Source organism: Magnolia sinica, chromosome 1 (genome assembly GCF_029962835.1).
Source record: "Magnolia sinica isolate HGM2019 chromosome 1, MsV1, whole genome shotgun sequence".
In the NCBI taxonomy this organism is placed as follows: Eukaryota; Viridiplantae; Streptophyta; class Magnoliopsida; order Magnoliales; family Magnoliaceae; genus Magnolia; species Magnolia sinica.
The window spans coordinates 11,537,704-11,609,792 of record NC_080573.1 but is presented as its reverse complement, the minus strand read 5'-3'; the positions used below and the strand labels follow the sequence as shown (position 1 = coordinate 11,609,792).

General features: G+C 39.0%; 4 protein-coding genes and 1 long non-coding RNA gene across 7 annotated transcripts in view; 1 reads left to right on the top strand and 4 right to left on the bottom strand.

The window, feature by feature from the left end:
• Positions 1 to 7,406: 7,406 nt before the first annotated feature.
• Positions 7,407 to 10,082, bottom strand: LOC131239910 (pentatricopeptide repeat-containing protein At5g11310, mitochondrial). Its single transcript, XM_058237841.1, has one exon. It carries the CDS (start codon positions 9,774 to 9,776, stop codon positions 7,968 to 7,970), a length of 1,809 nt encoding a protein of 602 aa, XP_058093824.1. The 5' UTR covers positions 9,777 to 10,082; the 3' UTR covers positions 7,407 to 7,967.
• A 2,987-nt stretch (positions 10,083 to 13,069) lies between these two features.
• On the bottom strand, positions 13,070 to 17,500 carry LOC131239900 (uncharacterized). 3 transcript variants are annotated; one of them, XM_058237835.1, is made up of 2 exons: positions 17,305 to 17,500; positions 13,070 to 13,989 (listed from the first exon to the last, which is right to left on the bottom strand). In XM_058237835.1, the coding sequence occupies exon 2, from the start codon at positions 13,912 to 13,914 to the stop codon at positions 13,357 to 13,359; it is 558 nt and encodes a 185-aa protein (XP_058093818.1). In that variant the 5' UTR covers positions 13,915 to 13,989; positions 17,305 to 17,500; the 3' UTR covers positions 13,070 to 13,356. The 3 variants fall into 3 exon arrangements, with proteins under 3 accessions (XP_058093818.1, XP_058093798.1, XP_058093807.1); XM_058237815.1 differs by having other exon boundaries at positions 13,070 to 13,971; XM_058237824.1 differs by lacking the exon at positions 17,305 to 17,500 and adding an exon at positions 14,694 to 15,458 and having other exon boundaries at positions 13,070 to 13,971.
• An 11,325-nt stretch (positions 17,501 to 28,825) lies between these two features.
• Positions 28,826 to 29,980, top strand: LOC131239892 (fatty acid desaturase 4, chloroplastic-like). Its single transcript, XM_058237804.1, has one exon. It carries the CDS (start codon positions 28,908 to 28,910, stop codon positions 29,817 to 29,819), a length of 912 nt encoding a protein of 303 aa, XP_058093787.1. The 5' UTR covers positions 28,826 to 28,907; the 3' UTR covers positions 29,820 to 29,980.
• A 3,724-nt stretch (positions 29,981 to 33,704) lies between these two features.
• On the bottom strand, positions 33,705 to 60,081 carry LOC131243941 (ankyrin repeat-containing protein NPR4-like). Its single transcript, XM_058243583.1, has 2 exons — positions 59,388 to 60,081; positions 33,705 to 34,451 (listed from the first exon to the last, which is right to left on the bottom strand). The coding sequence occupies exons 1-2, from the start codon at positions 60,051 to 60,053 to the stop codon at positions 33,705 to 33,707; spliced, it is 1,413 nt and encodes a 470-aa protein (XP_058099566.1). The 5' UTR covers positions 60,054 to 60,081.
• Positions 60,082 to 69,642: 9,561 nt separating this feature from the next.
• LOC131239885 (uncharacterized) overlaps positions 69,643 to 72,089 on the bottom strand; it is a 3,436-nt gene continuing 989 nt past the window's right edge. The window contains exon 2 of the long non-coding RNA XR_009168468.1: positions 69,643 to 71,395. This is a non-coding gene — a long non-coding RNA (uncharacterized LOC131239885). The remainder of the gene's footprint in view (positions 71,396 to 72,089) is intronic.

The following is a 72,089-nucleotide window of genomic DNA, read 5'->3' as shown; positions in this document are numbered from 1 at the left end:
ATTCAGAATCTCTGGACCAGAAATTACGGTGGTTCATGATCAGGCAGGACAGTTTACAAGACAAATGAATGGACAGAATTTCTCTGAGTCTTTCCAAGTCTGTTTTCTTTCTAAAATCATGGACTGTATGAAGGATGGACAGACCTGATTTCTGGGCCAGGGCTTCTAAATGTGGGACCCACCTTGATAGAAAGCTTGGATCTTGGACCCATGTGTAACGTTGGCAGATATAGTGCTGTAGTTGGCTGCCTTATACATGCATTGTGGGACATTCAATCCAAGCGGTCAATTAGGTGGGCCCAGATGTGTATATTCCCTGCCACGTGAATTAGGCCAGTCCATTCATCAGATGGGCCTCATAACAAGAAATAAATGGATGGAAAATGCCTCACAGTCCACATTCAACATATGTGAGCCCCACATAATGCATGGACTGTCCCATTCTAGTCCAAATGCATCTCCACAATTCGATCCACCTACCTGATGGCTCAGATCTTGCACATATTTGCCACATTGGTACACGTGGAGAGATGCACCAAGGCCAGGCTACGCAGCCCTTGTATGTTGACCTTTGGCCTCGATACATCTGCACGTGTTCAATGTGGCTAGACATGTGCGCCATCAGGTCATGCGGTTCGTCCATCGAGTTGATGTGGGCCCATGAAAGATTTATTCTATTTTATTTTATTATTTCTGTTTGTTATTTTCAGAGGAAAACTTTGATACTCTGGCGTAGTGCGATATATCATGCACAGGCATTTGTAAATTAATTAGACATTGCATGCATAGCATTGAATATATTCAAATCAAACCGTCTGATTTATACATAAAAACTTTAGATGTATCATAAAGTAAAAATTACTCTTATTTGATCATCTTAATATCAGATTTCTGATATTTATTGGACAGTTAAGAATAAAAAGATTCAATGGTCTTATTTCAACAAACAAGTGTCCATGAATCAGAGGTAAGTATTATTAAAAAAATTAATTTCTGAAGTGTGATTTTAAAACAGTAAATTACACAATTTAGCCGGTTTAATACGAATTAATTCTTGAAAAATATACCACTTTAAAGTGCCTGCGTATCAAGCATCACAGGCAGCCGGAGTGTCAAATAACTTCCTATTTTTGATGCGAGTATAATTGCGTGTGCATCGTGAATTGCTTGTAGGTGGCTATCAGACACAGATATGAACGCTATGATGAGGTGTCCAGAATATCCTAATTGCGAAGAGAATCTCTATGGGAGCGGATTAGGTGCGGCCCCAGCATTACCTAACACGGTACGGCCCTGGATGTGGGACCCACCTCGATGTATTTAGTGTATATCCACTCCGTCCATCCGTTTTTACAGATCATTTCAGGGTACGTTGTAAAAAAATAAGTAGATCCAAACCTTAGTTGACTACACCACATGAATTAGTGTCGATTGACTATTAAAAACTTCTTGTGGATGAAAAAGTTATGGATCAAGCTTATATTTGTTTTTTCGCTTCATCTAGATCCTTGTGACCTTATCAGTAGGTTGGATGGAAATAACATTAATGTAGGCACTAATATGGGCCCCGGAAAGTTTTAATGGTGGAACTTTAATCACCACTTTTTTATATGGTGTGGTCCTCTGAGAATTTAACCTGTTTTTGTATCATCCATAAAATGATCTGGAAAATAAGATGGACGGTGTGGATATACAATAAATAAAACAAGGTAGGCCCTACGGTCAGGACAGTAATGTGCTGGTTGAGGCCGGGGCCGCACCTAATCCGCTCCCCATCTTTGAGGGGAGTTATTTTTTTTATTTTTTTTAATTTTTAATTTATTATTATTATTATTTTTTTAAGGGGAGTTATTTGATACTCTAGAATATGAGGCCTGATACACAGTCACCCGAGAATTGCACACATGGGATATATTTACTCAAATTAAACTGAATAAATCGTCTAAAACAGTCCCTAAATTTGATTTTTTGAGAAATCTTAACCTTCTATTAGTGGACGCTTGTTGTTGAACATGGCCACTGGATGCTTTACATTATTAACCGTCGAATAGATGTCCACCAATCTGATGGTCAGATAATAATCAGATAAGAAGTAATTTAGGTTCATTACACATCTAACTTAGAGCCCATAATTTGGTATGATTAATTTGAATGAATTTTATAACAACTTATGCAATTTTTATGTAATATCTAAATGCCTGCGTATCATCGTGCACACTTCCGGAGCATCAAAGATATATTCCATCTTTATTCGTTTTGGGATTCACTTGATGCGCCTGGCTGTCCGCGGAGTCAAGGCTGTACATTGAGCCGAGTCGAGTCGAGCTGGGCCAAGCTCGGCTTGACTCGCCGGTAGTATACCCGAGTTTGAGTTCACCCTCAAGCTCAACATTGAAACTTGACTTATTTGTCCAAGCTTTCGAGTTAATCTCGAGTGGAGCTTACCTTGAGTTGAGTTGAGCTTCTTCGTATACCATCTCAACACCTAGTCCAACCTAAACCCACACCTAACTCAACCCGGTGCTCAACCCGACCTAACCTAGCCCCCACCTTGACCCAAACCCCAACCCGACTCAATCCAACGCGGTCGGGTAGAGTTTTTTAGTAAAAACTTTTAAATTTTAACTTTTAAGAAAACATATCAAATATATATATATATATATTACACGAGCTCGAGCTTCAAGTCGAGTTGAAATGCACCATGGTCGAACTCGGCTTGAACCCAACTCGAACTTTAGAAAACAAGCTTAACTCGCCCCGAGTCGGCCTTTTAAGCCGAGTCAAGCAAGCTTTTCAGGCTAGCTTGACGCATGTACAGCCCTTCCACGGACCTTTTCCAAGCCCGAAGGATGATACTCGGATTCGGTAGTGATCCCTTGAAATGAGAACCGATACTATGGGCCCACCATGATGTTTTTATTTTATCCATGCTGTCCATCCATTTTTTTCGGCTTATTTCAGGAAACTATCCCAAAAATGAGAAAGATACAAATCTCAGGTGGACCACACCACAGTGGTGATCCAACGCCCACCATTAAAAACTGCCTAGGGCCCACTGTAATGTTTATTTGCCATCCAACCTGTTGATTAGGTCATATAGACATGGACGAAGGGACAACACAAATATCACCTTGATCCAAAACTTTGGTGGCCCCCAAGAAAATATTAATGGTGGACGTTCAATCAACACTGTTTCTTGTGGTGTGGTCCACCTGAGATTTGGATCTACCTCATTTTTGGTCTCATTCCCTAAAATGACATGAAAAAAAATGGATGGACGGCATGGATAGAACACATGCATCATCGCAGGGCCCTAAGAACTGACCTCGGGTCGGTACCGGAGGGGTCACTACCGAATCAAGATGTGCATGGATGGCCGACGTTCTATTGATCCTAGCCATTGATACGATGGGCCCGACATGTGTACGAGAGATATTAACAGAAAAAAAGATGAGATAAAAAACCTAACTCTATCCCCTGCTCAACGTCTACGTTGGTTTTAGATCATTTCATCAGATGGCTAGGATTAGAGGTCAGCCCTAGCCGTTGTCCGGCAGGGCCGATCAACGGTATGAAATGCAATCAAAGAGTGTGTGTGTGTGTGTGTATATACACACACACACACACTCAATGCCACCCCTAGCTAAGAATCAGGATTATCAGATGGGTATAGGGAGATACTGCTGCACAAGCCATTAGATAATGGGCCCTGTAAAACAAACGGCCTGTATTACAATTGGTGGGCCTTCCATTCCATTGCTCGTTTGAAGGAAAAATGCTAGTGCTTGTGGTACAAGTCCTCTTCAACAGGCTTACAGTTGCACAAGTGGGGTCCATTGTCCCATATTCATTAATCCATACCATTCATACAATGTCCACTGTCATCCATGGTCTTCCTTGGGTTGGTCCATTTACAAATATACCAAATTGAGAAATCCTATGCCGTTGATTTTTAGAGATGCACTTGGATGATCTGGCTGAGAGTGAAGGTTGATATGCAGGCACTAAAGGAAACATCTAGCTAGCAATATGATGATTCATTACTCAATTTTATACTGATTTGATTTCTTCTATCTGGCCTCATGCTCACCAAACATCCCTAAAGTCATACAGATGCAAAACCACACCATGTGAAAACAATGTAAAATCAAATTCACGTGGTCTGGCCCACCTGAGATATTGAATGGCCCAATTTTTGAAGTGTCCCTTCATCTTGGTGGGGTTCATCTGATGAGCATATAAACACACATGTGCCCCCACAAAAAATTCCATAATTTTTATGGAGTAGCTCTCTCATTGCTTGCTGTTGTTCCCTAGGTTGTGGCCCACCTGAGTTTGGATTAGGAAGTCTTTTGGGCTCTTGGTCACATGAATGCATCTGATGGACGAATGGCTGGATGGCATATAAACATCATGATGGGCCCCACATAGGAACTTACCCACATTTGAATGAATGTGATCATTCCACAAAATAAAATGGGAGATTTTGCAGATTCTTGCATGAGATATTTGCAAATAACCACATAAAAAATTGAGTTTTCAAATAACCACAACATTAATTATCAATGGTTGCAAATACATGTTCCATAGTTTTTTTTGTTGCAAATCCTTCCATAAAGAAATAATCTGTCTAAACTAAATACATCAAGTAGTGTAATAAGTGCTTGGACTCACATGAAGAAGATTGAGAATTTCTACACAGCAAACATGAAAGCATCAGCAGTTTGCAAGATCAAGGCCTTCCAACAGGTGGCCACAAAAATGCGGACGCAAATCAGGGCCCCACTCTCATCAGGTGGGCCACATGCTAACAATAAAATGGTTAAATATAATTGCCAACAACCCAGATTAGCACTGCTGATTAGAGGACTCACCTATTTTTGGCCAGTGTGAGTTCATGGTGGGCCCACCTGATGAACAATCCCAATCCTGCACAGTTGTCTTGGTTGTACATGTGCTGTGAAGAGATCTTGTTATCGTTTTCACATGTCCTGTTTGAATTTCTCAATAATGATTGATAATTACCCTTCCTGTTTCCAAGTCATCGTAAGATGGTAGCCACAGCCATGGATAATGGAAGTCATCCTGTTCACAGTAACCAGAGATTCTTTCAAATGTTCCCTTGTTTTTTAGGTGACCTGAAATAGTTATGATCTTTTCTGCAAGTCCGGCATTCATCTACCAGTTAAAACATTAATGACTCCAACCAAAGCAGTAAGCACTCCTCCCTAAATGCTCTAGTAACATTTACCAACAACTGCAATCGATCTTCTGACTAGGGATGAAAGTTGGGTGGGTTCAACCCGACCGACCCGTGACTGACCCGACATTGGGTTGGGCGTGGGCAGGATGTATCAGGTTTGGTCTCAGGCTTGGGCCATACAAACACCAACCCAATAAAACTTGGGTTGGGCTCGGGTTGCCTGACCCAACCTGAACCCGATCAATATATAAATTCCTAATAAATTAATTATAATTGAGTGCGGATCGTCTGTGTTGAAGGCACATGAAATTCTAACGCCATCGGGTTTCATTGGTCCACGTCATTTCTGATGACTCAAGCTAACAAGATACACCGGATTTCTCTCTCCCAAATAGATTGCTTGATACACAATACGACTTTTAAAGGAGTAGTTGTCCTATATTTTAGCTTGTTTGTTTAGAAAAAATGAACTTCTTTACAATAAATAACTACATATATAATTAATAAAATTTTAGGTACAAAAAATAAGACGTGTATTGAAAATATAATAGACTAATGTAATAATGAAAATATTAGCATATATCTACCTGACCAACCCGGCCAACCCGACCGAGCCTGCTTGGGTTGAGAATTCCCAACCCGAGGTTGGGTTGGGTTAGGGTTGAGGTATAGGAACCTTGGGTTGGGCTAGGGTTGAGCACCAACCCAACCCAACACGCCTGACTTTCAGCCCTAAGTAAAACCATTCATTCCTATGCTATACCTCATAAGTCTAATGAATTTCTCGATCACAGGAACTTACATTGTTTATATTCCTCACCATAAAGTATTTCCACCACCAAACCAAAAATTCCAGTTAAGACCCTACTCTAAGGATAGCAACCAGAGAACAGATTTACAAATTCCAAGATTTGTGACTCCCAGTCTAAAATGACAGACAAGAAAAAGATAGGCTAATCTTGGATTGACCACTCCTAGTATTCGTACTCCCACCAGCCAAATGGGCCCTGTTAAATTCTATTTTTACCCACCTATAATAGAGACCCAAGAATGTCTGCCATTTGCTCAGGGTTTACTTTTTAGAAGTGACGCCATGATTCGACAGCCCAAATGATGCTCTCCTGTTATTTGATCTAATCAGATACTCTCAACGACCCAACTTCCGATTAGATTTTTTTTCCCCTTTATACCTCATCTTTGATCACATGCAGTAGATAAGTGTGGGTTGGTGATACTGCAACTAAAAGAACCTACAAAGTTTTGTGGATGACTCAATAGCACAGTTGTGTTAGTTGAGTGTTTGCATGGACAGGTCTGCTAAGCTGTCTATGATAGTTGATAGCATGTGACCAGAAGCATTGAAACCACCAATCACACCATCAATCAATGTTCTTCCCATGCAGTTTGTATAGTTGTATCTATATTTGATTAAAGTGCTTGGTTTGACCCAATCCACCAAGATGAACCCCATCAAAGAGTTGCTATTGCATATAACAAGAAAGAAGTGGGCAGAAGTTGCAGAAAATCATATGCGATTGTGGAAAACATAGTTATATTGTAGTGGAGTTTTTTTTTTTTTTTTGGAATCTTGAAGCATATGGGAATGTGGAAACCATAGTCATACACTAGTCAAGTTTTTTAACTTTTTTTTTTTTTCCCAATATTGAATATCAAGTCTCCATATCATTTTAATATTAAATATTATAAATATGCAGAGTCTTGGCGATTGAGCTGGTTTTCGGCGGCTTATATATATATGCCAGAAAGGCTCTTCATTACCAGCTGCAGGGTAAAAATCAAAATCTTACAGACTTGCACCAGTAGGAACTTGTACAATTATGGCTATGGCTATTATTGGAGCTCAATGTCTACAACCAAATATAAAGAATGAATATATATATATATATATATATATATATATATATATATATATATATATATGCGTGTGCGCGCGCGCGCGGGTGTGTGTGTGTGTGTGTGTGTTGCAGTAACCAAACCAAGCTTTCATTAAAGACATGTTGAAGTTGAGTGTCATGAAATCAGCAGAAAGGAAAATGAATTTGGCTAATCAAATCCCCTTATTCTTTAACTAATCATTTCCATATTTGTATCTTTCAAAATATACTTCGTTAGGGTGGTGAAAGATCAGTGAAAATGAACCAAATACCCACCATAAATGAACCAAAGCCAAAGAAAAAAAAAATGCAGAAGATGGATGATTTCATAAGCAAATAATCAAACAAGCTGGAATATCATATAAAGAATTCCATGAGCAATAGCACAACAAATCGCAGTAGAAATGTTTACCAGTACACAAGAACCAGCTGCTCATTTGATTTCACCCAATTGAATTAACAGATCAGCCCCTAGAATTCTGTGAACAGGATTTGTGTCATGTCCTCCTGATCGAGGTTTTCTTTTTGGGCAGGTATGTCCTCTACTCTTTATCAAGGTTTTTATCTCTTCTTCTTCTTCTTGTTCTGAAGTGTATGATCTTTATCGAGTTTTTTTTTCCTTCCTCTCTCTCTCTCTCTCTCTCTCTCTCTCTCTCTCTCTCTCATTGTTGACGGGTATGTCCTCTTGATCAAGTTGATTACTGAAACATAACAAGGACTTGGAAAATGTCAGTCACCGAAATCCCCCGGCTTCAACATCCAATGGGATATGAGAAGTGAGAACCTGCAACTACATCAGTCCCAACCACTCCAGTTTTCACCACGAGCACTAAATACTCATCTTATGAAATGATCTGATACCCAACACTTCATGTAGTGCAGACTTTTCTTTGAATATCTGCAATCAACTGATTCACGCTCGCCACTGCATTCTCTGACGACCCCCTCCGTTTACTGAGCTCCCTTGGATCTCTGCATATCTTAAGAACATCTGACATCACCTGGGCTTTCCGCATTATAGCTAACCTCTCCTTGCGTGGACCTTCCTCCCCATCTCTATATGTTCCCGGCAGCTTTGTGGAGTGAGGAACTGAATCCATCAAATCTGATAACTTCCGTGCCATTTCGACCATCCCTGATTTCTTCATTTCTTTGGCCAGCATCCGATATGTGATGTACTGTGGCACAATCCCTCTCTTAACCATTGCCTCCAACTCAACGCATGCCTCTTCCAATCTACGTAGCCTGCAGAGCAAATGCACCAACATGGTGCTCGTCGCAAGGTCTGAATCACACCCTCTAACATTCATCTCCTTCACAACCTTCACCGCCAGATCCAGTCTATCGCATTCACACAACAACTTTATCAGCAAGTGGTAGGTGAGCCGGTCTGGACTGTACCCTGATTCAATCATCTTCGTATATAGATTCATGCCCTCTTCAACCTTCCCAAATTTCATAAAGTACCTGAAGAAATAGTTGTACGTTGTGGAAGTCGGAAGACACCCCCGCTCGATCATCGTCTTAAGGATCTTGCTTGCCCCAACAAGATCCCCAGCCTTACAGAAACCTTTCACCAGAGAATTGAATGTGGCTATGTTTGGCGACAACCCATAAACGGAGATTCTCTCGAGCATCCCCAATGCCTCCTTGAACCTCCTCGCCTCAGCCAAGGCATCGACAATCGGATTATATATGACCATGTTCAATTCTATAGCAGCCTGTTTCATCTCGTCCAGCAACCCAATCGCCCTCTCGACTCTCCGCATCCGGCAGTACCCTTCAATGAGCGTACCATAGGTGACAACTGTTGGGACTACATTCTCCATTTTCATCTCTTCCCAAAGCCGTTCGGCCTTACGGAGCTTCCTCGAACGGAAATACCCATTAAGTAAGATGTTGTAGGCGCGGATGGAAGGAACCCAACCAGGTCCATACTCTTCCCTAATCTGCTGGAAATGACACGAAGCGGCATTCACATGGCCTTCCTTGCAGAGGGCGTCTAAGAGGAGATTCAACGGGTCGGAATTAGAATTCGTCCAAGCAGGTCCCAAGTTCTTCATGAATTCAAAGGTGCGGATTGCTGCTTGGGGCATCCCGGCCCGCGCATACCGACGAATGAGGATGACAAAGGTGTCAATGGAGATGGGGGATGATGGGTCATTTCTGTGAAGGTGGTCAACAATCAGAGACCAGGCAGAATCAAAGGTTCTTGACTTTGAGAGGAGGTCGATTATCGAATTGAAGAGGGAGGGAGTAGGGAGAAAATCTGGGTGTTTGGTGGCCCAAAGGTAAAGGGCGTGGACGGGTTTGGGGGAGAATTGGGAGGATTGGAAAATGTTCTGGAGTAAGAGCGGGTGAGGTTCGATCCCGGTTTGGTCCAAGGCCGATTGGAGAGTGGTGGGGTTGTGTGAGATGTCTTTCAAGAGGTTGGAGATTATTTTGGTATTTCTTTGGAGTAGGGGATCTTGATCTTGTTTTTGCTGCTGCTGCTGTGGCTGTGATATGTCGTTGTGGTTGTCGTAGTTGTTGGAGCTTTGGGTTTGAGGTTGGGATGGCCATTTGAGAAGGGGATTTCCAGGAATGGAGAGCCATGATGATGATGAATGGTGAGAAAGGAGACGGTGAAATAATAGGAGGGTAGGGTTTCTTTTGATTGTGTGGGGAAGAACCAGCATCGGATTCTAACTATCTATCTACGAGTAGATTAAGAAATGTTCGATGACGGTTAGCAGGGTTTCAACTTGGAATGGCAGTAGTCAATTCCATACAGATGATGACCGACGGTCGAAGAAACAACAGCTCACCTGTTCGATGAAATTGCTCAAAGAAGCTTTCAGCTGTAATCTCTTTACAAGTAAGAGCTAGAAACTTTCAAATCTCTCTATAAGAAGAGCTTTGCAGGAATCTTCTCCACATCTCTCCATCTTCGACGCACGAGAGAAGAAACTCACAACTGGGAGAATGGATTTCGAGAGAAGGGTCCGAATCGGAGGACCGTAAGAATGCCACGCCTCCCCATTTTCGACCATCCCAGCGGTCTGATCGGTTGCAATCAATGGGTTAGATCGGATGATGGGGATCGTATGATCATGTGATTTTCACATGTGTTATGTCGGACGCGGATTAGTAATTTCACTGCTGAAGTGACGTCACCAAGTTCTGTGGGTCCCACCATGATGCGTGTGTTGTATCCACACGGTCCATCCATTTGGAGAGATCATTTTAGGGTATGAGCCAAAGAATGAGGCAGATCCAAAGCTCAAGTGGACCCCACCACAGAAAACAGTGGGTCATTATCCACGTCGTCCATTCGTTTTTACGTATCATTATAGGATATGAGCCCAAAATTGAAGCAACAGCGGATCTGTGGTGAGTAACTGAACTGTGGGTTCCACTTTGATGTATGTGTCATTATCCACGCCGTCCATTCCTTCTTACAGATCGTTTTAGGATATGAGTCCAAAATTGAACACAGACCAAGCTCAAGTGGACCACATCACAGAAAAGAGTGGGGGATTACGATGTCCACGTTAAAACCTTTCTACGGCCTACAGTGATGTTTATTTGTCATCCAACCTGTTCATAAGGTCACAAAGAAGTGAGTGAAGGGGAAAAAACAAATATCAGCTTGATCCAAAACTTCTGTGGCTGATAAGAAGTTTTCAACAATAAGTGTTTAATTTCCACTTTTTCTTATGGTGTGGTCCACTTGAGCATTGGATATGCTTTGATTTTGGGCTTAAGCACTAAAATGAGTTGGAAAAACTGATGGACGGCATGGATAAAACACATACTCATGGTGGGCCTGACAAAGTTTACTCAGTGCACAATCCACGTCCTTCAGCAACCTGATTGCCTTGGCTTCCTTCGAATGGAAGGCTATGCAAGGAGCGCGGATTGTACACAGAGTAACTCATTGAGTAAATTCTGTGGGGCCCACAGTATTATATGTGTCTTATCCGCACCGTCCATCATTTTATCTGCTCAGGGCATGAACCCAAAATTGAAGCGTATAAAAAGCTTAAGTGGGCCACGTCAGAGAAAACAGTGGAGATCATGACGTCCACCGTTGAAACCTTTCTGAGGCCCACGATGATGTTTATTTGCCATTGAACCTGTTCGGGTTTAAAGGGGAATAGGTGAGAGTAGGTTATAAGATCCCAAGGATAGTTGGGATGTCGTGTCTGGGACTCACATGGATTGTGAAGCCTCTTCTTGGAATCAGTGTTAGCGCCAGGGTTTCTGTCATCCTACTTTGGATTTCGTGCCACTAAGTGGTAGGTGATATATGGACCCCACCATGATGTATGTGATTTATCCATGCCGTCCATCTATCTTAAAATATAATTTTAGATCTTGACCCCAAAAATGAGGTAGATATAAATCTCAGGTGGACCACACTATGGGAAAACAGTAGTGATTGAATTACACCATTAAAAACCTCTTAGGGCCAACTGTGCAGTCCACTTGAGATTTGGATCAAACTCATTTTTGGGCTCATACCATAAAATGACATGGAAGAATGGGTGGCCGGCATGAATGAAACACACATCATAGTGGGGCTCACAAAGCACCTACCAGTAGTGGCAAGATGAGTAGCCAATCCGTTTCCCAAACATGAAGTGGGATGGCCTCTAAGCCATGGGATTAGATGACAATCCCTGACCCAATGTAAGCATTACATTTTGGTAATTCCATCCCACTTGAACCTGTCTAATCCCATGCTCCAAACACCCAGGTCACACAGACAGAGATCCAAAACTTCTGTGGCCCCTACACAATAAGTTTTCAACAGTAGGCGTTCAATTCCCAGCATTTCATGTAGTATGGTCCACATGGTGGGGCCAACCTGAGTTTTTGATGACTGAAACTTAGTGTGACCACAATGGATGGGCTGGATGTCTGAACTACATCTCAGTGAGCCATATAAACCATCGTGAAGGTTTCAATGGGTGGGTATCCTTATGCAATTTAAAGTTTCAAAATGTCTAAAATGTGGTCCCCACCATGGATAGACCACACCTGAATCCGGGGAATGTTCCACATATTCCCGACTGTGAGCCAATGAGATCAACCATCAGGATTCCGTAAACATGGGGCCCGCTGGTACAAAGGTATGTTCTACCCAGTAACTCCAGACAAAATTAAGATTCAGAATAAGAACGCAATAAACATTAAGAAAATATAATTGCATAGATTTTAAAATAAGGGGCCCATCAAAATAAGAAGGATTAACACTTGGATTTGCACAGCTTCAAATACTTCATATTACAAGGGCCAGAAGGTAGACATTCTGAAATCCTCCATTCTAGAGAAGCTTTGCACACGACAAGACAGAATAAGGAATGCATATTGCAAAAATTGAAACCAGAGTGCTTAAAAGCTGGAGGATTGCTCTAATCGCACCTGGGTTTTTTTAAACATATCATGCACAGAAGTCATGGCGCATACACATTGCAAATATGCAAGAAATCTGGACCGCCCATACACGGTTGACATTTGGGACCCCTTTTTATGATCCACATATGCACTGTTTGATCAGGCATCTGCTTCGCTCTGTAAGAGATAAATGTTGGGCACATCTATTACTGATTCAAATGTTTCATTAGGCGGGTCGTGATGTTGGATTCGGCATATCCCAGAAATGCTCCCATTGGTGATCCTAACTATCCAATTGGGCTCTTGATCAATGTAGATCATTGGCGGCAAATGTCCATTACCACCTGATGGGTAGAATTATCTCACAGTGGAGAGAGGAGAACATAATCCACACTGTGATGGATGCCGACCAGACCAAAAGACGGTCCGGATCACCAAACCATGGCCCCCCATCCACTGCTGACCCAACATATTGACTGTTCGGATCACCGAACAGTGACCTCAGATGCAGCAAATGTAGAGCCATCGTTGAAGCCCACACATTGTTATGTTGGGAAATCAAACAGAAATGGATGCATGCAAATCAAAGTGGAATAATATAATTAAACAACATTAATTTCTTCTTCAAAATCACCAACTGAGAAATAATAATCTATGTTTTATGTAATTCGCAAATATATCTGCTTATAACAGATCATGGTCGAAGTAAAAACATATTTCCCATCTCAACTCAAAAAGCAAAAATGCACAGATCTTAGAAACCAAACCTGTCACAAGCTGCGTTCCATCTAGACATTTGATCCCAAGAACTCCCTAGATCCTCGCAAGAGAGTAATACCTTCGAGCCCTATTTTGCATTGCGGGTGACAAAAACTCTCAACTAGATCTTTTACCTCGGTTTCGCTTGGAGGTGACAACGGACCATCCATCTTCAGCTCCCACTGATTGGTTCGGCTGTGGTTCATCCACCGCCATTTCCGATGCCTCTTCATCGGAACTTTCGTTCGTGTTCTCATCACTCACCTGTCGACTTTGAGAAACTGCTTGCACCCCAGTGTTCAATTTCCTCAACTGTTCGACTGACTCGTAATTGCCTTGAAGACATTCCTCATTCATGCTCATTATTTGCTCTGCCACCTCTTCAATGCTGCCATCCTCGATCTCTGTGTTAAATGAAAGCAACATAGCATTCTCGAGAATGTCTTCCAAGTCATCAATATAGTAGGGATCTTTGGTATCAGTGAAATGGGCGATAATGTCGGACATGAGCTGATCTGATTTCTGGCGGGAATCCCTTCCACCCCATTCATTTTGAACAGCCATCTGGAGTGCTGTCCATCGGGAGAGGACCAGCCACACTCCCTCTGACAACATAGAGAGGGACTCTGCTGTGTGGGTTTGTTGAGATGGTGGTGGGCCACTTGTTCCATCCATGAGACCTCTGTAAAACAACCCCTAGATGCTGCTGATCTTTCTGCTTCTGTCTTCTAACTATAAAGGAAATAACAACTATTTCAAAATAGTTAAAGAGAAGGTGAATGGAATTTATTTTCAGGAAGGGAGCTCACATGCCATTAAAATTTCAGCACAAGGTCTAAAAAACCCAAGATTAACCAAAAAAAAAAGTGTTTAGAGGTTTTGTTACATAATAGAAATTAAAAATGCTTTCTGGGCTCGCATCTGAAAAACATGCAATGCTTAGTGTGTGATCCAAGAATGAACACACCCTGGCCAAAAAAGAATGAGTTGTTCGATTCTTCTGGTGGGTTACAAGTGTGAGAAATACTAATGGTTGGGAAGAAACAACTTATGATCTGTATACAGTGTACGACCCACCTGATGACTTGGTCAGGTTTCACTCGTGTGCTGGTAGCCAATGAGCGTACAAAACTAAGGCCGACAATGTTATGGGAATGAAGCATGCATGTCCAAGCAAGAAAAACGGAAAAGAAATGCTATTTCAATTCATACGTGTGATTGAAGGCATGAATTGGGGTACACTTGTGTGAGATATGGGCCATGATTAGGTGGGAGGCAGGGAGCAGCATGAACAAGCTTTGGCCCATAAGTCTGGCCAATTCACTCATCAAGTAGGTCACACTAGCATGAAGAAAATGGGCAGTAAAAAAGAAATAGCCAAGAGTCATCTTCAACAGCCTAATGTGTGGAACAACCTGGATTTGGGAAAGGGGCATGTTTGCATCGAACCTTACCTGGTACCTGGGTTAGATCTAACACAGGAGTACCATGTTGGCGACTGTGCGAAGATTCTCCTCAACTGAATCATTTTAGCATTCCTCAAAGGGTAAAATGCTTGCTTTGGATCACCATACTGACTTAGAAATTCCTATTTCTTCACCTGTATGACATGATCTAGACATCATATAAAAAATGGACAATTACTGCCAGTGGCCAGATTATCTCCCCGACACCAAGGGGCCTAACGCATGAACAATATGAATTTCCATAAATGGGCCCAACATGCACAGTTTGTTGGGCCAAACTAAAAGCTTGATAGCATTCTATATTTCCCTGAGGAGATAATTCAGTTGATTATATGGAATTGTACTGCTCAGGATCTAGATTGACTCCCATGTCTGGACACATGGACAATGGATGTCCAATCGTCAATTCATCGGTCCAGCCTTCGTATGCTTTGTCGAGTGGAATATGAGACGGGGGTTTGTAGGGCTGTCAACGGGTTGGGTTCGGGTCAGGTTTGGGTGGGGCACTTAGAAGATGGGTCACTAAAGGATGGTGATGGCACATGTGGCACAATCAGTGTTTTAAATAGCTTGTACTGCATAGCATAGAATTCATCCCCTATAGAGTGTAGCGTAGCTACAATGTCTCAAAAAGTGAAATGTTGGGTATTCATACAACAAGGAGGAGGTGGATAAGTTGGCAGGGTTGTTCAGGCGCAGGGTAGATTCTTTCCCATCTACATATCTTGGGTTGCTGCTATGCATTGGTAAGCAGCTGAAGCACCTTTGGGATAGGGTGTTTTCTTGGCAAAAACCAAGACAAAAAATAAAAAATAAAAATACAGCTACTAGGAACCATTACAATTCCAACATTGAGCATACCATGTTAAGCTACTCTATAGAAAGACACCCAGTAGCCCACTCTATAACATCCCTTTTAACCCTTTTCAGAATTTGGTACAAGGATGAGCGCTTGTTGTCGAAGCACCACACGTTATGTTGCCATAAACCAGCCATAAGCAACAACCTCCATACCGATAATCTATTTTTCGCGAAACACATTCTGTGCCATGCCCATACCACATGTGGAACTGATTGTGGCAAAACCCAAGCCACCTCGAAGAGGTTGACAATATGAGTCCACAGCCGGGACACAAAGGGGCAATGCAAGAGCAGATGGTCGACTGATTCCGCCCCACACATGCAAAGAAGACAAAAGTTGGGGAGAATCATGCCTCTTTTTTGAAGATTGTCGAGGGTTAGAATCCTCTTCCTACCCGCTAGCCACAAGAATGGAAAGAAATTTTCATGGTAGACGAGTAGGTATTTGTTGTTGGGGGGAGATTAAAGCTGCCATGTCTAAATAAACATAATTCAAAATCTAACCATGTAGAATCAAAGCAATTAACCATGTAGAAGCATATGTTGATAACAACTCATTTATAGAGCTAGATCATATATGATTCAAATTGTTGGAAGCAACTGACCCACTTTTATAAAAACATATCTGCATTTCTTTTTGGGTGTTCCCCATCTACAGTTAGACGTGCATTTTTTTGGCACCACATTCCAATTGCTAAGGTCCCTATGAATCATATTGCAATACTTTTGGGTGCACTCTAATAAACTTCCATGATTTTGGGATTTGTTGCAAGGAAATGTAAGGAGGGAAGAGAAAATAGGCCTCAATGACACTCTCTTTCCCACATAAAGGTTTAGCCAGTGGTAGTCAATGAAGTATGGTTTCCTTGAATTTTCCTTTACATGAACTTTCGGCTGTGGTTGGTGTTTGGAAAAAAATTTCATAGAAAGATTTTCCATGGAGCCACAAAAGTATAATGACTTGTCGTTAGCCACGTTGTGGGCCACTTCGTGCGGCCCTATATAATGATGTTGGCAAAAATATAATGCTGATTTTCCGAGTCTTTCGTGGATAGAGAATGCACCAAAAATCGCTGAAAAAAATAGGTGGATGTTGTGGATGGTAGATACATCACCTTAGCCCAAAATTGCCCAAGACATCAACACACTACCTTTGAGTATGGTGTTGGCAACACCACCTAATTCACTTACCATCTCAACCTACCAAAAGTGAACACGGTTTGGCTAGTGACCCCAATTCCATCATGATGTATCTAATTTATATCCATACTTTCCATCCATTTTTCCAGCTAAGTTTATAGCATGAGCCAAAAGACCCCAATTCCATCATGATGTATCTAATTTATATCCACAATGTCCATCCATTTTTACAGCTCAGTTCATAGCATGAGCCAAAAGATGAGTCAAATCCAAATCTTAACTGACAATTTGAATCCAAGGTCATATTTCAATGATTCAAGCTGTTCATATAATGGACCTGTTTGTAGCAGTGGGATGTTAAAAAAAAAAAAAAATCATTTACAATGGGATTTTTAACTTGTTAATCATTTAAATCATTTTGTTTTGGTTATGGACTCCAACAATTTGAATCATATATGATACCACTTTTATAAAAACATAAATGAACAATCCACCCTAAAATCCCAAAAACCCTAAATCGGCATTGTGAGAGAGAGAGAGAGAGAGAGAGAGAGAGAGAGAGAGAGAGAGAGAGAGAGAGAGAGAGAGAGAGAGATACCTCAATGTTCGTGGAGTTTTTAGCCTTCAACCACAGATTCAGAGAGAGTGAGAGGGCGTGCGTGGGTAGGTCGGTCGGCAACAAAATCTTGGGTGGGGATAGAGAGAGAAAGAGTGGGAAGAAAGATCGAGCTAGGAAGAGACAGAGGAGGGAGAGAGATCGACAGGAAGAGAGAGAGGAGGAGAGATCTGTAGGAAGAGAGAGAGGAGAGAGGGGACTAAGGGCGAGAGAGGGACAGAGACAGAAAGCAGGGAGAGAGAGGAGAGCGGGTGAGAGAGAACAGAGAGAGAGGAGAGCACTCAGGGCCGGAGCTCGCCCTAACCCTCATCGGACGCGGATTGCGTACTACCCCCGCCTGGACGGGAATCCGTCCGCGGAGGGATCTGTGGGACCCACCATGACGTAAGTGTTTCATCCACGCCGTTCAAAGATTTTATAATATAATTTTAAAGTAAAAGAGTGAAAATTAGATGATTATAAAAGTCCAGTGGACCACACCAAAGGAATCTTCACTGATAATGACACCCACCGTTGAAACCTTTCTAATGGCCAACGTGATGTTTTCTTTCCATCCAACCTATTCATAAGGTCATGTAGACGTGGATGAAGTGAAAACAAAAATATCATCTTGATCCGAAACTTCTCCATCTCCAAATAAGTTTTTAATGGTGGACATTCAATCCCCATTTTGTGGTCCACTTAAGCCTTGGACCTGCCTCACCATTTAATAATTAAAATGATATGAGAAAAGATTTGAACTGTGTGGATTAAATAATTACATCACGGTGGGCCCCACAGAGCCCCGCCCGGACGGGACGCAATCCGCTTCCACTCTCATCAACGGACGCGGATTTTTTTCGCAGGAGTTCGGTGCCGGGATGCTAGGTGGGTCCCACCGTGATGTTTGTGAGAAATCCACACTGTCCATACGTTTTGGGAGATCATTTTAGGAGATTATACCAAAAATGAGGTGTATCCAAAACTCAAGTAGGCTGTACGAGAGGAAATAGTGTAGATTTAGTGACCACCGTTTGAAACATTCGTATGGCCACAGTTTGATCTGAGGCGAAGTTTTTGGTTTTTTTACTTCATCAGAGTAGTAATAACCTTATAAACGGTTTGGATGGCATATAAATATCAAAGTAGATCCTAGGAAAGTTTCAACGGTAAAAAGACTCTTTCCCCGGGTTTTCCTCTTTTCCGGCCCACTTGAATTCTGGATCCAACTCATTTTTGTTATAACATTCTAAATTGATCTCCCAAAACGGATGAACGGTGTGGATTTATCACAAACGTTACGGTTGGACCCACCTAGCATCCCAGGGCAGGAACTTCCTCGAAAGCCTTTGGCCGGAAATCCGCGTCCCTCGACAACGGGGTTCCGAAATTGGGATTGTGTACTGAGTAAACTCAGTTGGGCCTACCTTGAATGTATGTAGTCCATCTACGCCGTCCATCCGTTTTTCTAAATAATTTAATGGGTTGAGCCCAAAATCAAAGCATATACAAAGATTAAGCGGTTCATACCACATGAAACAGTGGGAATAATGATTTCCGTTGAAACCTTGCTAGGCTCCACAGTGATGTTTATTTGTCATCCAACCTGTTCATAAGATCATACAGATATGGATGAATGGAAAACATAAAATTAAGCTTGATCCAAAACTTATGTGGCCCCTAAGAATTTTTCAACCGTAGATGTTCAATTCACACTGTTTCCTGTTGTGTGGTCCATTTGTGTGTTGGATATGCTTCATTTTTTGGCTCAAGCTCTAAAATTATCTGATAAAATGGATGGATGGAGTGGATCAAATACATAAATCATGATGATCCTTATAGAGTTTACTCAGTACCCGTAGTATGCAATCGGCTTCCGGCCGGCCGGCCCAAGGATAATTAGGGTTTCCGCTCCTTAAAACATTTATAATCATATATTGGGCCCACCTATATATAATTCACAGATCCAGACCATTCATTATGTGTGTCCCACTTGGATGAGGGGCCAGACCAAGTTTCAACCACACCCAAAATTCATGTGGGCCCCACTAAGTACTTTTATATATTTTAGGATGTCTTCGCATATTTTTAGATGATATGGCCTACCTGAGTTTCGTATACAGATGATTTTTTAGATATCTCATAACATAAAGGGAACACATCAAATGCACGGTGTTAATGTTCGACACGCATCATGATGGAGCCCCAGAGAATTTACTAATGCCAATTCTTAGGTTTTCACTATGTTGAGTTGGGTCACAATTTTGACTTAAATATTTGGCCCATTTTAGATATATGATCCATTCACTCTATTTTACTAATCAATACCATCAATTTGACTAGTTACTCGCCCCGATCGATCACGCTACATATGAGAAAGATATTATGCATACAAGATTGATAAACAATATGATGTGACATATCCTACGAACCAATGGTTAGATTTGAGTAAAATTTAATTTAAACATCTGAAGTTATTTACTCTTCAATTTGGATTGATCAAGTGTTTTGGACTAATTTGATTCGTTTGAAGTTGTAATGGGTTGAATTTTGTAGTATATTCTAATTAGCACGTTATGAATACATTTGACCGTTCCTATCAGATCAACTTTAGAATGACTTAATCATAGAATTAGATCAATCTCGTCATTATAAGTGTAGCATCCTGAAAAATTTCGTGCAAAGACCCGAGCATCACCTCAATCAGAATTCTCTTTGGACTCAATCCTTTAGAAATTTAATGTGTATTAGCTAGCGCTAAACTCGATTACTTGTGAAATTAGCACCAATCACTTTAAATTCGATTTGTAATACCCAAAACCTGTAAAATCGTTAGCGCTACATTACCCTGAAATCTAGGATTCAACGCTAAATCCAGTTGCTCTCGGGAGTACTTTGAAACTTTGTATCGGACCTGGACCGCGCGTCGAAAGTCCGATAGCGATAAACTTAGACAATTATGATCACCTTGTTGGGCTTGACAATCACCTCAAAAATTAAGTCCAGATGATATCCTGAGACGATTTGCTTGAGTCTGGAGTAAAGAGTGTGAGAAAGGTGAAATTATTTAGAAATTAAATATAAATTTAAGAAATTTGAGTCGTGTCGCTTGCGCGCCGATTTTAAGCATTCTGACCCAAATTTACCTTTGAATCAGGGAAGATGACCCACACATGTCAAAGTGCTTGTGGCCTTGATCGAGTTTCGGTGACCGTTGAATTGAAATTGGTCCGCCATGAGCGATCTGGAAACCCGATCGGACTGAAAACTTAACTTACTTAAGATCCAATATTAATGAGCTTAAGTCCGACCGCACTCAGAAAAAAGACCTCCAGAAACGCTCCATTGGATCGAAATAGACCCGATTTGGTTATAACCTAAGTATACCTTGGCCTTGGGGCTATTTCCATCAATTTTAGGCCTATATAAAGACCTTAAACCCTCACTCTCAATTCCATACGAATTTTCTAAACCCTAACTAAGATAGAGAGAGGAAAAGAGAGAGAAAGTGAGAGAGAAGTTGGTGAATCATCTTGGAATTCTTTCCAGTTACTCTGCGTACCTAATCCATCGCATCTGAATCGTTATTCCGGCGATTCTAATCTCATTTTTGGGTAAGTCAATTAAACTCTAACTTGTTTTGGAGCTTAGAATAGTCTAAGTATTGATATAGCTAATTTACTTCATGCCTTAGGTTATCTAGTCGCCGTTGACGAAGACTTATCGTCTAAATCAGATTCGTTGTGCAATTTCTGGTTTAAGGTGCGGACTATATTCGTATAGGTTATGGTTTTCAAAGCTTTCAATATTAGTTAATGATTTATTACTGACATGGGCGTCATTTCACATGCCAAATGCGATATCTGTTTCGTTTTACGTATATAGATAATCTATGTTGTAAGTAGTGTGATTCATGTGTTTGTTGAAATGTTTGTATGCATTTGGAATTTGGCATTGTGATTGCCATGATTAATTGTCATAGGAATATGATTATTATTTATGCGACAACTCCTTGTCAAAAGGATTTGCCCTAATATGTACTATGGCCGACATATGTGATGTATGTTGCCAAGTGTAGTCTAAGTGTTTATGAAAATGTCTGAATGAGTTCGTATTTAGTAAGGTGTGAATCATGAGGCAGTTGAGATATGAAATCCCAATTACCTTACTTATGTATACTATTTCCTCCATGAATTGCTTAGTCTAACCATCCATGTTGGCTATGTGTATAATTTCCTTCGTGTAAGTTATTAATTTTACCGCTTCACTTATGAAATGCATGTGTATGGATTCTCGTTATCTTGCATCTTATAACATGTTTGCTATTATGGTTGAATGTGTATGGGGCCATGTTATGGTCCAGGCAATCAGTAACAGGCATTGAGATCGTGGTTGAGATTCATTCGTCACGTGGGACGTGTTTGACGAACCCGAGTCGTATTAGGGTTGTCGCTAGTGGTTTGGCCACACGGAGTGTTTGCACACTTCATGTCGTTCAACTCAACGTGCGCTCGTGCTAGTCGAGCTTGTCAAATAATCCAATTGTCCCGATAGATGTTCATCATGTATGTACGCTACTGTTTGAATCTAGGGTACCAAACTTACCAGTGCAATCCCGTTAACCATGGTACCTCGATCCGCTAAGACTCATGAGCCGAGCATGGTGGTATGGGACACCATGGTCGAGCTGTCGGCCTACGCTGGGGTGACGAGCCTCCCTGTAGTGACCAGTGAGCAAACCAGACTCGTGAGCTGATTATGGTGGTATGGGACACTATATTCGTGCTGTCGGCCTACATTGATTGGTGACGAGCCCTTTGTAGTGACCTCGAGCATACCTTGATACTGCATTGAGGCAACGAGCCTTATTGTAGCAACTAAGGTATGATTAAGTATGCATTGATTGGTGACGAGCCCTTTGCAGCGACTTAGAACCATAATATCGTATGAGATTGTCTAGGACTGACGACCCTAAAATGGATCATTGTTTGGGAATTGATATAAGGAAGGTACCTTAGCTTTCCAATCCTGCTGTATAAAAAAAGGACTAATAACAACTTGGTAATCATGTTCATGCACCGCATTGCATGTGCCTTGGCGTTGTGAAGCACTGCGGGAGGTTGTCATGCGTACCTTAAGATGAAGATGTTGAGGGAGTGTAGGCGAGGGCATGCATCATTTCTACATACATCCTTACATTAACAAGAGTAATTAGGACATGTTTGATTGTATTACCTTATAATTACTGCTTGATTGAATTGATAACATGTTAACTTTTACTGTATAGTTCCACTGAGTTGATCACTCACTCCCACGTTCTGAGACGGTGTTTAAACACCAACCAGACTTTGTCTTAGATGCAGATGATGATGCGACCCATGAGGCAGAGCAAGAGTATGAGGATGATGAGGAGGCGTTCTCTTCTATGCCGTTCTCAGGCGGGTTCATGTGAGCCGTGTCCTGAGCTACGGGGATTCAGGGTTATTGTTGCAGTGGTTTACTTCGTTTTGATACTTATATTTTGAAACAAACACTTGTAATTATGACCTGACAGAGCATACATATCTCAGAGACTTATATATATACATATATTTCTTCAGTCTTCCGCTTGCATATTTCACCTGTCCTTGGATTATGTTTGCAGTTTTGGCTTAATCTACTTCATGTGTTATGCACTAACACAGATAACATACATTCATCATTACATATGTTGCATAAGTGATGTTTTGAAACTCGGGAGCTGAGTTGTATTCGACCCCTGAATTTCAGGGTGTTATAATAAGTTATTCTTGCCATTACAATTCATTATAAGTTATTTTTGCAAATTCTCATTTTTTACCAAACTTTTCAATTATCTTCAAAATACAAATCAGCAATTTTATATAAAATTTTCAAATTTTTTTTTCAAAATCACTTCACTTTTTTATCCTTTTTTTTTTTTTTTTTTTTCAAAATCTCATGTTTTCTCAAACATTGTCAAATTTTCTTCAAAATTTTGAACTTTTTTTCAATAATCACAATTTTATTTTTAAAACTTCACAATTTTTATTTTCAAAATTTCAAATTTTTGCCAAAAATCTCAGTCTTTTAAAAATCTTTTCTTCTTTTTCAAAATCTGAATCTTTCACAATAATTGTTTTCAAACTTCTCAAAAATTTTGTTTTCAAAATAACAATTTTTTTCAAAATCTCATTTTCTTTTACAAAACTTCTTAATTTATTTCAAAATACAAAATCTCAATTTCTATATAAAATTCTCAGAAAATTTCGAACTTATTAATTTTATCGAAACTTCTCAATTTTTTTGAAAATGCAATTTATTATTATTATTATTATTCAAACTTTGATTTAACTAGTTACTCGCCACGATCGAGTCTCAGATGAGAAAGATATTAGCTGAACAAGATTCATAAACAATATGATGGGCCATATCTTGCGATCCAATCGTCAGATTTGAGTTTAAGGTCAGTTTTGATTATCCGAAATTAGTCTAGATCCAGACAAACTGATCATGCCCATTTAAAGAGTGTTTTGGATGTATTTGATTTGTTTCGAGTCATATTGAGCCAATTTTTTTCTCTATCTTATTAGTACGTACGTTTCGAACATACTCGACTGTTCAGAACAACCTTAGCATGTCCCAATTACACTTCATTATACTTGGGCTATCATTTTTTCACAAGTGAATCTGTGCGCATAAATGGTTAAAGATCAATTAGTGGATGTGCCTAGTAATTTAGTAAAAAATCTTTTTTTTTTTCACAGATAAATCTCAATTTCCTTTTAAAAATAATAATTTTTTCAAAATGTATATTTTTTTAATATTAATTTTTCTTTCAAAACTTTTAACAAAATCTCATTTTTCTTATCAAGCTTTTTAGAATTTTTTTAAAATACAAATTCTAAATTTTTATTTTTAAAATCTCAAAAAATTTCCTCACATCTGTTTTTTTTTTTCTCAAAAATTTTAGGATGCCAATTTTTTTTTTTTCTTCAAAAGCACCATTTTGTTTTCAACTTTTCAATTTTCTTTTTCAAAATGATATTTTTTGTCAAAATCTCGGTGTTTTTCTAAATCATTTTTTTTTTTAATTTCAATTTTTCTTGAACAATTTCAATTTTTTTTCAATATCACAATTTATTTATTTTTAACTTCTTTATTTTCCTTTTCAAAATATCAATTTTTTATATTAAAGTATCAATTTTTTAATCTCTTTTTATCTTCATAATTTCAATTCTTTCGAACTTCTCCATTTCTTTTTTAAAATATTTTTTTCGAACTTGTCAATTCTTATCGAACTTCTCAATTTTTTTTTTCAAAATACGAACTCTTATTTTCTTTTTCAAAATATTTTCAATTTTCAAAGTTGTCAAAATTTTCAAAATTTTTAATCTTTTTAATTTCTTTTTCAAGATATCATTTTTTTCTCGAAATCAAGTTCTTTTTTCCAAAATTATCAACTTTATTAATATTCTTTTCTTCTTCTTCTTCTTCTTCTTCTTTTTTTTTTTTTTTTTTCAAAAATCTAGATTTTTATTAAATCATGGTTTTTCTTTTTCAAAATCTCAATTTTTCTCAAACATTGTTAATAATAATAATTATTTTTTATTTCTCAATGATTTTTTTGTAAAGATAAATTTTTTTAAACTTCTTAATATTCTTTTTCATGTGATATTACAAAGCATTTAAATATTAGTTTTAAAGAAAAAAAATTAATAATAATTTCCACTCATTTGATATAAAAACAAAAATAAAATTCATTGCATTCAATCAATTGATACAAAAATAATCTTAGATACGAATAAGTACAATTAAATCACTGGAATTCTATTAAAAAACAATTCTTAGCTTACAATAAAACATAATTTTCCACAATTTTTAAAGAACAAGAAAAAAACAAATGTTCGGGCAAAAGACATTTTATGACGAACCATGATCCATCGCAAAAGCAGCCAAAATCTGTCGCTAACTATTATTTTGGGTGGAAATTTGTGACGGATCGAAATCCATCGCAAAATCTTAATTTGCGATGGACCAAAATCTGTCGTAAATCTGATTTTAGCGACGGAATTTGGTCTGTTGCTAAATTCCTCGACTCAAAAAAAGGCCTACGAAAATTCGAAAAAACGTTGTGACGGACATTTCCAATAGCGACGGATTAAATCCGTCGTTAAATAAAACCTTTTTTGCGACGGACCAACTCCGTCGCAAAATCCGTTGCAATTTAGGCATAGTGCCAACCATACTGATTTGGAACTTGTGATGGAATAAGATGGCCATTTTTGCCTTTGATTTCCTTTTATGTTGTGGAAGTATTTGGAATTGTAATTGGGATTTAGTACTCGTGGGTTTGTTTGGAGAAAGAGAAGGCTGCAGTTGCTGGTAGCATGGATTTTTGATTTTTTAAATTTTTTTTTCATATTATCATATACCTTAATGGCCTATTACAGGTTGATGGGTTGTTGTACATGGTCAAAGTACAGCCAGTTTAAAAAACAAGCCTTAATTTTTAAGCCTAACCCAACCCTCGGGCTTAATAATCTAGCCTAAGCTAGGCTCATTGACAGCTTTAGTTGTGACCCTTCAGTGGTGTACATTTTCACACTTATAGAGTAAAAATTGCTTGATTTGGTTTGGAAAACTATACTTCAATGCTAAATGTAACCATGATGAGTTACAAGAGTTTCAACACTGACGTCATGAGTTCTGAGTATCTGTTGTGGTGTGTGTGTTAAAAAGAAGTATAATGAGTCACCCAATAGAAGTTCGTAGAGCCAAAACTTAGGCCTATTTGGGAGCATGGATTTGGAACCCCCTGGATTTAGAATCCTCCCCCGTGTTTGACACTCTGAATTTAGAATTTCCTGTAATCCAAAAGTAGCCATGCATAGTATATTTATAGGAATTTGAATTTAATTTCTAAATCAACTTTAATATCTCCAATTAGTGTATGTATGTAATGTTTGACACAATGATTGTAATAAGTCCATAGAAATATATACTTTGCCTAAAAATGATGAAATTCTAACTCTCGGATGAGCTACAAGTGTAGGATCACATCAGAGTGATTAACCAATGATTTACATGGACAGTGTTTGGATGAAGCAAATCATCCTATTAAAGTAATTATAGTAATGCAATTGATAATCTAATTGTTTTAGATATCATCAGTGGCCCATGTGTCCAATAGATTAGTAGCATGTAATCCTATCTTTCACCTTGGATTTCAAACCTTTTCTTTAAGACCCCATAAACATATTAGGGGATTTGAAATCCCCTCAAATCCCCCTAAATCCATTGTGCCAAACAATCCCTTAAAATTTTGGAGCTTTGCTGCATGTCATGCAGGAAAAAGCAACATGATGCTTGCACTATTTGGTTGCGAATGGAGTGCACAAGTAAGGCTATCAATGGGCTGAGTTTACACGGTGCCAAGTTCACTCCAAGCCTAACCATGTAATAGAAATCAAGCCAAGTGTAGCCCGAGCTTGTCATGAGGCCAAAATGGACAAGCCCGGGCCTGACCCAATAAGCTAAATACCCATTTTTGAGATGTCTCCGGATTACGATCAATAACTTAAATTGTTAAGGGCAAGCTTGATGTTTAGATTCTTCATATGAAACTCACTATCTTTATTATTATTATTATTATTATTATTATTATTATTATTATTATTATTATTATTATTTTAAAATTGGAATTTGGAACTAATGACGCCAAGGGATCCCATCCCTACTTAAGGAAAGAGTCTCATCCAATCTTACTCTATTTCAATCTTAAATTTAATTTTGAATTCATTTCTAAATATAAATTTTAGAATTTAAATTAAACATAGAGAGAAATGAAAAAAAAAGGCAAATGGGGAAAATATGTGAGTAGAGCTGGGCATCGAGTCGAGTCGAGTCGGATCGAGTTAGGGTTGACTCGACTCGATCTTGTTTTGAAATAGGCTTGACCTGAACTCGATCCGACTCAATACCGAGTCCAGCATGCCTAACTTAATCTGAGTTCGATTTGGCCTGGATTGATCTGGACCAAGTCCGATCTGGTCAGAAGTACCGAGTCGGGTCGAGTTGGCACCGAGTCGGATTGAGAGATGTGGGAGGGAGGGAGTGGAGAGGAGAGAGAGGAGGAGGAAGAGGAGGAAGAGCGGAAGAGGAGGAGGAGGAGGGTGATGGTGGTGAGTGGTTGCTGGGCTTGGAAGAGGAGGATGAGGGAGAGAGAGAGAGATAGAGAGAGATTTTGGGATTGGGTCGGGGTAGGGTTAGAGAGTTGGGTCGAGTCAGGTTTCGGATCGAGTCGAGTGTAACCGGATCGGGTGTCGGTCGAGTCACTGGGTAACTCAAACTCGACTCAGTTTGAGTTCGGATTGGGCGAAGCCTACTTGGTTTGGATCGACTCACCCATTCGGTTTGGGTCAAGTTGGACAAGTCAAGTTACCCGGATCGAGTAGTCCGGTGCCCACCTCTATACATGAGGGACCCACCATTAGTAGTTGACCACATGTCGTCCACATGGGCATATGTCCAAAACGGCTCATTAGAGGGATGGGTGGATCTGATTTACGCTTACCTCAGGTAGCGATCAGTTATTAGTGCAAGTTAGGATAGCGCAGTCCTTACAATAAAGAGGCTACGACTGGAAATAGATGAAAGGTGACGATTTCTTTGCCGGCGGCTTTTTTTTAGATGTGACTGGTGTTTAGGACCTTAGCGTGTTGGGTGAGGGGCCTCACATAGTCCACTCAAACAAGTCTTGCGGGAATGACCATTAACCCAGGGGCAGTACTTACCACCGAAAGTCTGTGGGAGGGGGCTTTTGGTCCTTCTCCCAAAAGAAATGAATGTAAAAGGCACTTGAATTGGCAGGTACTATGGAGCCCACTGCGATGTATGTATTTTATATCCATGCCGTCCATATGTTTTTACAGATTATTTTAGATATGAATCAAAAAATGAAGTAGATCCAAAGGTCAAGTGGACCACGCCACAGGAAACAGTGGGAGTAATGACACCTTAGAATCTTTTTAAGGTTCATTGTGATGTTTATTTTCTATCCAAACCGTTGATTAGGTCACACATATATGGATGAAGGAAAAACACAAATATCAGCTTGATCCAAAATTTTTATGGGCCCCAAGATGTTTTAAATGTTGGTCATTCAATCACCACATTTTCCTGTACTGTGGTCCAATTGAGTTTAGAATATGTTTCATTTTTTGGTTCATGCACTAAAATGATCTGTAAAAACAGATGAACGGCGTGGATATAATACATGCATCACGATGGGCCCTACAATGGAAAGCTCACCAGCAATCCACTTCCCTTGAACTCTGTCCACACGCTTAAAGTCACACTGCTACGACAACCTTATACACATGACTCCAATCACTCGAGTCTTCCACGCACTTCCACACGTAACAAACGTGTGACTCTCACCAATACACGTTCGTGCGATGTTCCTCGTACCACGTATGCACACCCAAAACCAATGCTACTTCCTACTCTCTCTTATCACCACACATTCCTTCCATTCCTCTCAACCATTGCCCTTTTTATTCATTGTCTAAGCCCATCCATACCCCATTCCATATCGCCCGTTCTCAATGTCAGTCTTGCCTCAGCAATGGCACCCCTTGAGGCGCCCATATCACACCCACACGTGTCGCTACCTTGGCCCACCATGCATACGTGCGGCGATCACCACCACCACTCCCCAAAGAGACCTTTCTCTCATCGAACCACACGTGCCAACATCACCCACTTTAGCTACGACCACTCCAAGAACGCATTCTGCCAGCGAACCTAGCCTACGTTCTACATGGGCTCACCGAGCCTGGGTCATGACCGGGTGCACCTCCGTTCTTGTTTCACTAGCGAAGTCCACGGTCGCAGCCACGGGTTCTGGCATGTGGCTCGAACCATTGCTCGCGGGCTTGCTTGGGTACGTACTAGCAGACTTCGGCACAGGTGTATACCACTGGGCCATCGATAACTACGGCGATGCATCAACGCCCGTTTTCGGTTCCCAGATCGAGGCCTTCCAAGGACACCACAAGTGGCCCAGGACGATCGCACGGCGGCAATTCGCCAACAATCTTCACTCGCTCGCACGTGCCACAGCATTCGTGCTTGTGCCCATCGACTTACTGCCTAGTGATGGGATTGTGCACACGTTCGTTGCAGTGTGCTCGGGCTGCATCATGTTTAGCCAGCAGTTCCATGCATGGGCCCACAGTACCAAGAGCCAATTGCCACCGTTGGTTTTGACATTGCAAGATGCAGGCGTGCTGGTCTCACGTGCGAAGCATGTGGCACATCACCGTTCCCCCTACAACAACAACTACTGCATCGTTAGCGGCGTGTGGAATGAGTTCTTGGATGACCGTAGATTTTTTGAGGCTATGGAGATGATCGTGTTCTTTAAGTTCGGAGTGCGGCCACGATCATGGAGTGAGCCTAATTCCAATTGGGCGGAAGATGGTGATGCCACGTCAGCACAGACTGTACATGTGTGATCCAATGGTGGAGCGCAATTACACGCATGAAAGGTCACACGAGTGGAATAAGTGGCCCATTTTTTGCATGTTCGAGTTCCGTAAATCAGCTTTTCATGCAAATGTCTTCATTAATTTTGATTGTTCAATAAATGTTAATACGAAAATTGATATTTTATTACGGATGGTGGACGCAGTACTGAATATCATTTATTACAAACGTGCCTTTGTGTAGGTCATCCGTACCATGAATACGGTAGGCCCCACCATGATGATGGCCCTTCTCCAAAATTAGGCTGATCTGCTCATTAGTTGGACCACACGTGTATGTTAAGTAAGGCTGTTGGCTGTTGGTAGTGTACCCGTGTATGGTGGGGCATACCGTTTTCATGGTACACTAGTATGATAGAAAAGGCATGTTTCTAAGGATTGAGGGCCTGGTTTCCACCGTTAAATGGCACATGTGGGATTGATCTGGGCCACTCATCAATAGGTAGCCTGTACCATGAACATTCCATATGACAAAAATAATGGGAGTATATTCTTCAGGTGGGCCATGCATCTACTTTAAATCTGAAATGTTGGATTTTTTAAATGTGATTTTGTAACAACCTGTTTTTTTTTTTTTTTTTTTTGTGGAAACCAACCCCATTGTTTGCTTTCGTGTGGCCCACTTGAGTTTTGGATCAGCCTCATTTTTGGCCTCATGTCCTCTCATGGCCAGGTCAAGATGATGGACGAAGTGGATTTATAGTATCATTAGTAGGACCCACCACATCTTAAAAAGAAAAAAGGAAGAAAAAGACAAAAAAAAGGAAATTATGTACCGTGCCGGAACCAACCCACTCTTCGACTCTCTTCATTCTTCCTTTTTCGTAAGGTAATAGGCACTGGATCCTCCTAAAATTGAAACTGTCTCATATTCTTTACTCTTTCATTCCGTTTCTCACCCGCTTTTAAAAAGAAAGAAAGAAAGTACGAAAGAAAACAAAGAAACAATCAAATCAAAAGGAGAGAGAGAGAGAGATGATAAGGAGAGCTTTGTAAATCAAGAGAGAGATAGATATTGAATCGGGCCTTTCAACTTGGATCAACAAAATTTTTTTAAAAGGTAGGTGATCTTATACGAATTTAGAATTTTATATTTCTATGCTTTTAAATTCTAATTTTCATGAAATTTTATTTATAATTAATTAATTAAAATTCATATAATAAGTTAGTTAATCCTTTACTTTTAAATAAATTATTTTGCATTCTTGGTATGCTTCTAACTCATATATGAAAATTTTTGATGCTTTTGTTTATTAAATTTTTGTTATATATATATATAAAATTTAAAATATAAAATTCTTAAGGATTATTAATTTTAAATTATTACTAAAAATATTTACATAAATTTATGGTTTCAATTTGTTGTAATTTATATACTCTTTTAAATTGAACAGCTTTACCATTAATAATATAAAACTCACTTTAAATTTATGGATTTATTAATTAACTGAAATTTCTTTATATTTAACTTCAAATTAATTCAAAAATTTATAAAAATAATAATAATTAATGTTATAAATTAATTAACTTAAATACAAATTATAAGAAAATTTGGTGTATATAAATTAAATTAGTAACATAAATCCTCTTGAAGATTTTAAAATTTTAATTTGATGTATTGATTAACATTTTGAAATAATTAATTCAATAAATCTAACATCTACAAAATATAGATCTGATACTTTAGATTAGTTGATTTATTAACCTAAATCAAGAAATACCTTAAGATGTTTAATTAAATTATAAGTTTATATTATAATTTAATTTGTAGTTACTATTTATAAAATTAATAGTTTCGGGCTGAGCTTGGTATTAGCTTTTTGTGTCAGCTCATCTTACACAACGGATATGTTGATGACTTGAGGAGCCCGTTCAAGCGATTCTCGATTAGTGTTATTCTAAGATTCCCTCCTTCGTGGCCGGTTGCTCCTTGTAACACGTCACTTGGATTTCCCCCGTAACATATACCATGAATATTCCATATGATACAAATAATGGGAGTATACTCATCAGGTGGGCCATGCATCTACGTTAAATCTGAAATGTTGGATTGTTTTTAAGTGTGATTTTGTCTCATACGAGTGTACTCTGATCTCCCTCATCAGCGGACCAAAACAATTTTTGGTCTACGGCATGTTGTGTCACAGTGTACACTATCTGATGAACGGTCCTGATCTTTGCATGCATCCGATGGAAGGAATGATTTCCCACCGAGGTTTTTAACTCAGATGATCTTCTTGATGGAAAATCAGTGGCTCTCAAGTGTCTGTCTCTCTGTCTTTCTCAACCAGTGACATAGCTTAAAAGACACGGACGCAACTTGCCTGCAATCATTGTGAAAATATCCCCGAGATTTTGAATGTCTCACGATATGTGGTAATATATAAATTTGCCAAATTTCTAATGCAAGATTTTCAAAATCACGTCCATTTTAGCGTAAAATTTTTTAGAAGTTTACATAATTTTGAAACTTCTTATGATAATATTTTATTTTCAGCAAAAATTTCCTGACAGTATTGCGAGTAAACGCCATAATAGGAAGACCTCCCGGAAAATTCATGCCGAGAAATTGCCGAGTGCGAGATTTGTGGATGTGCGTGTAACCCGGGTTAAAGCCTGCTATGGGTCTACCGTGATCTTTTTGTTACATCCACTCCGTTCATCTGTTTTAGTAGCTCATATGAAGTCATAAGTCAAAATATAAGGGAGTTTAGATAGCTCATATGAAGTCATGAGTCCAAACAGGAGGGAGATTCAAAATCAAGTGGGCCACACCACAGTAACCATTGGAGATTGAACGTCCTCCATTGAAACTTTATATGGTGAAGAAAGAAGCTTTGGATCATGATGATATTGGTGTCCATTTGGGAATCACCTTATGAATGCATTAGATGGCATATATATATATATATATATATATATATATATATATATATATATATATATATATATATATATATAAGGAAGATTGTATTGATAAAGCGAAGAGGATTTACAGCCATTCAGGCGGGAGCCTACAAAAAGACTCAAGCCGGCCTATCATATACCCAAAACCGAAACAAAACCGAATGCAGATGGCATATAAACATCATGGTGGTACCTTCCACCATAGGAAGGTATGAACTGTGGATGTTTAATTACACATTCACTTTTTCTTGTGGTGTGGCCCACTTGAGCATGTTTACATCCCCACTTTTTTTTGGGTTGTGGCCCACTTGAGCAAGTTTACATCCCCACTTTTGCTTATGGTGTGGCCCACTTTTGCTTTGAGTCTCTCTTAAGTTTGGGCTGATGTCCTAAAATGAGGTCTCAGCTTGGGCTGGTCACAGCAGAGGTCGGGGCCGACATCTGAGGTTGGGTTGGTGCTCCGAACATTCTTTTGGGAGCTTCCTATAGTAATTTCTTCTCTATAATATAGGTATTAGGTCAGTTCAATTTTACTCATAACACAACCCCGCTGCAGTTAATTTTCCTTGCTGTAATTTCTGTCCTCCCATAATTCCCATGCAATAAAGTGTGGATTGATTCACCCAACATTTTGAAGCATGATAATTTACTCACTTAGTCCAAAAGCCACACACAATAACAAATTTGATCCAAAAGCCTAACACAAAAGATCTTGAAAGACTATAATACTTTGATAACATGTGAAATCATAAGAGATTACATCGTGGAAATTATAACTTATTTATTTTATTGACAATAAGAGAAATGTACCAAAGATGTGAGACACTAAGATTCTTAACAGACACACATACATCCATCTAAATAACTATCTATGATATGATAGCTAGGTTTCATGTACTCTAATAACATACATTATAGCAAGAAAACGATGGATGGAAATGACATAATTCAAGGACGTTGCTTAGTCCCCGTGTCAACGTTGCTGCCGCTATTTCTTGCTTCCTTTCGGCTCCACAGATAACGGTAATGAGACACCGAATTGATAATGAAGAAAAAGGAACAAATAGCTGAAGAAAAAGCAACAAATATTATATTCAACGCATTCAGGTTCCTGCGTATTTCATGCGGTAGTCCTTTAGGTGTGTGAACCTTGTTGCAAAGATAAATCATCACTGACACACAAGTAAGCGCGAGCACAAGATAATGCTGACCAGGTAAAAACAATAACACTTTCACTCGAAATGTATTTCGACGTCTGACCACTCCGCCTGCTAAGATTAGGATCAATGACAGGAGAAACACTATCTGGTTGAATATCTGGAATTGTCCGAACAGTTTATGGTCCTTATCAGCCAAAATGGATGTGCCCGCGGTGTGATTTGTCTTATCTAAGGTGTTGTTGCCCATGTTAGAATCATCTTGCCAAAGACCGCCAGGTGGGACGAGGGCCGCTTGGAAGCATAGGGTCGCAGTTAGTGTGCCCACCAACATCAATGCATTCCTTAACTCGCCAGTGGCTTTTGCTGTGAGCTTTTCCCGAGATCTTTCAGCTCTCTTCTTTCGGAGTTGCTTCACCATTTTCCTGTCTGCTGAGTTACTAGGATAAAGTGCGAAGACATCCAAGGCTGTGAAACCATTCATGTTCATGGCGTTTATCTCCAAACCAGTCTCAGTGCTGATCAAGTACGTTATCATCTGCATTTTTTTCATTTTGAATCAAGGAACGGTCTCATGGAAAGATAAAACGGAAAAAAGAAAAAAGAAAAAAAGAAGAAAAAGAACCCTCTTATGTCTCTGGTTTGTTTACTGGTGGGACATGCACCATCATTACGCACGTGGTTCACTCATCAGGTATGCCGCCATTAATAAAATGAAAACAAAGAAAATGAGGTTTTGGGCTCGGGCACATGGTGTGGTGCTTCTCATTAATGGTATGGGTTTGCAAACGTGTAACATTCTTCCTGCAACCAAACCACCTACCAAATCTCCTCCTGTACATGAGCAAGATGGTGTATGATTATTTACTAAAAAGGGCCTCTTTGGTTTTCCAATTACAATGGCTGTAAGTGGGCAATGGTTATTTACTCCTTTTAATGTGTGGTGGCATTACCTACATTAATTTAACTACAATGATGATTTTGCTACATTACTTATTTATTCTTGAAATCGCCACATAAAATTGATATATAGTTTTATATCATAAAAATGTAATGATTCTAATTTAATTTACCTACTTCTTGTGCATTTGACTCTTAAATAACGGGTGATAATTCCTATTTCAACAAACTTAAAGATTGTAATGATGGCTAATTTACTTTGCATTTCCCACGAATTTATAAAACCAAATACACACCAACCCTTTTCATTATTTATATATTTATTTATTATGTGTTTATTTATTTATTGATAAAACTTGCACTAACCTCATTCAACTGATGGTTTACTTTGATCAAGAAGTTCTCTAAGCAGTTATAATGACAATTAGACAGTCCAATCCATTGATCCAATCTGTTTATTGTCCAAACACATATTTCATGGGTTACCAATATGTAAACCTAGCGTTCATTTGACAAATACTACCATTTGATCAATGACCTTTAATATGGAGATTTAAAATAAATAAATAATAATAAATCTAAAAATCAATCCACTTAACAATTTGATCTATCTATTTTAAGGTCCTCACAAGAATTACTAATGATTCTGAAGAATTATTTTTGTTTGACAATGGTAACCAGGTACATCCATTGCTTGGAAAAGCAACAGGTGTAGAAAATAAGGCAAAATCAAAGATGGAGTGGATGGTCGGATCAATTTGATGTTTGCATGATATTTCCTAAATTGTTTAAAAGTTGTCTTCTTTTTTTTTTGGGCACACGCACTCACGCACCCTACATAGGCCGGCGCACTCACACCATAATGGGTGCTCGAACCCATGACCTCGTGTTGAAACTCTTGTGAATCAGCATTGAGCCATAGGGTCATTATTATTAAAAGATGTCTTAAATCTGAAAAAGTTCAACTAGCTCAAGAAAGTTTGGATCGATAAAGTAATTTGGAATTTCCGTGATCCTCGACTCGTCGAAGATCTGCTTCGACTCATCGAAGGTTACGCAGATAGTACACGGACTGCGTAAATTTGAGGCGGTTTCCGGACTATTCCAAGTCGGTGCGAAAGTGGGATTTCCTAAACTCTAAATAGGAGTTCCTAGGGCCTTTCTAATAAATTCTAAGGCTTTCTAAAGTATTTCAAAGGGTTTATAGAAGGAGCTCTAGGGGTTTCAAAGGGTGTAAAAAGGGTGAGATTCAAGCTTGTTTGAATTGGTTAAGTCTTTTCTCTTTGTGATTTATGCTTTCATAGTGAATTTTTGTCATTTCGTGCTGTGGTTTTTTCCTGAAAGGGTTTTCCACGTTAAATCTTTGTGTTCTCTTGTGTTTGCTTGATGCTCTTGGATTGCTATCCTAAATCCGTCTTTGTGTGATTCCACAACCCAATTCCCCAATAAGTGGTATCAAAGCAATCGTTGGGGTACATATTTGAATTTGTAGGATTAGCATCAATAAGAAATACTAGGTATGATATTAAGAAATACTTAGGCAAAAATAACTTTGAATTATGGAAGATCATGATGATCAGTTTCTTAACCAAGTAATGGGAGGATGTTGCTCTTGAGCCGAAAAAGTCTACTATAACTGATGATGAATGGAATACCCTTGATAAGAAGGCTTTATCCTCAATCTGTTTATGTCTCACGGATGAGGTTCTCTCTAATGTTTGGAGGGAGAAAACTGCAGCTAGTTTATGGGCGAAGTTAGACGATATCTATATGAAAAAATCCTTTAAAAATCGCCTACATTTGAAGCTATAGTAGTATTAGTTCAAGATGATAGAAGGTGGAGATCTGGATGCCCACATCAGCAACTTTAATAATTTGGTTTGGAAATTGCTGGATATGGAGGAAGTGATCAAAGATGAGAAACAAGCATATATGTTGTTGAATTCTCTTTTAGCATTGTATGAGTTATTCAAGGACGCGATGTGCATTGCAAATAAAACTCTGAGTGCTGACACCATTATCTCAGCCCTCCAAAGGAAAGTCATGAGAAAGCTAAATGGCGACATGGGGATATCTTTCGATGCACTGATTACGGGAGACAGGAATTCTGAGTAAGGTACAAGATCTTCAAGATTTAGATCAAAATTTAAGGGCAATGGCAAAGGAAAACTAACGTGTTGGAACCGTGAAATGTCTGGACATATGAAGAAAGATTATACCAATCCTAAAGCGAAGAAAGAAAATTTTGCAGCTTCTTCCAAGGAGGCTAATGTTGTCATATCTGATGAAGAGATAAGTGGTGGTGATGTACTGTCTGTGTCCATGGTCGGACACTTATACGACAATCATGGAGATGAGTGGATCTTTGACACAAGAGCATCATATCACATGACTCCTCATCGGAGTTAGTTCGCCAGTTACAGAGAATGTGATGGTGGACATATTTTTATGGGCAATGATAATGCCTGTAATGTTGTGGCTATTGGTACAGTGAGCATCAAGATATTTGACGGGATGAAGCATACTTTGCACTTTCCTGACATGAAGAAAAATCTGATTTCTCTCAGTGCACTCAAGGCTATAGGGTGTAAGTTCACTGACGTCAATGGTGTCCTTAAAGTAACAAAAGGAGCATTTGTGGTTATGAGAGCACAAAGGCACAGAAACCTTTATAGGCTGATCAGAAGAACTTCAAAAGGTGGAGCGGCAATGGATGTTGCAGATTCCACGTCTGCACATATGTGACATCCTCGTATAAGCCACATGAGCGAGCGAGGCATGAATGTACTTTCTGACCGATGTTTGATTCTAGCTTTTAAGAATTCTAATTTAGATAAATGCAAGCATTGTATATATGGTAAATAATTTAGATTATTTTTTAAATTTGAAAAACACGTATGTAAGAGAGTGCTTGATTATGTGCACTCTGACGTATGGGGGCTATCACTAGAGGTTTCCATTGAGGGGTTGTCATGGTTTGTTTTATTCATTCACGACTATTTCAGAAAAATTTAGGTTTACTTCATGAAATGTAAATTCGAAGTTTTCACCATATTCAAACAATGGAAGGCAATGGCGGAAAAATAGTCAGGGCGAGAAATAAAAGTTTTAAGGATTGACAACGGTGGTGAATTTACTTCCACTGAGTTTAATGAATATTGTAAGGATAAAGGGATCATTAGGCACAATACAGTGCGCCACACACCCTAACAAAATGGTGTGATTGAACAGATGAATCGGAGTCTCTTAAAGAGGGCCAGATGCATGTTAAGTAATGCTGCGTTGGGCAAGGACCTATGGACAGAGGGCGTTAACACGACTTGCTATTTGGTGAACAGGTCTCCTTCTATGGCAATTGAATATAAAATCATAAAGGAAGTATGGAGTGGTCATAAGATAGACTACTCAAATTTGTGCATATATGGTTGTGGAGCTTACTCTCATGTACCATCAGTTGAGAGAGATAAGCTAGACCATAGAGCTAAAAACTATATTTTTGTTGGCTATAGTGTTGGTGTGAAAGGGTACATATTATTGAACAAGGTCATACGTAAGATCATTACTAGCCGTGACGTCAAATTCAATAAAAGTTTCCTATTCCGTAAGAATGATGAAAAGGAGCAAGAGGAACTAGAAAGGTTGATCGTAGATGTCCAGATTGATATAAATGATACTCAGGTAGAAACAGATACGCAAATAGAGGTAAAGAATCAGGTGCAGTAGCCACCTGTGAGAATAAACCCACCGCGTGATTGCAAGTTACCGACAAGATACAAAGATGATTCTAATATTGAATATGTCCTTATTATAGATGAGGGGGACCTGTTTACTATTTAGTAGACTCATGATGAGCCTAATGCAGAAAAGTTAAAGGCGGTTGTGGATGATGAGATGGACTCGTTGCACAAAGACCATACATGGGAGCTGGTGGAGCTACCAGTGGGCCGAAAAGTGATCGGATGTAAGTGGTTATTCAAAAGAAAACATGATGAATACAAAGCAAGGCTGGTAGTGAAGGGGTATACTCAGAGAGAAGGAATCGACTTCACAAAGATATTCGTACTGATGGTTATAAGATCAGGTGGAACAACTACCTGTGAGAAGAAACTCACCGCGTGATCACAGTTACCAACAAGATACAAAGACGATTCTAATATTACATATGCCCTTATTACAGATGAGGAGGACCCATCTAGTATTATTCAAGAGGCTCTGGATGAGCCTGATATAGAAAAGTGGAAGGCAGCTATAGATAATAAGATGGACTCGTTACACAAAAACCACACATAGGAGCTGGTGGAGCTTTCAGTGGGTCGAAAAGTGATTAGATGCAAGTGGTTATTTAAAAGGAAACATGATAGATACAAAATGAAGTTGGTAGTAAAGGAGCATGCTTGGAGAGAAGGAATCAACTTCACAGAGATATTCATGCCGATGGTTAAACAAGTATCTATCAGATTCATGTTGGCGCTGGTTGCCCAATACGATCTTAAGTTGGAACATATGGATGTTAAGACTACATTCCTGCATGGGGAGTTAGAAGAGCAGATCTGCATGAAGTAACTAGATGGATACAAAGTTAAAGGGGCGGAAAAAAAGTTTAAAGGATAATAAGGTCGTTATATGGCTTGAAACAGTCGCCTTGGTAGTGGAATAAAAAATTTGATTTTTTCATGTTGAGTCAGAAATTTACTCGGAGTGAATACGATCACTGTGTCTATTACAAGACACTGAGTCATGATAAATTCATTATCTTAGTATTGTATGTTGATGATATGTTGATCACCAGTCATTATATGTCTGAAATCAACGTATTGAAGACTTCGTTATCAGGGACATTCGAGATGAAAGATCTGGGGGCTGCAAAGAGAGTTCTCGGCATAGATATTCGTAGAGACAAGAAGAGGAGTAGACTTTGGTTATCATGTAGAATACCTTGAAAAAGTGTTGATTAAGTATGGGATGGACCAAACAAAGCCAGTGAGCATTCTCCACGTGAACCACTTTAAGCTTTCCTTAGAAAAATGTTCTAAATCAAATGAGAAAAAGTAGTTATGTCTCATGTGCCTTATTCAAATTCGGTTGACAGGTTAATGCATGTCACGATCTGTACGAGACCAAATATTTCATAGGTAGTCAGTGTATGAGCAGATACATGTTAAACCTCGGTAATCAACATTAAAAAGCGGTGAAATGGCTACTTTGATATATTCAATGTATAAAAGACTACGTCTTAACTTTTGAGAAGACAGGGGCAAAGTTGGTAGGGTATGTGGATTCAGACTATATAGGCAGTGTGGATTTTAAAAAGTTAACTTCAAGATACTCGTTTGTACTAGCGGGTGTAGTAATTAGTTGGACGTCGAGGCTTCAGTCCTTGGTGACACTTTCCATGACGGAAACAGAATATATGGTAGTGATGGAAGTGTTTAAAGAAGGTGTTTGGTTAAGAGACATAATAAATCAGTTGGGACTTCAGCAAGAGGGCATGCCGGTTAATTATGATAGTGAGAACGCTATAAATTTGGTTAAAAATTCTGTTTATCACTCACGTACTAAACACATTGATGTTTGTCACCACTTCATCCTTAAACACTTTCTTTAAACGCTGTGATGGAAGCGTTTAAAGCAGGTGTTTGGTTAAGAGGCATGACAAGTACTTGAGGAAGGAGGCGTAACACTAGAAAAGATTCGCACCAGGCATGCTCACCAAGGTCGTTCCTATAGAGAAGTTTAAGTTCTATGTAACTTCTCTGGGCTTGAGGATGGCGTAAAAGAAGGATGGAGTGTGTACGAGAAGCATTGATTGAAGCTATGATGCGATGCAGAGATAAGAGAAGATGTCAAAAAACTATACGTTTGAAGATTGAAGACATGGTGGAGACTGTTGTTAAAAGATGTCTTAAATCTAAAAAATTTCAACTAGCCCAAGAAAATTTAGCTTAAAGTCCAGTAACTAGGGGTGCACAAGGTTCGGTTCGGTCCGGTTCTGGGGTGAAACCGGAATTGGACCGTTAGCACCCTAGAATAGAACCAGAACTGGACCGTGAAAACCAGTTCGGCTCCGGATCGGTTCCACGGCTCTGGGCTTTTTATAATCCAGCCTAATTGCATGTTCTATTTTATTATTTAGCCCATGTCCATTCGCGTTGTGATCCATTTGATGAATGGTTTAGATATTGTATATGGTGTGAAACAATACATTTATGAAAACAATCAAAAGGTATATTGTAAACCATAAATCATGAGTCAAATATACAACTAAAATATATTATAAACTCATGGTTCCAGGTCGGTTCCACGGTTCGGTTCCAAGTTTGGTTCCACGGATTGGATCTATGGTTTGGATCCACGGTTCAAATCACGGTTCGGTTCGGTTCTACATACCCCCAAACCGAAAACGAACCGAACTAAACAGTTCTTTAATTTTTGGAACCGGAATCGGAACCAATGCACTCTAGAACTGAACCAAACCGGACCCTTTAGTCGGTTCCAGTCCGGTTCCACGATTGTATTGGTTCGATGTGCACTCCTACCAACAACAAAGTATATTGAAATTTTTGTGATCCTTGACTTGTCAAAGATCTGCTTCGACTCGTCGAAGGTTACGCAGACAGCACACAGACTGTGTAAATTTGAGGCAGTTTCTGGACTATTCCAAGTCGGTGCGAAAGTGGGGTTTCCTAAACTATAAATAAGAGTTCCTAGGGCCTTTTTAATAAATTCTAAGGCTTTCTAAAGTATTCCAAAGGATTTCTAGAAGGAGTTCTAGGGTTTCAAAGGGTGTAGAAAGGGTGATATTCAAGCTTGTTTGAATTAGAAAAGTCTTTTCTTTTTGTAATTTATACTTTCATAGTGGATTTCTGTCACTTTGTTTTGTGGTTTTTTTCCGAAAGGGTTTTCCACGTTAAATCTTTGTGTTCTTTTGTGTTTGCTTGGTGCTCTTGGATTGCTATCCTAGATCCATCTCTATGTGATTCCACAGCCCAATTCCCCAATAGCCACACCACAATTGTTTAGAGGTTAATAGACATATATATCAAATTGATTGATTCGAAGGGATTCAACGTGGATGGAGGTCCACCGTAAGAAACCCCCTCTCATTCCATCCTCTCTTTTTGTCGCCAACATCTCATCCGAAACATTCATAAATGAACTACAGAGAATCTTCGGCAAGTATGGGAGAATCGTGGACATCTTCCAGCCTTGGGACCATAGTCTTTGAAGACCAAGGTGATACACCTTTATCAGGTTCGTCAGTGAGAGGGAAGCATCAAAAGTGAAGGAGTGCTTGAGCGGCAAGATGGTGGATGCAAAAGTACTGACGGTGGAAATGGCTAGGGAGTGGCCGATGGATACGACCAGGGAGCGTCCAAATACTAGACCCACATTTAAATATGAGTCAAAATAGGAGGCATTGCAGTGCAACATTAACAAGGTTCCCCCAACAGTTCTACCACACAAGGTTATTCCACCTGAAATCAGTTCATATGGAAATAACCCATCATTTGTAGAGGTGGCCAGGGGATGGGGACAGAAGCGCCCACCTGATGTTCGAAGAAATGCTCCCTTCAATAACAGCATTAACTCATATATCGCCAGCACTCCAGATGCTCGAGGAAATGCCGCAAACAACTTTCGAATCCAGGCTAACTCCAAATAAGTTGCTGAATAGATTAAATGTCTAAACCTGGAGCTGGTGGGCCAGGTAGAATCCCCAGACGTTCCCCTGATACGCCTAATCCAGACCATTTCCCAGTCCAAGTATATTTCCTCAGCTATAGATATATCCCGCTTGAACCAGGACCATTTCCTCCTTGTGTTCAAGACAACGATGGAAATGGTCTCATTCTCTGATGAATCTCTGCGGAGGGACATGGGTCTTTCTATGGTTAAGGCATGGTTGAAGGAACTTGGCGCTCTTGGGCAAGGTGTCTGGATTCGTCTATACGACATTCCGGCCCATGCATGGTTTGAATAAGTGTTTCACGTGCTGGGTAGCACATTCGATCAAGTTCTAGGAGTTGACAAGTGCTCCTTACTAAGGCTAGATCAAGAGTTTGCCAGAGTGAAAATATTGATAGATCCAGATTCAGACATTCACAGTTCCAGGATATTGGAAGTTGCAGGCAAAGATTTTCCGATAAGTCCATTGTTGGAGATTTACGGGAATGACGTGCTCACAGCCCGTGCTGGGAAGTCCATGTTGAGGACATCCTCGCAGCCCTCGATCAGGGGATCCACAAGGTAATGGGTGGTGTTCTATCAACCAGATCCTACCCCTGTTATCTCCAACATGTCTAGCGATATTCAGCCCCCGCCCCTATCTAACCCTCCCAGCCTTGCTGATCCTCCTATTCCCCAGCAAATTCCCACACCTAGTATGCAGCCCTTGCTCCTAACTAACCCCCCGAGCCTTGTGGATCTTTCAATTCCCCAGCAAACTCCTAGTTTGGAATCCCAGACAATGGCTGTTGAACTTACCCTTCCACTAGCAATCCCAATCCCTTATATCATAGCTCATGTCGCTCAACCCCTAACTCTCCCAATCCAGGTCCCAGAACCACCTTCAGCTCATCAACCCAGCCCTTCCCATATCCATAGTCCCCCTACTAAACATCTGAATTCCAGTCGAAGTGGATCCAAGTGCCCTGGGACCACCTCACCCTCCTTTCCAGCTTCACTAATGGATCTTCCTTTTCACTTCAGAGCTCATTCGCCCCCACCCAGAAAAGCCCTCTCTGAAGGCCATACCCCCTCAGACTCTGATCCAATTCGGATCAATGATCAGAGGATTCTCAAGAAGAGTGGGGGATTCTTATTCTTAACCCAGTAAGAGTAGAAGGTAGTCCCTTGAGGGGGGAGAAATTGTAGTGGACCTATCCCCCTATTTCATTCCAGCCACCATTTCCCCTCCCCCAGATAGGTCGTTGTCGAGATGTATCTCCCCCAGATCAACTCGAAAGCTCCCAACATCCTTACTTCTTTCATGGAGGTCCCTGACCCCTCTCCAGGATGAACCCAGCCAGCTCCAGTACTCTATTCTCATGAGGAAGGATAGCGATCAAGATCTGGAAGTTGCTACAAATGCCTCATCAGCAGAGGAGACAGGGCTGTTGGAAGATAGTAACCTCGGATCCTCGCAGAGGATACAGAACATGCCGCAGTTGGTGGCTACCAAGAAGAGCATCGATAATCTGGCGCTTAAGGAAATGAAAGGAAAGGCAACCAGTATAAGTACAACTAATGCTCAAGCCAGATGGAATAGAAAAGCCAGGAAATTCTGTCGGATGTTAATTGGTTCGGGGGACTCAGAAAATTAAAACGTCGAGGTGAGCTGTCAGCTATTACATCCCATGATTAGTATTCTTATATGGAATGTGCGCGGTGTGGGAAATGCTCCCACAATTCGTACTCTAAAGAGTATTGTGAGACAGTCAAAACTAGCCATGGTTGCCATTTTAGAACCGATGCTTAGGGATGAGAAAAGGATCTGTATTGGCCTGAAATTGGGCTTCCATTCTTCTTTCTCGAATGCGGATTAGGGCGTTAAGATTTAGGTGTTCGCTTCGTCCTTCCTATCCACTCAAGTAATGGGCGCTTCTGACCAAATGTTGTCCATGGCTGTGGGGATCCGTGGGAACAATTTGAAAGTGTAGATTTCCTTCATCTATGCCAAACACTCAAGAATGTTGAGAAGAAACCTTTGGGAAGACCTAGCAACTCTAGGGGAACAATCGTCTGCACCTTGGGTTGTTTGTGGTGACTTCAATGTGGTCCTATCCCCATTAGAAAGACGTGGTTTATCCAATTTTGATGCCCTTAGCACGGAGGAGTTTGCTGAGGCTTTGGATAAGGCGGGTCTCCAAGATATGGTATTCACAGGAAATAGGTTCACATGGGTAAATAGGCAAGAGGGGCAACCTCTTCGGTGTCAAGATTGGACAGAGCTTGTTGTAACACTCTGTGGTTTCAGCAGTTTTAGGACAACCATGTCAAGCATCTTCCTAGATGGAATTCATATCACGCACCCTTTCTTCTCTTTTTTCCTCAGCCACGACCTCCTATCCTGAAAACGTTCAGGTTCCAACACATGTGAACCACAAATGACAGTTTCAGGGACTTAATCTGTAGGTCGTAGTCTCTAAATGAAGCAGGAGATCCCATCCAGTCCCTCATTAGTAAACTCAGGAACGTCAAGAGAACCCTGAAATTCTGGAATGTGAACGTGTCTGGGAATATCTTCAAGAATCTGAAATCGGCTGCAGAAGACCTTCACACAGCTGAATTGGCAACGCAAGATTCAGATGATCCCTCCTGTCTAAATTCCCTAAGATCATATAACAACCCGTACTTTTCAGTACTTGGGTGTTACCATGAAGACGTAGATTAGTATAAACACAAATCTAAATAAATAGAACTTCACCTTTATTCTAACATTTAGTTGATTGTTTAGAGTAACTTTCATCCATAGACCAGGCCATCTGATGGTGGGTTATCAAATCAGACAGTCAAATCACATCGCATTGAAAAATTGAAATTATACACAAAGTTCTACTTATAACGACTCAATCTCGACAAAACTTAACATGACACCTTGTTGTACGGTCCACTTTCAGCATTAGGTCATGGATCGTCTTATCAATTGTACATCTATAAATTCGGCTCTTGATTCATAAGATCCATTGATAATTGAGTCCACAACATCTTGCATAATGATCCAGTACATGAATGCACTAATCAAATAATTTAGGTATTAAATCAAGCATTAAGGTCCACTTAGATGGTTCTTAGGACTAATAGGACCATTAATAAATGATTTTGAGGCAAACCGATCATTGAATTATAGAGCAAATGTTGCGGTCGAGTATACAACTATGGAGATGCACATTCGATCAAAATAACTTAATCAAATGGTTGGATGGAGAGATGCACTATAGCTTGTGAGTTTAATAGCTGAAGAATCATGTGTAGATGACTATTCAAATGCACTTATACTAGTTCATGACACCTAAAACCATTCTAGGTCAAGTTAGAAGCTATCCGCCCATAGAACAAATTAAAATCAATTTAATCTTTGTTTTTCAAAAATCTATAATTTATCATTAAAAAACTATAATAAAAATTATTCCGTGTGGCCCACTAATGCATGTAATCCACCTTAAATTTGGGCCCGAGGCTTAGTAAGAACTTATAGACTTAACAGATGTCTCTGACAGAAAATAAATAAAATAAGGCCTAAAAAAGAAGATAATAACTAATAATAATGATAATTAAATAAATAATGAATAATCAAATTAAAGATAAAAAAATTTAAAAAAATGTTAGAATGAGTCTGACCAACCTTGTGGACGGTCTTGTTCATGCAAACAATTCCTTTAGACCCCACCTAGTCACTCGTGTGTACACCAGCGTGTACGCTTGACGTGCACCGAGCTTGAACTTGGGTCAAATTCAGTTTGACCCGATAACTTCCGTAATTGGAAAGGATTCCTCTCCCTTTTTCATGTTCCTGCCAGCGATGAGCGAGAAACGTTCGTTTTCTTCGATCGTGGTCCACCATCATAGCCCAGAAGTATGATCTGAACCGTCCATCTGACATGGGGTCCACGCCTAACCAAAACCATGTTAACCTCTCACAGGCATGCTTGCACATGTGAGCATTGTGCCCAGCGCAAGTACGGTTGGCGGGAGAAATTTTTTGAAAACGGAAACCACATCGTTCTGCTGCAAACCTGCGATCGTTGTAAGGAGGATTCTCATGATCTTAGTCCTCCATCTGGGAGAATCCAAACCCTCTGACCTAGGGCTTTCTCCCATGAAAGACCAAAACCACGGCCGGTATTTGCATTACCAACCATATTTGAAAGCGGTTTCTACCAGATCAAATCTGGTTCGTTTGTTATTAATCTAACAGTTTTGGGACATTAGGGTAAGTGAATAAAAGGGAGTGGATCGAGCAACTAGAGTTCACACTCCATTTTTGCAGCCGCAACCGAAAAACCAGCTGTTTCCTTCTTCTATCGAACCCACCACCCAAAACCTCCCTAAAGCTTCAATCTGATCATGCTCTAAGCTCCCATAGGCCTGTATACACCATTCCCATGCATCATTTTAAAGAAAGACATGGGCATTCATGATCTACCATTAATGGCAGGTCATCTTCCTTGTCGAGAAGAATGACCACTAGCCCCTGCTACAACCCTTAATCTCATATCAGTTTCGCTCACTAGGCGGGCCATCTCTGCAGCGCTTTATGTAGATTGAAGAACAGAAGAGAAGAAAATAGAAGGTGAGAGAGAGGGCTCGACTCCGACTGTGCCGCACCGAGCCAGTGCAGTTGGGTCAAGTCATGCCTCGCCTCAGCTCGAATTGGGCGTGTCCAAACTGAGACCAGACTTCATGAAAGTTTTGAAAGAGAGGGAGGAGAAATAAGAGGAGAGAGTGAGTGAGGTGTGGAGGACGAGTTGTTGTCCGCTGCTATTGTGCCAAACTTGGACTCAGTTTGAGTTTGGGACGAGTTCAGGTCGAGTTGGGGCCTGTTCTAGTCAGGTTAGGTTTGGTTTAGTCCAGCAGCTAAAGATGAATGGTTCTGAGAGAAGGAGAGAGAGTGGGAGAAGAAATAGAGAAAGAGAGAGAGAGAGAGTTTGGGTTGGAGTATGAGCTGAGTCGATGCCGAGTCAGCTGGTTCGAGTCAGGGGCCTGCTAGACGTTCCAGTAGGAAAGAAAGGAAGAATAAAAGCAGGAAAAGAGTGAGAGAAAAGAGAGAAAGGAAGAAGAGAGAAGAAGAGAAACTAGAGAGAGGGGGCTAAGTCAACTTGGCTGGGACCGAGTTAACTCGAGTGGAACTGAGTCTAGCTGGGTTGGGTCATGCTTAGGTCTGGTCCAGGCTTTGCTAAGGTCCATCAGGGAGAGATAGGGATAGAGAGAAATATGGAGAGTGCATGTGGGGGCTATTTTCCACAATAACACGACTTGAGTCAGTTATGGACCAAGTTGGGTCTATTCTTGTGTGAGTCCAACTTGTTGTCAAGTCATGTAGACTTAACACATTGAGTTTAAGTTAGGTTTGGGTCATCAGCTGGGTAGTTGAACGAGTAGAGAAGGAGAGAGAAGAACAAAAAGAAGAGTGTAGAAGTGAGGTGTTGCTAAGTTTGGTTCGAGTCAAGGGGCGGGGTTCGTCTCCAAGCCACATTAGATCATGTCGGGTCGAGCTGCTGAATTGACTAGCGTAAGTCAACTTTCTTTCCCAAAGCATATTAGTTTAGTTTATTATTATCGTCGATATTACCATAATTATTGTAATTATTAAGCATGATTAACACTTAGCTGATTATTCATATTAGTATTGAATATTATAAACAAAACTATGATTATTAGACATTTATATTTTATTTACTATCCTTAAGTATTATCATGAATAGACTCAGCATTGATAGCTATTATTATTATCACTAGAAAATATTATCACTTTCATTATGGAATTAGCATAATTATTGTTAATATGAATATTATTATTAGTCATCATCATATTATTATTAGTAAATATTCTATTTCATTCTATTACCTCTATTATTTAATAGATTATTAGTCATTATAAGAACATTAGATATTGTTGGTATATTTAAATATCAACTTGTGAATTATCATTATTAATATAGATGGATTAATACTCCTATTATGAATATTATTTGATCCATTGTACAATAATAATAATAATAATAATAATAATAATAATAATTTAGGATTCAAATCCTAGAATCTAAGCATCGAACTAAACTTTAGGATAGGGCCTTAACCCTAAGTAATCCAAAACCTAGGTTATAATCTTAACCATAAGTGGTTTGTAGAAATTCGATCTAACCACATAATTTCATAATTCGTGGTAGGATTTAACACTAAGGGCATGCACACTTCTTAACGACATAAGTTGGTGAATCGACTTGTAAGGTGATGATTCCTTCCCCTTGAGCTTTCTATTTTCTCATTAGCTTAAGTGATAATCTTCATTTTAATTTTAGTTGATGATTAATATCTTTATCTTATAATTACATATGCTAGTCATTAGAATTGAATGCTAGATTACATGCTCAATATTTATCCTGCATATTTTCTTATGCTTGTGGATTGCTTATGGAACTTAAACTGGTGCATCAATCAGTGAAAAACCCTACATATAAATGTATAACCATACTTAGGATGTAACTTGATTGATGATGTTTATAATGGGCCCTTGATATAGTGGTTACTTTGAAGGATGTGAATATTGAAGTGGACCTATCATCCATGGGTTGTTGTGTCTACGTGGCTTATGAGGATAATATTTTTATTGCATTGATTTGATTTTGCCCTATGCGGCTTTGATTTGATATTTTCCCTATATGATTTCGATTTGTTATTTGCCCTATGTGGCTTCGACTTAGTATTTGTCCTATGAGGCTTCGATGATTTATTTCTATACAACCACGTAATGGTAAGTCTCATATATTGAATTTGATTGGCCATTAGTCGATGGGCTTCCATTAAATATCTTAAGGTGGTAATCTTATGACCGGGGATGGTGGAATGGGATACTATGCCTGAGTTGTCGGCCTACGCTTGGTGATGAGCCCTCGCCATAATGACCTTTGAGTTTTCTTAAACAGGCTGGTTGCAAATGGAATAATAATGGTTGGGCTAATCATGTATTCATAATATACGGGTGATGACGGGTGGCTAATTCTGAATGCTGTAGCACGTGTCCTTAGTCGTGATATCGTTTTGCTTGCTCCCAGACCATCGACTATTGACCCACCTTAAGTGAGTTTGGCACTACGTATATACTATGTACTTTTGTGGTGATGGGCCATATGCATGGGTTTTGCCCAAAAACTAACTGGATGAGCATCCCTAGTTGATGTGCACTCACGCATCCATGCATTTAATAAGACTGTATCGTGTATTGTTTTGAATGCTTTTTGTTTATAACTATGCTTACTTAACGAGGCTGTGTGTAATCTTGAGGAGAATTTAAAATGAGTTGGTCACTCATTCATTGAATATATAACCGTACAGGTAGCACAGGTGGCCTAAATGATATTTATGATCAGATTGATGAGTTGCAGGGTGTGATTGTCAGGGATGCTAAGCTGTATTTGCCAAGAGAAGCTACGTGATTTGCGGCTCAAGTTTATATGCATTTTATTATTTTCATGTGCAAATGTATAATTCTTATAATTGCTAATATAGAGACATTGGTTTATATAAGTCATTATGGGCAACCGCTCGTATATTTGAATATGTATGAAGATTCCATTTATGCTCGATTTGTTCATATTACACCTAAATGCTTACTCTGAAGAGAAGAATATATATATATATATACACACACACACACACACACACACACACATACATACATACACATACATACACGTGAAATTTGTATCTTCAGAGGTTAACACTCAGGTTTTTGGAAAACGAGTCGTATACTCCGCCTAAATACTTACTCTGAAGAGAAGAATATATATATATATATATATATATATATATATATATATATATATATATATATATATGTATACACACACACACACGTGAAATTTGTATATTTAGAGGTTAACACTCAGGTTTTTGGAAAACGAGTCGTATACTCGAGTTTTGAAAACACAGGGCGTTACAGATTAGCTACTAATAGGCTGACGCAGTTGGAACTGTGTGAGGAGATTTTTTAGAAACAGAAGTCCAGAACGCACTAGTTGTAGGAAGGAGACCGCAACACAAAATTCTTTCATGCGGCAGCCACAGGCTGAGATAAAAGGACATCGATTCTGAAAATCAAGAAAGATGATGGGGTGTGCTTATCTAATAACAATGAGATTAAGATTGAGGTAGTGGAGTTCTTCCGCAATCTTATGCAAGTCAAAGGCGATCATCATGGGGGAGATCTCACTTTTGCCATCCCTTGGTTTCTAAAGAGGACAACAAAATTTTGATGATGGAGCCGTCTTGGGATGAAGTTAGGATGCGGTTCGTTCGATTCCTCCTGATGGAGCCTCGGGTCTAGACGGGTTTTCTGGGGTGTTCTTCCAAGAGTGTTGGGATACAATAGGCCAAAACATTGTATAAGCAACAAGATTTTTCTTCAAAGGAGGAAATCTTCCTAGAGTTCTCACTTCGTCCCTCATATGTCTCATCCCCAAGATAAGTTCCCCTTCAAAATTTTCAGATTTTAGGCCAATCAGCCTATGCAATTGCATATATAAGATATTCTTTAAAGTTATGGCTGTAAGGTTAGGAAAAATCCTGCAAAAAATTATTTCACCTAAGCAAGGGGTTTTTGTGTAGGGTAGATCGATAGCAGAAAGCGAGGCGCTTGTTCAGGAAATCTTCCATGACATCAAAAAAAAATTCAAGAAGATACAACATCTTGTTGAAATTGGACATGGGCCTATGATAGGCTCAACTAGAGCTTCCTGAAAAATGTCTTTTCTAGATTGGGTTCACTATAGGTTGGATAGACATAGTGGAAAAGTGCTGGTCCAACTCTTGGTTTTCCATCCTGATTAACGGAGAAGCGGTTGGTTTTTTCAAATCAGCTAGAGGGCTTCGTCAGGGAGACCCAATATCCCCAGGCCTATTCATCTTAGCAGCTGAGGTTCTGAGCAGGGGCTTCAAACAACTTATGTCTGGAGGAACTTGCTTGCCGTTCAAGACCAGTAGAGATTGCCCTCTGATTTCTCATCTCCTATTCGCAGACGATACGATCCTATTTGCGAATGGTAGTGATGCTTCATTGAAGGCTATATCTAAATTTCTTAGGGATTATAAGAAGGAATTGGGCCAAAAAATCAACAAGGACAGAAGTTTCTTCATTCCTTCAACATCAATTTCTTCGGCTCGCATCAGATCTGCTAATAGAATCCTTCACTTTCACAAGGCCGAAGCCCCTTTCACTTATCTCGGCATCCTGATTTTCCAAGGTAGGGCGAAGAAAGTGTATTTTTAAAGTTTGGTTAAAAAACTCAATAAAAAATCACAGGTTGGAAGAGTAGAATTATTTCCCAGGTGGGTAGGCTGACTTTAATAAATCATGTTCTATCTAGTGTACCGGTTCATACCTTAGCAGCAATGGATGTTCCAACTAGCATCCTCGGTGATCTTGAGAGGGCATTCTCGCATTTCTTCTGGGGATGGGAAGGAAATAAAAAAAAATGCCACTGGATCAGCCGGAAAAAACTGTCCCTTCCAAAATCAGGAGGGTTGGGAATTAGAAGTCTAAAATCAATTATTCAGGCTTTCCGAATGAAGTTTGGCTAGATAGTCAGGTTTAGGGGTGCTCACAACTGCTGGTGTCAATTAGCGAGAGCAAAGTATCTTGGGGACAGCAACACTTCTACCTCAAAATCCAGCCAGCCAGTTTCAGCATCCCCATTTTGGAAACAGGTGAACATAGTTGTTCCTGCGATGGCTGAGTGTACAAGGTGGCTTATTGGCAGAGGTAACATCAGATTTTGGGTAGATGATTGGTCGGGGCTGGGCCCCCTCAGCACGTACAGCCTGCGTCCAATTCATGCAGGGCAAGTTGCTACTACTGTTAATGAATTCATCGGGCCCTCAGGTTGGAAGTCCTGGGCAATAGCTATCAGTATACTCCCTCAACAGGTGGTGGATCACGTCTTGAAGGAAGGCTTCTATACGTCTCCAATGGAAGACAAGTGCATTTGGATAGATTCAGATGATGGTGAACTCGCTGTGGGTAAGGCGTGACAATCCATAAGGCCAAGAGCTGATCAGAAAATTTAGGCCAAAGGGGTTTGGCATGCCAAGCTTCCGCCTAAAATATCCCTTATATCCTGGAAGATTCTCCTTGAGGTTGTCCCGGTTGAGGTAGCTGTACAGAGAAAAGGGGTCAGCTTGACATAAAGGTGTGTTTGCTGCCCTCTTTCACCGTAACTTGAATTGGTGGACCATGTTAAGGGTCAAATATTGTATATTAGACCCCACTTATTACTTCGTTTCATGTACATGATAATGTGTAATGTTCTATTTTAATCATGTTTGTGTTTGCAAGGTGAATTTAAGAGCTTGGATTGAAAAGGGGACTAAAAGCATGGATTTGATACTCAAGAATCACTAAAGCAAGGAACGGATCTTAAAAGATCGAGATTGAAGAATTCACACATTAAAGATCTGAGAAAACAAAGTGATTGAAGATAAAGAAGCATGAAAATTTTCTTGAATGCAAGATCACAGGGTTCCCACCATCCGTTTGGCATGAAACTTTAGATCTAGCCTGAGTGTCAAAAAGTAATCGTACATGTAAAATTGCAACCCCTGGATCTTTGTGAAAGTGGTCCAACGGAAAGATCAGCCATAAATCACTGATTTGGGGCCCACCTGATCTCTGGATATGCTTTAATTTTGGACTTAACTTCTTAAATTAGGTGACAAAATGAATGGACGGTGTAGATCTTACACTACATCATGATGGGCCCCACATTTAGAGGGTGCGCGTGCACAGGGAGTGCACACCCGCATTTCACCGTATCAGGGGAGTCGGTCAGCGTACGTTGACCTGACTCGCAGCCTAAAATGTTAGTTGCCGTTTTCTCCTGCCGCAACCGGACGCACGACATCCTTTTGAGAGATGTTGTGGGCCACCATCATGGCCCACGTGGATGATCCAAATTGTCCAACATGCAGAGGGACAAAACCCGGTCAAACCCATGATGACCGTGTGCAACCATGCATGCGCACGTGTCGGCCATAGCGATCACAGGAGGACTGTCCTACAACGTTCAAAGCAGTTGCAGTCAATTTGATTGCTTAGGCCGCACCAAACTCAAGCAAAAATGTCCATTCCCGACCAAAATTCTGAGGTGAATCTAATGAACAGAGTGGATTTCCTCGCTAGCTTCGATAATGGGCCCACCGAACGTCTTAACGCAGGAACATGAAAAGTGTGCGAATGCAGTGTTCGGACGCCGCTCAGCTTCTCTGGCTATTGTGCGATCAAGATTACGGTTGGATTAGCGATCCAGACCGTCCAAACATCGGAGAAGGGGGTTTCAAACCCCACCATGTAGACAGGTTAGGAAAAAAAGGATCCATAGGTCGTCCAAGACATTGTCGACTTTCGCTGCACAAGGAGATGACTGCGTAAGCTCTTCACTGCCTCTTGCTGTGAAAGCCTTACGCACGCACTCGACCGACCCCAGTCGACCTATGTCTTGGCTATAAAAGGAGAGAGAGAGAGAGAGAGAGAGAGAGAGAGAGAGAGAGAGAGAGAGAGAGAGAGAGAGAGCATAGAGGAGGCAGCCGTGGACGTGGGGAAGAGAGAAAGAGAGAGCGTGGAGTGGAACGGCCGTCATCGAGTTCTCCAACTCCTTTAGTTTTCTTCCTTGATGTTTTTAAGAGATTTTAAGTTAATCATGTCTATGATTGGCTAAACCTCTTAGCTAGGGCTGAGAGGTGAAGCTTGTAGTGTGAAGGGATGCTTTCTATTACTTTGATTCATGTTTAAGTTGAACTAACCTTGATTTTAGTTTGATTATAAAGAATACTCGTAGTTTTTAATGATTTATTGTGACTTAAATTACAATGGATCTACGATAGCTTTGAGTATATTCTTTTCATTATTGTGATTGTGAAATTAGGAAATTCCGTTGTTCACCAACGTCTCTTAGACATGGTTGGGTGATGAAATCCTTCTAATCTTCATGATTCTCTCTAGTTGGCTGTGGATTGGTAAATTCTATTATTTGCTTTGTCTCATGGGCATGGTCTTGTGATGGAATCAATTCTAGTTCTCATACCTCTCATCCATTGAGAACTTGATCAAAGGAAGTTCATAATTGATTTTTAATGAAATATCTTCCAATTGGATGAAGATGGGACTCTAAATCCAGTTGTATTTTTGAATCAAGCATAAATCTCCTTATTCTCTATAAGCGGATCCTTCGAAACCCTAGTTTCCCATCTTTGAATTTACAAGTTTTAGTTTACAATTATTCTCTTAAATTCTCCTGATTTAGATTACAACTTGTTCTAGTTTTAGTTCTAGTTACTTTCAAAATACGTATAAGGTTCACTCCCTGTGGATTCGACCTCAGTCTTATCGAGATTATTACTACATCGCGACCCTACACTTGGGGTTATGAATAGACCACCTCTTTGCAAATAGTCAGATGGCAATCCAAGTTTGGAGCTTCTTTAATAGGGCCTGTAACGTTCGCGCTATGGGGCCAACCTCTGTCACTTCTCTTGCTGCTCGATGGTGGGTGTCCTTGCCGAGATTGCGATCTCTCCCCCTTCTTAAAGGTCTAATTCCGCCCTTAATATTCTGGGAGTTGTGGATAGCTAGGAACAAGGCGCATTTTGACAACCAAGTAATGCTGGTGTCTAGGATCATCAGGAACATCCTGTGTTGGGTCAGGCTTGCAGCTGAGGGCCTCTCGATGCCTAATCCATGTTTCTCCCTATGCGCGTTTTGCTTGAGACGCTAGGGATCAGCATCCCTTTGCCTAAGCAGCCAATGCAATCTATTGTCAAGTGATCGAGGCCGCCTCAGGGCTGGGTCAAAGTGAATGTTGATGGGTCGGCGAGGGGAAACCCTGGGCCTTGTGGGGGTGGTAGAGTGGGTAGAGACTGCAATGGAGATTTTCTATTTGCATTCGCATTTGGGTATGGGAGAAGTTCTAACACAATGGCGGAGTATAGGGCGATTCTGGATGGCATCGAGCAGTGTGTCTATTTCGGGTATTCAAGAGTTGAGGTTTCCAGTGACTCTAGTACTGCGGTTGCGGCCCTTGCCAAGGAGGCGAGTGGGTCCTGGGCTTTGTGGTACTGGAGTAAAAGGATCGATGCTCTAAGACGCACATTGGAGGTTCGTATCTCCCACACGCCTAGGGAAGCTAACGTGGTGGCGGACGGTCTAGCTAGATTGGGGAGTGAGGCCCAATTAAAGATGATTTTTAGATCCAAGGAGTCCCTACCCCCTTCCATCAAGGGTAACATGTTCCTAGATAGAGTAGGTTTGGGTTACATAAGGGAAGTCTAATCCTCTCAAGTTGTTGTCTTCTCTTTATATTTACTCATAGGATAAGCGGGCCTTCTCATTTGTTGTTAATGGCCTGGCCCGAATTAGTTGTAGATCTGTATAGCCTTGGGCGTTTATTGTTATGCAATACAATCTCTCTATTTTTTAAAAAATAATAATAAAAAAATAAAAATCCAGAGTAATAGTGGTTGATATCGATATCTTATTTGTCAGTTCTAGGACATAATAGTGTCATTCTTGTCGGTAATCAATGTATATTAGGGACTTAATTGGTTGCCTTTTAAAAAGTAGTTCATCTCATTTTTTTTAAAAAAAGAAAAAAGAAAAAAAAATTGATTGATTGGACTGCTGAAGTGAAATTATTGCACCTAAGAGTGACTTATAATGCTATCAAGAAATATTTTACCAGGGTATAAATCACTAAAGCGTGATTATCATACAACAGCTACTTTACAGTGGGAGGCGGATTGGGTACCGAGTAAACTGTAGGGCGTCATGATGTACACATCTTATCCACACTGTTCATCTGTTTTACCAGTTCATTTTAAGGCATGACCACACTATAGGAAACAGTTGGGATAATGACATCTACTGTTGAAACCTTCCTAGGGCCCACAGTGATGTTCATCTGTCATCCAACCTGTTCATAAGGTCACACAGACATAGATGAAGGGAAAGATCAAAGATCAGCTTGATCCAAAACTTCTATGGCCCTCAAGATGGTTTTATAGGTAGGGGTTCAATTCTCATTGTTTCCTATTATGCTGTTTGTTTGAGCTTTGGATATGCATAAGTTCTAGGCTCATGCCCTAAAATGAGCTAGAAAAACAGATGGGCAACATGGATAAGACACACACATCATGGTGGGCCCATAGAGTTTACTTGGTACATAATTTGCATCCCTCACAGAAATAATAAAAATGTATGGTTCAAATAATTGAAAAATACAAGCATGTGGACCCGTCGGTGGCAACAGAGCTTAATCCTGACTCATGGTAGAGCGTAGAGGCAAAATGTACAGTTTTATAATTTATTCTTTAACCGAAAGGTAGAAAGAAAGAGGTGAATAAGGTAAAGTCGGTAAAGTCCAACTGGGTCTCACACGAATCGATCCATTTATTAGTGTCAAAAAGTTGGTAAGGTCATATCAAGTGCAGAAGTTTGGGACCCCGAGTTTATTATTATTATTATTATTATTACACACGCGCGCACACACACCCCCACACACTCACGCCACACGCACACACCCCACACACGCACACAGTGGGATTTCACCACCGTAGGTACTCGAACCCTTGACCCGGTGTTGAAACACCAGGGAGTCTACCACCCTGGTAAGAGTAAGGACCCAACCTGGGAGTTCCTGCCGGTGCCTTTCACAGTAGTTGTAGGGCGTGTTTGATGTTCCACGATTTACATCGTAAATGAGTAATTATTACTTTTTTACCTTATTTAAAAACACAAGAGTAATACCACATGGAAAATTGAAACAAAAGTGTTGACTTAAATATGTAAACCCCATCGTAATGTATGTGATATATCCGCACTGCCCATCTATTTTATTAGAACATTTTGGAGCATGAACCAAAAAATAAGGTAGATCCAACGCTTAAATGACATACATGAAAGGAAACAATGGCCTTAATTCATCCACCATTGAAAGTTATTTTCTTCACTGAGCCCATATTGAGGTTTTTTCATTATCTAACCTGTTCATAGGGTCACACGAACATGGATAACGGGAAAATACAAATATTAGCTTGATCCAAAATTTTTAAAGGCCCTAAGAAGTTTTTAATGGAAGGCGTTCGCTTCCCGTTGTTTCCTGTGGTGTAGTCCACTTGAGCTTTGGATCTGCCTCATTTTTTTACTCATGCCATGAATTCGACTGGCATAATAAATGAGCAGTGTGAATAAGTAAGATACATCTTGATGAGCCCCACATTAATGTTATAAATTTCTTGAATAAAGTGTTAAAAATGTAAGGTGTGACATCTGCATAGAAAAAGATGTGATATTTGCCTATGTAAATAATTATTACCCACTTACATGGCAATTATACTTGAGCCCAAAAATCAAACAGGCCCTAGTGAAGCGGAGTCTATCCTACACGCATTGGATCCATTCATTCCCGTTAAAAAACGCCCGGTCGTATCAAATATATGATTAGGGACACTCCTGCCAAGCCTTTTTGTGTTATAAAGCTAAATCCGTCCAACATATTGTCAAAAGTAGGCCTGGTTACATCAAGTGTAGAAATTAAGGACACGGAATTCCTGCCGAGGCTTTTTTAGAAGTTGTAAGGAATCTAACTCTATCTCACTAGCATTGGATCAATTAATTATGGTTAAAAGTGGACCCGGTCGTATCAAGTATAAAATTAGGGACACACATGGTCTGTCAAAACTTTCTGCAGTTGTAATGAGTCTTAACTCCGTCCAACATGCTAGACCCATTCATCACTGTCAAAAGCCTGGTCATATCAAGCGTAGAAATTGGGTACTCCGATTACCCCAGGGCTAACATGCTATGAGGGCCTTCTCCTTTTGTGTTGATGGAACGGTCCAGTCAGGCTTGGAGCTCTGTGAGGCTGGCTGTTATGCATGTGTTTTATCATAATGGTTCACCCTTTTAACTGATCATTCTAGATGAAAAAATAAAATAAAATCTGAGGCCCATTGAATACTAAGTAGACCACACCAACGGGGATTAAATGCTTACCACTTAAAATCTCTTGGGGCTATAGAATTTTTGATCAAGCTAATATTTATCTTATCCCATCATCTAGGCCTATGTAACCTTATGAATGGATTGGATGGTAATAAATATCATGGCGGGTCGTAGGAAGGTTATAACCAGGGTTCACTGTAACCACTGCATCATGTGGTGTTGTCCATTAAAGCCTTTAATCCACCTTTTTTTTTATCTATTACAATGCAGCAGAACATGAATTTTTTTATTTCAATAATAATAAAAAAAAAAAAGAATTTTCTATTTCTAGCAAGTAGAGAATCCAGATTCTTTAGGCTCATACGCTAAAGTGGTCTTTCAAAATGGATGGCCCTGCAAATGGGTTGGACAATAGGTGATGGTACACCCAATGAGTAATTTCTAACTTATTAAGTTCATGGAAATCTAATCCATTCAATAGATTGGAACTACCATGAGGAGTAATTATACAAAAATCAGCCCTATCCATTCATTAAATAGACCTTAATTGTATTGATCTATATATCAATGCTATACACTGTTTTCCATGGTGTGGTTCACTTGATCAGTGGATAGGTATATTTTTTGTATTAACTAATTCCCATAGAGGTGCCAATATTTTAGGAGGATTGGATATCATAAGAACTTAATAGGTTGGAAGTTATCCAGTGGGTGCACCATAAACTGTGGTCCAGCCAGTTGTACTTGAGACCTCTTCATCATGAAACTCATCAACGATGCTGCTGGCGGAAGAAGTGAAGAAAAGGAAGAGAGAGAGAGAGAGAGAGAGAGAGAGAGAGAGAGAGAGAGAGAGAGAGTCCATACCTCCGTATCCTTCTTCATTGCAGCGAGATGAAGAATGGTGTTTCCATTCGCATCCTTTCGATTCACAAACTCTTTGTCATCACCCAAATCCAACAAGCCTCTCAACTTCCTCAGTTCATCAACCTGGTTATTATATTTCACATAAAGGTGTAGGACCGTCTCATCTCGATCCGTCATGTCTCGGATCCACTCGGCTTTGATTCTCTTGAACTCCTCCAAGACATTGATATGACCTTTCATCGCAGCTGCATGGACAGGAGTCCACCCTTTTGAATCTCGATCATATGAAACATCAGCGATTAATGGTAAGAGCTCTTTTACGATATCGACAGACCCGTTTGCCGATGCCATGTACAGAGGTGAGAATCCTTGGGAGCTCAATACGTGGGCGAGTTGGGGCTTCCGACCTAGGATTTCTCTGGCAAAGTAGACGCTCCCATGTTGAATTGCAATGTGCAAAGGAGTCTGTGAAACAAATTCCGTCAAAAACCTATCAAAAATGGGTTCATTTATTCGAATTAATTCTTTCAGGGAACTCTCCTTCTCCGACGTCCGTAATTCTTTCAGGGAATTCTCGTTCTCCCACCCTAATTCTTTCATCAGGGAATTCTCGTTCTCCGACCGTAATTCTTCGAAGATTTTCAAAACCATCTCCTTCAAATCCATCTCTCTCTCTCTCTCTCTCTCTCTCTCTCTCTTTTACGTATATTGTCCCTGGGTTAATCGCGGTTTTTATAGAATGCGTTGCGACAGTGGCTTTTTCATAAAGCGTCCTCACCGTTAATTTGATACTCCAGCAGAGCGTGATGGTTGATATGCACGCACTCAAGACCTGTAGGCAAGTACTGTGTGAAGTTAAATTACACCGTCCAGATTATGGGGCTTTCTTCAGAAAAGTCATTAAACGGAAATCATATTGGTCAAATAGCTGTGACTAACTTGTTTGTTGAATTCATACCGTTAGATGGTTTCCTAATTCACCTTGTACTGGAAGTCCACCAATCGAATATAGCCGGTAGTTACCCAACCCCAAATTGGACCTCAGAGTTTAGATTCTTCGGTTTTAGTAATTTATGTGCTAGCGTGTCAATTCTTTGTGCCTGCGTATCAACCATCACCTACCGCCTGAGTATAAAAAAGTTTTTCTCAACCCTTAAAAAAATAAAAAAAGGCCATGATCTTCTTCTGCTTTCGGGGAAAAACTTTAGCGCTTGGCCAATAGAGCAGGCCAGTCTGCCCATTAGGTGGGACAGATACAAAAGAAATGAATGTGGTTGAAAGAAATTGATCAGTGGTCCATATTAAAAGAAATGAACGCAGTTGAAAGGAATTGATTAGTGGTTCATTTTTAGCGCACACGTGTGGCCTGCCTGAGACTGGATCGGCCCGATTACTGAGGCAGGGTATGTGCCTGGTGAACTCCATCTCATCGATGTGTAAGATTTGGAACGTGTGCGGGTACATGTGCTTCAAAGGCCTCCGTCCATCTGAGGCTAGGAGAGATTTTAGAGATGACTTCCGCATGAGCGAGATCTGTGGCAACTTGCGGGTCAGTCCCTCCAAGAACATTCACCGTCTAAGAATCAAGTGGGACCTCTTGCGGTGGAAACCAGATCTCACGCATCACGTGAGCCACAAATGTGCAATAACATTTTAAAAATGACTATTTTTTATATCTTATGTTGATAATTCATGAAAGTATAGGGATATCTCTTACTTTATGAGACAGTTATTGACTTAGACAGGCGCATTGTAATATTTTTGTACTTCCACCATGACCATTTGTTATTAAGTCTCATGTTAGGCATAAAGACAAAAAATAACAATGACATGTGATTCTCGTCTGCCGCCACAAAAGGAAATGATTGGGAGAGATATGTATACTCTTGATTTTTAAAGGGTTCACCGTAATACTTGTATGAAATCCACTCCAACCACTAAATTGCAGCAAAAAAAAAAAAAAAAAACAAACAAACACAGGGCATGTGCCTTAAAATTTGTAATTGGACATGAATCACTTGGGCCACATGAATGAAAATTGGTAGAACCCTTTACATTATATCCAAGTGGTAGAACCCTTTACATTATATCCAAGCCAATGTGAATGATAAATATTGGAATTGATTTTTAGGCCCATGGCTTAACATGGGGTCAAAAACCTAGTGGTTGGGGTTTATTTTACATAAATATCACAGTGAGCCCCACTCGATCCACCAATTAACTATTGTCTCTTACAAGTGGCTAGAAGGGATGGTACACAGATATATTGCCTAGGGTACACTATAAGAAAAATGGGCAAAGGCTACGGCCAAAAACCGCAGTAAAAGGAATGTGATCCGTAACATGTCCGTCGCTATTGGTGGGGTAGCTAAAGGTATAGCTACGGATTATATCCGTAACAATAGATACCAATAGCTACGGATATAATCCATAGCAATAGATACCAATAGCTACGGATTATATTCGTAAGAATACCTTTAGCTACCCCACCAATAGCGACGAACGTGCTACGGATATGACCTATTTCCATTGCAAGAACATGTTGTGATTGATAACTCATCTAAGCTTAATGTTGATAGAAATAGTACATAAAATGTAATCAGAAAAAAATGATGCATTTATTACAAATAACAATCAAATCATATAATGCATCCTACATTCACATTTCTAAATACACAATACTTCACTTTGCTCAACCTATCATAAGAATTACAACTAAGGCGTGCCCTCATGTGCAAGAAATAAATACACTCCAACACAATAAACACCCTTCATATACATTCAATAATGCTCACGTTTTTACGAAATTTTCTTCCTTCAGAAGGTCAATTTCAGCAAATGCAGAAGATAGAACTTATTCTTTCTTTGAAACTGCAGATGTAACTTCTGTGGACTTCGACACAAGATCACTTTCAAGTTTTGAAACCTTTCCCATGAGAAAATGAATTTCATCCTCCACTGACTTCTTTAGCTTGTCAGCCTATATAAAACAACATTTGTAGACACAATCAAATAAGCATACCTTTGTACACATCTCAAAAGGAAGAAAGACAAAAAAAACTTATATATGAAGAAATAAAAAATGTACCTACAAATCTTTTAAACTATGGAAAAATCCAATATGAGTAATGTGTTCAAACCTAGGATGGACTTTTAAACTCAAAACCTAGGTTTAGGTTAAGGTTATAAGTTTAAGTTTAGGTTTAGGTTTAGGTTTTAGGTTTAGGTTAAGGTTATAGGTTTAGGTTAGGTTTAGGTTATAGGTTATAGGTTATAGCTTTAAGGAATTGAGAATAGGTTAAGGTTTAGGTTTAGGAAATCGGGTTCGGATTCAGGATCGGGTTTAGGTTTGGATTTTCAAGTTTAGGTTTAGGTTTATGTTAGGGAGTTAAGATTAGGATTAGGTGTAGGTTTAAGTTTAGGGATTTGAGAATACATTTAGGTTTTAGGTTTAGGTTTAGGTTTTAGGTTATAGGTTTAGGTTTAGGTTTTAAGTTTAGGTTATAGGTTATAGGTTAAGGTTTAGGATATAGGTTTTGGTTTATGTTTAGGTTATAGGTTTAGGTTTAGGTTATCGGTTATAAGTTATAGGTTAAAGCTTTAAGAAATTGAGAATAGGTTAAGGTTTAGGTTTAGGAAATCGGGTTCGGGTTTGAGATCGGGCTTAGTTTGGGTTTTCAAGTTTAGGTTTAGGTTAAGGAGTTGAGATTATGATTAGGTGTAGGTTTAGGTTTAAGGATTTGAGAATACATTTAGGTTTTAGGTTTAAGTTTAGGTTTTAGGTTTAGGTTAAGGTTATAGGTTTAGGTTAGGTTTAAGTGTAGGTTATAGGTTATAACTTTAGGGAATTGAGAATAGGTTAAGGTTTAGGTTTAGAAAATTAGGTTCAGGTTCGGGATCGGGTTTAGGTTTGGATTTTTAAGTTTAGGTTCAGGTTTAGGTTAGGGAGTTAAGATTAAGATTAAGTGTAGGTTTAGGTTTAGAAATTTAAGAATACATTTAGGTTTTAGGTTTAGGTTTAGGTTTTAGGTTATAGGTTTAGGTTTAGGTTTTAGGTTTAGGTTAAGATTAAGTTATAGGTTATAAGCTTAGGTTATAGGTTATAGGTTATAGGTTAAGGTTTAGGTTATAGGTTTTGGTTTAGGTTTAAGTTATAGGTTTAGGTTTAGGTTATAGCTTTGGGGAATTGAGAATAGGTTAAGGTTTAGGTTTAGAAAATCGGGTTCGGGTTTGAGATCGGGTTTAGTTTGGGTTTTCAAGTTTAGGTTTAGGTTAAGGAGTTGAGATTAGGATTAGGTGTAGGTTTAAGTTTAAGGATTTGAGAATACATTTAGGTTTTAGGTTTAAGTTTAGGTTATAGGTTTAGGTTAAGGTTATAGGTTTATGTTAGGTTTAGGTGTAGGTTATAGGTTATAGGTTATAGGTTTAGGGAATTGAGAATAGGTTAAGGTTTAGGTTTAGGAAATCAGGTTCAGGTTCGGGATCGGGTTTAGGTTTGGGTTTTCAAGTTTAGGTTTAGGTTTAAGTTAGGGAGTTGAGATTAGGATTAGGTGTAGGTTTAAGTTTAGGAATTTGAGAATACATTTAGGTTTTAGGCTTAGGTTTAGGCTTTAGGTTTAGGTTATAGGTTTAAGTTATAGGTTTAAGTTATAGGTTAGGTTATAGGTTATAAGTTTAGGTTATAGGTTATAGGTTATAGGTTAAGGTTTAGGTTATAGGTTTTGGTTTAGGTTAAGGTTATAGGTTTAGGTTATAGGTTTAGGTTAAGGTTTAAGTTTAGGTTATAGGTTATAGGTTATAAGTTAAAGCTTTAGGGAATTGAGAATAGGCTAAGGTTTAGGTTTAGGAAATCGGGTTTGGGTTTGAGATCGAGTTTAGTTTGAGTTTTCAAGTTTAGGAGTTGAGATTAGGATTAGGTGTAGGTTTAGGTTTAAGGATTTGAGAATGCATTTAGGTTTTAGGTTTAGGTTTAGGTTTTAGGTTTAGGTTAAGGTTTTAGGTTTAGGTTAGGTTTAGGTGTAGGTTATAGGTTATATTTTATAGGTTATAGCTTTAGGGAATTAAGAATAGGTTAAGGTTTAGGTTTAGAAAATCAGGTTCGGGTTCGAGATCGGGTTTAGGTTTGAGTTTTCAAGTTTAGATTTAGGTTTAGGTTAGGGAGTTGAGATTATGATTAGGTGTAGGTTTAGGTTTATGGATTTGAGAATACATTTAGGTTTTAGGTTTAGGTTTAGGTTTTAGGTTATAGGTTTAGGTTTAGGTTTTAGGTTTAGGTTAAAGTTAGGTTATGGGTTATAAGTTTAGGTTATAGGTTATAGGTTATAAGTTAAGGTTTAGGTTATAGGTTTTGGTTTAGGTTAAGGTTATAGGTTTATGTTAAAGTTTAGGTTTAGGTTTAGGTTATAGGTTTAGGTTTAGGTTAAAGCTTTAGGGAATTGAGAATAGGTTAAGGTTTAGGTTTAGGAAATCGGGTTCAGGTTTGAGATTGGGTTTAGTTTGGGTTTTCAAGTTTAGGTTTAGGTTAAGAGTTGAGTTTAAGATTAGGTGTAAGTTTAGGTTTAAGGATTTGAGAATACATTTAGGTTTTAGGTTTAGTTTAAGGTTATAAGTTTATGTTAGGTTTAGGTGTAGGTTATAGGTTATAGGTTATAACTTTAGGGAATTGAGAACAGGTTAAGGCTTAGGTTTAGGAAATCAGGTTTGGGTTCGAGATCGGGTTTAGGTTTGAGTTTTCAAGTTTAGGTTTAGGTTTATGTTAGGGAGTAGAGATTAGGATTAGGTGTAGGTTTAGGTTTAGAGATTTGAGAATACATTTAGGTTTTAGGTTTAGGTTTAGGTTTTATGTTATAGGTTTAGGTTTAGGTTTTAGGTTTAAGTTAACGTTAGGTTATCGATAATAAGTTTAGGTCATAGGTTATAGGTTATAGGTTAAGGTTTAGGTTATAGGTTTTGGTTTAGGTTAAGGTTATAGGTTTAGGTTTAGGTTAAGGTTTAGGTTTAGGTTATAGGTTAAGGTTAAGGTTTATGTTTAGGTTATAGGTTAAAGCTTTAGGGAATTGAGACTAGGTTAAGGTTTAGGTTTAGGAAATCAGGTTCAGGTTCGAGATCGGGTTTAGGTTTGGGTTTTCAAGTTTAGGTTTAGGTTTAGGTTTAGGTTAGGGAGTTGATATTAGGATTAGGTGTAGGTTTAGGTTTAGGGATTTGAAAATACAGTAGGTTTTAGGTTATAGGTTTAGGTTTAGGTTTTAGGTTTAGGTTAAGGTGAAGTTATCGGTTATAAGTTTAGGTTATAGGTTATAGGTTATAGGTTAAGGTTTAGTTTATAGGTTTTGGTTTAGGTTAAAGTTTTAGGTTTAGGTTTATGTTAAGGTTTAGGTTTAGGTTTAGGTTATAAGTTTATGTTAAGGTTTAGGTTTAGGTTATATGTTATAGGTTATAGGTTATATCTTTAAGGAATTGAGAATAGGTTAAGGTTTAGGTTTAGGAAATCGGGTTCGGATTCGGGTTTAGGTTTGGGTTTTCAAGTTTAGGTTTAGGTTTAGGTTAGGGAGTTGAGATTAAGATTATGTGTAGATTTAGGTTTAGGGATTTGAGAATACATTTAGGTTTTAGGTTTAGGTTTAAGTTTTAGTTTATAGGTTTAGGTTATATGTTTAGGTTTAGGTTTTAGGTTTAGGTTAAGGTTAGGTTATAGGTTATAAATTTAGGTTATACGTTAAGGTTTAGGTTATAGGTTTTGGTTTAGGTTAAGCTTATAGGTTTTAGGTTTAGGTTAGGTTTAAGTTATAGGTTTAAGTTAGGTTTAAGTTAGGTTTATGTTTAGGCTATAGGTTATAGGTTATAGGTTATAGCTTTAGGGAATTGAGAATAGGTCAAGGTTTAGGTTTAGGAAATCAGGTTCGGGTTCGGGATCGGGTTTAGGTTTGGGTTTTCAAGTTTAGGTTTAGGTTTAGTAGTTGAGATTAGGATTAGGTGTAGGTTTAGGTTTAGGGATTTGAGAATACATTTAAGTTTTATGTTTAGGTTTAGGTTTTAGGTTATAGTTTAAGGTTATAGGTTTTGGTTTAGGTTTAGGTTTAGGTTTTAGGTTTAGGTTAAGGTTATAGGTTTAGGTTAGGTTTAGGTTTAGATTTAGATTATGGTTAAAGCTTATAGTTTTAGGGAATTGAGAATAGGTTAAAGTTTAAGTTTAGGAAATCGGGATGGGGTTTAGGTTTGGGTTTTCAAGTTTAGGTTTAGGTTAAGTTGTTGATATTAGGATTAGGTGTAGGTTTAAGGATTTGAGAAAACATTTAGGTTTTAGGTTTAGGTTTAGGTTATAGGTTATAGGTTATAGCTTTAGGGAATTGAGAATAGGTTAAGGTTTAAGTTTAGGAAATCAGGTTCGAGTTCGGGATCGGGTTTAGGTTTGGGTTTTCAAGTTTAGGTTTAGGTTAAGTAGTTGAGATTAGGATTAGGTGTAGGTTTAGGTTTAGGTTTAGGGATTTGAGAATACATTTAGGTTTTAGGTTTAGGTTTAGGTTTTAGGTTTTAGGTTTTGGTTTTGGTTTAGGTTTAGGTTTTAGGTTTAGGTTAATGTTATAGGTTTAGGTTAGGTTTAGGTTTAAGTTATAAGTTTAGGTTATAGGTTATAGTTTTAAGGAATTGAGAATAGGTTAAGGTTTAGGTTTATGAAATCGGGTTCGGGTTCGGGATCAGGTTTAAGTTTGGATTTTCAAGTTTATGTTTAGGTTAAGTAGTTGAGATTAGGATTAGGTGTAAGTTTAGGTTTAAGGATTTGAGAATACATTTAGGTTTTAGGTTTAGGTTAAGGTTATAGGTTTAGGTTAGGTTTAGGTGTAGGTTATAGGTTATAGATTATAAGTTATAGGTTTAAGGAATTAAGAATAGGTTAAGGTTTAGGTTTAGGAAATCAGGTTCGGGTTCGGGATTGGGTTTAGGTTTGGATTTTCAAGTTTAAGTTTAGGTTTAGGTTAGGTAGTTGAGATTAGGATTAGGTGTATGTTTAGGTTTAGGGATTTGAGAATACATTTAGGTTTTAGGTTTATGTTTAGGTTTTAGGTTATAGGTTAAGGTTATAGGTTTTGGTTTTGGTTTAGGTTTAGGTTTTAGGTTTTAGGTTTAGGTTTAGGTTAAGGTTATAGGTTATAGGTTGTAGCTTTAGGGAATTGAGAATAGGTTAAGGTTTAGGTTTAGGAAATCGGGTTCGGGTTTGGGATCGGGTTTAGGTTTGAATTTTCAAGTTTGGGTTTAGGTTATGTAGTTGAGATTAGGATCAGGTGTAGGTTTAGGTTTAGGGATTTGAGAATACATTTAGGTTTTAAGTTTAGGTTTAGGTTTTAGGTTATAGGTTAAGTTATAGGTTTTAGTTTAGGTTTAGGTTTAGGTTTAGGTTTTAGGTTTAGGTTAAGGTTATAGGTTTATGTTAGGTTTAGGTTTAGGTTTAGGTTATAGGTTATTGGTTAAGGTTGAGGTTTAGGTTATAGGTTATAGGTTTAGGTTACAGGTTTAGGTTTAGGTTTAGGTTAGGTTATAGGTTATAGGTTTAAGTTTAGGTTATAGGTTATAGGTTATAGGTTAAAGTTTAGGTTATAGATTAAGGTTTATGTTTAGGTTATTGGTTTAGGGTATGGTTTAGGTTAAGGGTGTGGTCCTTGCAAATACAAATATAAACACGGCCTGCTACACTTGGCCAGGCCCTTCCAATGTTGTCCATAGGAAATAGACAGATTCATCATGGTCATAACAGCGGTTCCCACCTTCCAGGAGCCCCCTCTCAACATTTGGATAGCTCTGCCGTACATTCGGATCTACTTTATCAATTTCGAGATAATATATAAACATGGGCCTGTCCAAATAGCCAGGCCACTTCATCAATGAATCATATAGTATAAAGGAAAGAAGACTTACCAATTTAGCAAGCAAGGAGAGAAAGTGTGAGTGATTGGAATGAATAATGGATGCATATTCCACAATGCAATCTGAGAATGAGTAAGTTTTTTAGTTTCTTCGACAATGCATATGGGCACAGATTTAGAAATAAATAAAATAATAAATAAAATAATAAATAAATTTTAAATCTGCCTTCTAAATTGTACTTACCGATAGTTGGAATTGTGGTAACAATCTCAAAAAGAAAATTATGTTACCTCAGATCTGATATTTTGGCAATGGATCTATGCTCCCCGTAACACCCTTCTGAATCATATAGCCCCAGAAATCAGGTCCTAAAACACCCTTATAAATTCAAAGGTATGGTACCTGAGTTTTCATATGTGACAAAGCCAATTCCTCGATGTTGCTTGGATACTGGTTCCTAAAACACATTGAAAATCAAATATCAATGTCTTTGATATTAAAGATACAAACATACAGACACAAGTTTTATATAAAAGATACAAACAAGAGAGCCAGTATAGAACTACAGGGATTTTTTAAAATTTTTTATTATAATATGCATCTTTTCAGCAAGTGAGAATATTGTTGAACTGATATGGGAAAAACTCCTAGGTTATAGCAATTTATTTTATTGGATAATATTGTAGAAAACATTAAAAGTAATTTCAAAATGATTTTTTTTTTCCTAACCGACCCCAATTAATTTGAATAATGCTTAGATGATGATGATTTTTTTATCTGTAAAATGCTAAAATTGCACAGGTCAAAATCCAGTGCCATTGCTTACTTTCCTTAGGTAATTTTCTCATTAAGGGGGCGTTTGGATCATAAGTTCTTAAGCTACTTATGCCACAAGTAGCTTATCTTAGTTTATATTAATTAAGAAGATAAGTATGTTTGGTAAACAACATACTTATCAGCTTCTCCTCTCTTCAGAAACTTATGAAAAGTTGAAAACTGCTGTAAGTAGAAAAAGTAACGTATTTGGTGGTATCCAAATGGGCCCTAAGCGTCCAATCAATTCTTATATAATATGTTACATTATGTACCATCGGTTGAATAAGCATATATATCTTCTCCTCCAAGTTTTTATATAAACGTAAAACAAACAATCATAATATCCCTAACTCCATCCTAAAGTGTAAAAGTAGATTGAACATGTCATTATCCAAATCATTATCAACCCTAATATTGAAATTAACGAGGAAGGAAAAAAGCATGAAAGTAAAACATGAGCTGACATAGAAGATCAAGGTTGGTGGAGAGTGAATCACATCCTATCAAATTTTCTAAGAAACATAGGAGGCAGATCCCACGCATAAGGATAATTTGCATCTCTGACAAAAATGGATTGTAAGATCAAGAAAGGCATTTCTCCACTGTTACTAAAATCTTATAATGCTGAAAACATAGATGATGAATAACAAAAACTAACACAAGAAAAGAGTGTTGTCCTGCCATCCATTCTACTGAACTCCACAACAGAAAAAAGCGCCACCATTAGAAACCACTCCATTAAAGTACAAAACATGACACGCATTCAAGAAAAAGGTTCGACTGTTAGATTAGGGTAGTAACGAAACTGGAAGGGATATCTGGAACCAAAGAAGTCAAATGAAAATCTCAGGAGCCACATTGCAATGGACTCGAAAGGATCAATGCCTCGAAGGGATAACTCTGCGCCTTGGCCTGTGTTGGAAACAATTGCTCAACACCATGATAAGCATCAGGCTCACATGCTTCATTCACAATGCCACATTATGCCTAACTTGTCAAGGGGTTTGGGAAAAACTGAGCCCAAGCATGCCAGAATGCATAAACAACTCTCATAATCTAATGTCAGCCTGCTTAGGATTTTACCAATAGAAGATCTTTTTTTCCTATCAAACTTCACATATAACATGCTTAAAAGCACCCAAACACCCTTTCACTATAATATATTAGTTATCAATTGTTCTGAAAATAAAGCAAAAAGAAAATCTTCTACAATAAAAGAAAAACTAATTTCATAAATTCATCAGAGAAATAAACAAATAATCTTTGCAACCACTCTACTAGCTCCTACTCAATTTCTCTACATGGCTAAGCATAGACAGAATCCCCTTCTTATGTTCATGGTACTGAGTATCGGCATCATAGGGCATATCGGACTGGCCGAAAACTGACACAACACAGGCATATCATATCTATGTCAACCCCTAGCAGACTGTATTAGACTGTGTCAGTAAATAATAATAATAATAATAAAATAAAATAAAATAAAAACCAAAAAAAATAGTGTAAAATACAAGTGGAAGAAAAAGGAAATTCAAGAATTTATCATTTTGTCTTGTATGTATATAATAGTGTATCAGATCATTCTTTGATAAGAAAATCATCTGTCGGCCTGACTAGCTAAATGTCAATTAAATGGACCTTACTTAGACACAAATAAGCTTGATTTCATGGATCAAGTTCCATTACATTGAAATACAAGAAACAAAAGATGTAAACACGAAAAAAAAAATGTATTGATTTACCCTTTGCCAATTTTTCCTGCAATAGCCCACCGACTGGACTCATCAAATTGCACTAAAATCTTTTGTTTTGATCCCCAAAATAGGTGCAGGCCTAGTCTAAAATGTCTTTCTAAGTTTCCTTCATGGTTGGAATAATTTTTTTTTTTTAAAGGAAAAGAAAATTCTGGCCATTATGGCTATATTGGCTTGATACAATCATTGTATCAGGCCGACACAGATCTGATGTAGCTGCATTGACCAATACGATACGGATATTATGAACCATGATCATACTAAATGAAAACAAATCATCATCTAACCAATCGCTTTGATGATGTGCTATCAAATGACTCTCAACAAAATCATCTTTAATGTCAAAAAATTCTCTTATAGCTCAACTACAACAATATCAATAGTAACATAAACAACAAATAATCTCAACAAACAAAAGTACTGAAATCTTAATGTTTGCATCCATTAGATATAACTGAGCCGGAGATGAACTTACATGCAAGTGCCGAAATTTTGGGACAAGCCATAAAAATGAGTCGATCTTTGTACAGCATTAGCATTTACTAAAATGTGCCATCAAAATTACCACATCAATCTCACCTAAAATAGACGAGTAAATGGCATGGAGTAAGGTACGTGCTTACATTCACACTCACATAAATAAAAATGAAGTGAAAACATCGTGCCAAATGAGTGTTTTAGTCATCAATCAGTAGGGCGATTAAAGGCTGCTCATGCTTCTGTTTCCCACACACATTCCAAACACAATTATATATTGACTTTGATAGCATGAATCCATCCAAAATATGTCACAGGGCTCATTTATAGATGATTTACTAAAACAGCTGCATATTAAAGCAAGATGTTTCACATGTCCATAACTGTTAGAATAAGGGATCAGCCACCATTTTTAACAATCATCACCAAGCAGACAATTAGGATTGTCCAATCAACATGAATTTCAGGTTATGTTCCTATCACAATAGGGACTACATTTAGACAGTTAGGAATGAAGTTTATCCATGCTATCATATAAGGTGGACGTGTTGCATTACAAGTGACAAAAAACCCTGTCAACTGTTAGGTAGTAGCTCATGAAGGCTAGCAACTAATCTTTGAAATAAGTGGTTAAGAACTTCATCAAATAATTGAATTTAAAAAATAATAAAATAATAAAAAGGTAAAGAAAAACATCAAGAACTCAATGTGGAGCACACCCTTCTGCTGACACAATAAGCTCAACGCCCCAAAACCCTGAACCACTTTCTGTTCTTCTCTTCTTTTCACCTGTCCT

Bases quoted from the DNA above. Each gene is read 5' to 3' on its own strand.
- LOC131243941 (XM_058243583.1), bottom strand. From the start codon at position 60,053: ATGGATTTGAAGGAGATGGTTTTGAAAATCTTCGAAGAATTACGGTCG. The intron at 34,452-59,387 runs GTATGGACTCTC...AAAAAAATGCAG, and splicing joins CAATGAAGAAGGATACGGAG to ATGATAACGTACTTGATCAG.
- LOC131239892 (XM_058237804.1), top strand. From the start codon at position 28,908: ATGTCAGTCTTGCCTCAGCAATGGCACCCCTTGAGGCGCCCATATCAC.
- LOC131239900 (XM_058237835.1), bottom strand. From the start codon at position 13,914: ATGGATGGAACAAGTGGCCCACCACCATCTCAACAAACCCACACAGCA.
- LOC131239910 (XM_058237841.1), bottom strand. From the start codon at position 9,776: ATGCTGGTTCTTCCCCACACAATCAAAAGAAACCCTACCCTCCTATTA.